Raw genomic sequence first — 72,089 nt, forward strand, 5'->3', positions numbered from 1 at the left:
TTTCTTTCCAATTAAAAAGGAACTAAATAGGAGTGCAATACAATATTTGTGTTTTTCTATCTCTTTTACATTTTAAAATTAGTATAAAATTATGTGTGGCTATTAATAGAGTAAGAGATTTTGTTATGCACATTATCAAAACTCATTTCAGTGATTTGATTGTCCCTTTTACTCTGATTCTTCCTGTAGGATGATAGTCCTTAGCTATTTGTATTAGTTCAGACAGATGTGTGAAGTGAGAAGTGCCATGTGGAGAAAAGGACGACTGACTGACTCTAGCTGTCCATGGGCAGGTGCTGTCCTCCAAAATGCACACAGAAGCCAGTACTGTGGCATCATAGGTTTGTAAACTTAAAGGGCTCTTTAATTTAAAACAAATGTACTCATTTGTTTTATATTTTGAAAATATCATATAATTTCATACTTATTTCTTTCCTGTCTTTGCTCCCCTCCTGTATACCCATTCTTACTCTTTTTTTATACATGGCTCTGTTTCTTAATAATTCGTGTTACATATATGTGCATACACACACACATACCTACATGTATGTATATGTTCCTGTGTGTATAGCATGTGCACATGCGCTAATGCACATGTTCCTAAAGAAGATAGTATTCCCTAGAGAAGAACACACATCAATTCATTATCTAATACCAAATTAACATGCCTGAAAATATACACATAAATGAAATATTACAAAGACGAGCAGATTGTATTCATGTGCTTAGGAAAGTGCTTTTACTGCAAGCTCCCCTACAGTGAGACGGAGGGCACATGAATACCAGTCTTCCCAATTGGTGAAAGAGTTTAAAAAGCTCTTGTAGCTAATGGGATGTTTGTAACCAGACACCTTCGTAGGATAGCTGCAGTTTCTATTTCCAAATATATAAAATGGAGAAAATGCTATCAAAATGATAATTTTGACATATATACAACTGAATGATATAGGAAATAAGAGATAATTTATGTACAAAATTTTGGTATTTTGTGAAATGCTACATAAACATCAAATTTGAAAGGATAGAGAATTATGCTAGTGGTTGCTAACATGTCTTAGATCATTTTTCCCCCAAAACATGATATTATGTGGCTAAACAATGTATTTAGCAGGTATTAATATTATCAATTTTACTGGACAAACAGTGAAAACAAAGTTTCTTAAAAGTTAGATGATAGCAATAAAATTTGCTTATGGTATATCTGCAACAGCAAATATACATATACACATACAAGCACACAAGCATTAACAAGCTGATAACGTAGGACTGATTCTTGTGAAAGGAGATTTGTTTTTATATTCACTTAACTTTTTCTTTTAGACACTCTCATTAGCAGAGGTCACCGTTTTATGAATGCTCCAGTGAACAATGTTGTTTTTGGCTAGAATACAAAGACAGACCCCTAAGTTGATATACTCAATTTCAATTCCAATGAACCTGTCCTTGGTATGATTTTCACTGTCAGAGGAACAACATTAGCTGAAGCAGATTCAATTAAGTGAGAATTTAAATATTAAGTCAGTAATTTCTGTCTTTATATACACTATTTATTGTAACTTGTCTATAGTATGCCACAGAGTTAACATAGTAGTTACACTGAACAATCTAGAACTATCTGGCTTTGAATACACATTGCCCAGATGTCCACCCTTGCTTTGCCAGTCATCACCCATGCTAAAATATAACAAGGCAATGTTTCAAAGTGCCATATTGAAATATATAATTCTTTCTTTTTAAAAAAAATGCTTTCTGCACAGATGCAACAAATTTGCAGTTTAGTCTGTATTTTGAACTCTTAACAGCAGGACCTGGGGCTATCTCTGACTCCATTGTTTGCCTTTTGATCCCTTTGCCCTAAATGGGCTTCCTTGTTTAATGTCAATAGGAGAAGATGCAATTTGTCTATTGTTAGTACAACTTGATATGCAGAGGCAGGTTTAAATCCTTGGGAGGGCTCCCCTTTTCTAAGGAGAATGGGAGGAGGAGATGTTGAGGGAGAGGGGAGATGAGAGGGAGAGACTGGGAGGAAAGGAGGGTGGGGAAATTACAATTGGGATTAAAAGTGAATTGGGTAATTAAAAATTAAAAGAAGTTTTCAATTAAAATTGAATTGCATCATTAGGAAAATTTTGTAGGGTCTCCCCTGGACAGAGAACTATAGACAACTACTGATGTTTGGGAGAATAAGTATTAATATCTCCCAGGGATAAACATTCTCATTGGTTGTCCAGTACAAAGTGGTCAGCCCTAAAACCATATAGACAAAAGCAACCAAAATGGAGCCACCAAATTGTGTGTGTGTGTGGTGTGTGTGTGTGTGTGCACATATAAATCATTATGTTTTGAAGTTTTAGTAGTGTTACATAATTCTTTACTCACTGCTATAAATTAACAGGATAAAAGACTTATGTATGGAGCAGTGATGTATATTCTTCCAGTGAACTTGCAAGGACCATGATACATTATAAAATAATAGTGATTGAAAATGACATATCAACAAATACCAAAGTAACCACTTGACAGTATTGAACCAGGCTAAGCAAACAAAGATGCAATAAAAGTATGTCTTCTACACAGTGTGGTAAGCATAGTGAAGAGCAGTGTTTTGCAAGCTGAAACTCAGGGTTTAGTCCTCAACACTGCAGTAAACAGGTAAATAATGAAATAATGAAATAATAAATAATTATGAAAAACAAAAATGAAATTATCCAATAACAATTTGGCCAATTGCTTGTTTTATATACACTGTGTGTTAACTCTTTTCTGTTATTAAATGTTTGTAAAAAATAAGGGATGTTTTATGATTATAAATATCTAGAAAATAAATTTTGGTGTTGGTATATAAAGTTCCTGGGAATTTGGAAACATATAATATTTATTAAAAACTTGATCCTTACTTACTATAACAATATTAAACATAATATAATACAATATTTAAGTGGTACATTATTTTCTAAGGGTTGAATACTTGGCTTCTCTTTATATGACTTTAGATACCAAAGCAAATTTTCAATGGAGAAATCCTGAAGCTGGATGTAAGAGGTAGAAGGTGGTGACTCTCTGTGAGTTCTAGGTGAGCCAGCAACACACTGTGAAACTGATCTCAAACAAACAAAGTTAAGAAATACTGCTTACAGGAGCCTGGTATGACTGTTCACTGAGAGGTTGTACCAGCACCTGACCAAAACAGATGCAGATACTCACAGTCAATCAACCATCGGACTGAGTCCGGGGACCCCAATGGAAATGCTAAAGGAAGGATTGAAGGAGCTGAAGGGAATTGCAACTCTATAAGAAGAACAATGTCAACTAATCAGAACTGCCCCTGAGCTCTGAGGGACTAAACCACCAACCAAAGAACTCCTATCTCCTTGTACTACGGTCAAATCTAAGTGGATTAAGGAACGCCACATAAAACCAGAGACACTGAAACTTATAGAGGAGAAAGTAGGGAAAAGCCTCGAAGATATGGGTACAGGGGGAAAGTTCCTGAATAGTACAGCAATGGCTTGTGCTGTAAGATAGAGAATCGATAAATGGGACCTCATAAAGTTGCAAAGCTTCTGCAAGGCAAAAGACACCGTCAACAAGACAAAAAGACCACCAACAGATTGGGAAAGGATCTTTACCTATCCTAAATCAGATAGGGGACTAATATCCAATATATATAAAGAACTCAAGAAGGTAGACTCAAGAAAATCAAATAAGCCCATTAAAAATGGGGCTCAGAGCTGAACAAAGAATTCTCACCTGAGGAATACCGAATGGCATAGAAGCACCTGAAAATATGTTCGACATCCTTAATCATCAGGGAAATGCAAATCAAAACAACCCTGAGATTCCATCTCACACCAGTCAGAATGGCTAAAATCAAAAATTCAGGTGACAGCAGATGCTGGCAAGGATGTGGAGAAAAAGGAACACTCCTCCATTGTTGGTGGGATTGCAAGCTTGTACAACCACTCTGGAAATCAGTCTGGCAGTTCCTTAGAAAATTGGACATAGTACTACCGGAGGATCCCACAATACCTCTCTTGGGCATATATCCAGAAGATGTCCCAACCGGTAAGAAGGACACATGCTCCACTATGTTCATAGCAGCCATATTTATAATAGCCAGAAGCTGGAAAGAACCCAGATGCCCCTCAACAGAGGAATGGATACAGAAAATGTGGTACATTTACACAATGAAGTACTACTCAGCTCTTAAAAAGAATGAATTTATGAAATTCCTAGGCAAATGGATGGACCTGGAGGGCATCATCCTGAGTGAGGTAACCCAATCACAAAGGAACTCACAAAACATGTACTCACTGATAAGTGGATATTAGCCCAGAAACTTAGGATACCCAAGATATAATATACAATTTGCTAAAAGCATGAAACTCAAGAGAACGAAGACCAAAGTGTGGACACTTTGCCCCTTCTTAGAATTGGGAACAAAACACCCATGGAAGGAGTTACAGAGACAAAGTTTGGAGCTGTGACGAAAGGATGGACCATCTAGAGACTGCCATATCCGGGGATCCATCCCATAATCAGCTTCCAAACGCTGACACCATTGCATACACTAGCAAGATTTTGCTGAAAGGACCCAGATAAAGCTGTCTCTTGTGAGACTATGCCGGGGCCTAGCAAACACAGAAGTGGATGCTCACAGTCAGCTATTGGATGGATCACAGGGCCCCCAATGGAGGAGCTAGAAAAAGTACCCAAGGAGCTAAAGGGATCTGCAACCCTATAGGTGGAACAACATTATGAACTAACCCGTACCCCGGAGCTCTTGACTCTAGCTGCATATGTATCAAAAGATGGCCTAGTCGGCCATCACTGGAAAGAGAGGCCCATTGGTCTTGCAAACTTTATATGCCCCAGTACAGGGGAATGACAGGGCCAAAAAGTGGGAGTGGGTGGGTAGGGGAGTGGGGGCAGAGGGAATGTGGGACTTTTGGGATAGCATTGGAAATGTAAATGAGGAAAATACCTAATAAAAATATATATATAAAAAGAATATACATGGAGAATCCATGGCTCCAGCTACATATGTAGCAGAGGATTGCCTTATCTGACATCAGTGGGAGTGGAATCCCTTGGTCCAGTGGGTGAGTGGGTGGAGGTGCACCCTCATAGAGTCAAAGGGGAGGGAAGAGAATGGGCATGAGGGGGGGGTTGTGGAGGGATAACTGAGAAGGGAGATATCATTTGAAATGTAAATGAATAAAATTATGTATAAAAAGAAATCAAAAGAGGGTTAGGAATAAAGTTCAGCACAATAGTTCTTTTCCTAACACATGTGTATCCAAATTGTACTCTTTAATACTAGAAAATAAATAGTTTCTGAGTAGTAGATATTTTCTTCATAATAGTCTGTCTTGATTATTTCAATATAAACATTAAGTAGTGTTAAGTTAATTGATTTGTTTAGCTTTCACCTTTAACCATTGCAACTAGTGTGTCTTTTAACAGTATTTTCAAGCTATTAAATTAGCCTGTCATTGCTGAAGGGTGTAGACAGAAGACATGTGGTTCCAGGTTAGAGGTGAGCTTTTCACTCAAAGAAGTAATTCTTCACACATGCTCCTGTAAGGTGATTAGACTAGGTGTAGACAATACTCAATCACCAGTTAGTAGACTGAAGAGAGGCCCAGAGGGCAAAGAGAATGAATAGAACTTTGCAGTTGGTAGGGGTAGGGGTGCGGAAGTCCCATAGGGAAGGCTACTAGAAGTCAATGCCAGTGGACTTAGCCAAGATGCTTAACAATGGGGTCAAAGAATCTGAAGAGGTTACCTCCTGTAGACAGGCAAGACCCTGAGTGGACTCCTACCCAACCACAAAACTTTTGACCCCAAATTTATCTGGTTTACAAGAAATGCAGGGATGAGACATGGTGCAGAGCCTGAGGGAATGTTCAACCAATAACCAGCCCCAACGTAACACCCATCTCATGGGCAAGGACCAAATTCTGACACTATTAATGATACTCTGCCATGCTTGCAGACAGGAGCTTAGCATAATTTCCTCTGAGAGACTTTACCCAGTAGTGGACTGAAATAAATACAGAAACCCACAGACAAATATTGGACAGAGGTTGGGGATCCTTATGAGAGTTTGGGAAAGGATTGAAGTCCCAACAGGAAGGTCAAAAGAGTCAAGTAACCTTGACCCCTGGGAGGTCTCAGAGACTGAGCCACTAACTTGTCTTCATGACTGCCTTGTCTGACCTCAGTGGGAGAGGATTCAGGGAATCTGGCATAGATTAGATGTACTAATATTGGGGGATAACAAGGGGGATCCACTGTCTCAGAGAAGAAAGGTGGGGGATAAGGGAAGGCACCTGGAGGGAGAGAGCAGCATTTTGGGATACAAATTAATAAACAAATAAAGGAAGGCAGGCAGGCAAGGAGGGAGGAAGGGAAGGAGGGAGGGAGGGAGGGAGGGAGGGAGGGAGGGAGGAAGGAAGGAAGGAAGGAAGGAAGGAACGAAGGAAGGAAGGAAGGAAGGAAGGAAGGAAGGAAGGAAGGAAGGGGGAATCTTAGAGTGGGGCAAAAATGGTACAATTATCTTAACATCAGTATACTCCTTTATCCTCAGTCCTCTCATCCTTAAATTCTGCCTAATGGAACTGATCTGCTACCAGCTTAAAATGAATTAGATTATATTATGGTGAGAGTATGGAAGGGAAGTTATGGTGAAAGAGAGGAAGAAAATGAGAAAAAGATCCTTTAAACTTTTGCTCACCTTTATGTGTTTGATGACTAATCCAGAAAGCCCGTTTAAAGAATAATATATTTTAAAAACATTTCATTAATATTACTTATGCATGGGGATCAGGATCAAGCAAATGAAGTTTATTCATATGATCTTATAATGCTTCTTTTTGGTGAAAGGAGCAATATGTTTGTAAAGGAGTAGCAAGGTCAATAGACAGTGAGTCTGCAGAAGTAAATTTTGTGAATATTATTAAGATGTAAGCTTTTCTCCCTTAAATTTCTGCTTTTCAGTATTGATTATCAGAACAATAGGAAACTAAATTATGACATAGTGTGTAGTAAGTGTGTGTATGTGTAACTTACTGCAAATGTTCATTATTCCAGAATTTATTTTTACTGATTTATAATAGCCTTTAATTACAAATGTTTTAATTACAAATGTCTATTTTTCAATGTTGTTATATAAAGAACGTTACTCTCCGAGTTAGGAAAGACATGCCAAGTGATTGTCTTTAAAAACAACCTCTTATTGATTCTTATCCTAAAATATTAGCTACAGTGTCTTCTGATATCACTCACAAAAAGGAAGCCTGACAAAAATTTCCAAGTAAATATGACAATGGGCAGAGTGTAGACCAGATAACTACTAAAGCCTGGGTAGGGATGTGGACTATTTCAGTCTAAGTCAAAGTCATATTAAATACCATGATTCCTGATTGACAACTTTTATTGTCAGTATGGCTGCCCACAGATTGCACATAAGTCTCCTCTCCTAGGAAGCTCCAGGCTCCTTTTATTGAGAAAGCAAAGGTTTCTCAGATACTTAGTGTTATGTTATCTAACCCTGGCATTGCTCAGATATTTAAAGATTTCTTATGAATGTTCTTAAGGGACAATTACTATATTTTCAGAACATACACAAATTAATATTTGTTTCTACATAAAAGGAGAGTCCTGAGTGCACATGTTATTCTTAGAAAGGAAGTATTCATATTTAATGAATTACATATGTGGGCAATGTAACAAAGTTGTCATTGCACAAGTTGACAATCCTCCCATCAAACTTCTTGGTATCTAATAGGACTCCACTAGATTCCAGTTCAATTAGAATGCTTACTTGTATTTCTTTCTTAGGAATTATTACTAGAGAATACTCATATCTGTTATTTTTTTATATCTCAATAGCCGTGTTATGTTTGTTTATGCCACCAAAATTTGTTATAGGTATTGAAAGAATTTAAAGTAAAAGTATAAAAACTAGGACCAACTCTTCTACTTGCTAAATAACCTCTAGTACCAACAAAGTCTGGGGATCATAGTGAAAACTGACTAATATAGAATGGCAAATACAACTATAAATAAGTTTACAAAAGGGTTGGAATAGTCTCACTAGCAGATTTGACTTCAGGATCCATTCTAGTGTTCCTGTAGCTGCTGTTTCCCCCTATTGAAAGTTGTCCATTTTAGTTGCTACAGCCTTGCCTGTTTATTAGTCGTCCTTCCTTGCACTCAACCCCTTTATCCAGATGGCTCAGATGAGCATGAAACAAGGCAAGTTTTATAAGATGAATATAGCAGAAGATGGCCTAGTCGGTCATCATTGGGAAGGGAAACCCTTGGTTTTGTCCCAGTAGAGGGGAATGCCAGGGCCAGGAAGCAGGAGTGGGTGGGTTGGGGAGCAGGACAGGGATGGGGGTATAGGGAACTCTTGGGATATCATTTGAAATGTAAATGAAGAAAATATCTAATAAATATTTGTTTTAAAAACAAGATGAATACAGACTAATTAAATACATACTGTGGTTCACTAGCACTGTAGGGTGACTCTTAGAGGTGCACACTCATCCAAATAGTCCCTATCTTTACATTCTAGGACCATGTCATCCAAACAAGGGAGTTGATGGCTCAAATTTACCTGTGAATCCCTGGGCTCTCTTTTGGTGGTACTATTACCTAGAAATTGTTCCAACGGTAACAGTTGGGATTGAGAAGATGTGTCACGGGGCCACCGCAAGGTCTCAGTGAAATCAGGATTTAAAAGAAAGTTTCAAACATTTTGTTTAAAAAAAAATAATATCCTTTTAACTCAATTGCTACATAGGAAGTGGCTCAGAGGAGAAGGCCCTCAGGGGCAACCCTGTGTGCTAGATAATCTGCCTTGTTAAACTGAGAGAATCACAAGGAGGGAAGTGAGGCAGAATCTGGAAATCTTTGAGAAAATTTCTAGGTACTTATTCCATTGCAAAGCTAGTTGTCTGTGGACAGGAATATGGAAGACTCATTGAAGAACTTCATTGATGCTTCTCTGTTGTGATTTTTCACCACCATTGTCTGTGTGGAATGGTCTAGAAACTCAAACAGAAACATAAATATGATTAAAATACCACAGGTTTGAGTGTAACCCTTGATCAAGCTGAAGCGATCACATCTTAACTTGTTAAAAAAAAATACAGAAATGCTATCATAGGAAAAAATATGAAATGAACAGAGTCAAACATGTCAGTAGTACTCTATTAGCAGACACTAAATCAAAAGGGAAAAACAGAACACAGGGGATCAGCTTTTCAGTAGCAAGGGAGGCAGTATTTAAAAACTAGAGTGGAAGAATTTCTAGGCCATTTGTGTTTTTAAATTGACCTTTCCCAGAGAAAGTTGAACTTTGTATTATATCATGATAGGAAGTAGTTTTACAAATTCAGTAAATTGTTCACAGAAGTTAGATTCCTAACTTTCAAAACAGAATGAAGAGACAAAAATATAGTTTTATAAATTGTTACATATCCAGGGGTTGACTCATATGTCTTTGAAAAGAAGTTCTGGGTTATAAAACTGCTGTGAGATTTTTGTTTTAAAGAAAAACCTTGCATCTCAAGGGTCAGGTAAAAATGACAGTACTAAATTTCTAAAGTAAGGGATTTAAGAAGATGGAAGGGGAGAACATCTTTGATGGATATATATATATATATATATATATATATATATATATATATATATATATACACACACACACACACACACACACACACACACACACACACACGTCACGTGTGTGTGTTCAATTAGGATCAGTGTGAGAAGACAGTCTATGCAGGCAGGTACAACCCTGTTTCAGGATCAATAGAGCCACCTTGATCAGTGTTAAGAACCACCCCATGATGCTAAAATTAATAAAAACGTTGATTTAAGTCAGTTTTTCAGGAGGGACAAAGACCCATATCTGATCCTGTATGTCTTCCTGTAAAGTGATATTTAACTGAACAATTCTAGCAGACATACCAAGTCAAGCCATTCAATAATATCCTCTGTAGATGAAAAGGAGAATTCATTCTTTTGTGTCAAGTCCAAGATAGAGGAAATGTTCCTGTGTTATATATTTAGGTACACCTGTGTGAGCAGCCATATTGCTAATCAGAAGAATGCTTGATCTGTAGCTTGATTCTTACAGCTCTCATCAAGAAAAACAGCAATGCCATAAATATCTTTAGTCAGGTCAAGACCATTCTATCAAGACCCTCATTTATTTCCATTATTTCTGGTTGAATGAAGTCTTTGTTCTGCCAACCAGCAATTTTTATGTGGTTTATTAAAGTGCCAATCCATTGCAAATAGCCTAAGAATTAGAAAATATGTTAAAAAGGTACATTAATTTGATATTGGATTGTGGAGAAAAATCTTGGGTGAAAACCCCCAGCAGAATAAATATGTCTATAGTCAGTGCTGAATAGCTTACAGTAAGTTGAACTATGTATTTAATGTAACTGAAGATGAAGAAAGTTGTCCAGGGATTTAAAGTCCTCAGTGAGTGGCACAGGAATGATGTTATTTCAGAGTGGACACTCTGTCTCTCTGCCTCTCTGTGTCTCTCTCTTTCTATCTGTCTCTGTTTCCGTCTCCTCTCCTTATCTCCTTTCTTTTTTATTCTTTCTCTCCCCTATTATCATATACTCTCTACCCCTGTATATACCTCTCCTTTTCCCTTTCCTTCATCTTCTCCCCACTTCCCCTCTCTTCTTTACAACTTGAAAACACTATCAACAGTTTATATTCTCCTTCACAAATTAAGAGTTGAATCAGGTTAGTAATTTCATTGAACTTGATCCTAGATCATGTCAAGCTAATGAATCTACTCCTGGAACAGGATGACAGTTTTACACAGCATGCTAATAGTTTTATTGGAAGTTGAACTTAATTGGTGCTCTGTCTTAGGACCAAGAAATCTAAATCTCTAAGATGCTGCTCTGGGTGGAGAATGGTTCCCTTGAAGAGAAGCTTTAGTTACCAAATGGTCAATCTTTTAACAAGTCGTTCAGAAAATATTGAACTTTGAAGGTAAAGTGTACTGTGATATATTGTATAGTATATATTTTCATTCAACACTTAATACTTTTTCCAAATACTTTTAGTATGCTAATTATTAAAATATGACATAGCCATGGGAGGCAAATAATTTCTCTAATACTAAGCCAAGTGATATATTGAATCTTCCTTTCAATGATTATGGTTATTGAAAGAGTAATCCCTTGGCTATAGGGAATTTCAAGTTGTGATTCTGACTCCATGGTTCTAAGAAGCTCTTTTTGCCCACTTGCACTGATTTTGTGTTGAGAACTATCATCTGTTTTATTTTTCTGGCAGGCTTTGGTTCATTGTAAAATCATGAACATTGAATTCATTCCTCTGAAAAAGTTGTAGAGCAACATCACTAAATACTTGACTATTTTAGCTTGATATTTCATACATGTAACCTTGGCCAATAAGAAAGATCCTTATAGAGCACTCGTGACACTAGGAAGTAAACATACAAGACCTAAATGTCAAATTAATTACTTGTGTGCATTTAGAGAAAGATAGACTTAATTATATCTACAGGCATATTTTATCTTCTCTCATCCACTGAAAACTTTTATCAAAAACGCATTTTTAAGTTAGGTCTCTTTTTAAGTCAACATTTGGATGGTGACTAGGGTACCTATATATGATAAAGTCATAAAGACTTGGATTTCCTGCCCTCTTTGAAGTATCCAAATTGATATTTAAGACAACTAGTAATTTTTATGTATATCGAGATTATAGCTTCACCTTTAATCATCTTTAGAACTGAGATTGAGATAAAGCATGAAGGATATTTGTAGCAAAATGTAGATAGAAATAAATGGGAACATTAAGTAATCATAGGGCATTTTTGCGTAGTTCCAGCAACTACTCACCTGTATATCACATTTCTATCAGCTCTTGATCTATAGAAAACTTTCTATTGTTTGGCAAGTTTTTCATAGTTGACCTCATTTATTTCAGATCAGAGGACTTTTTGGTCTACTATCTATGATTATCTTGTATATGGCCCTAGTCACACTTACTGCTCTGTTGTCATAGGAACAGCATTTTCAAACCTGTTCTGTGTTGTGGATCAGCAAACATCTCACCATTTTACTACCTTTCTTTAATTCTATCTGTCCCTTCTCAGGCTCACAACGACTTGCCAGAGTGGGAGACAGATAATTCTAATTCTCTCACTCTTGCCCAATACCTGCTTAGGTGTCTAGACATCAGTTGCCATAGAATTTCATTTATCTACTAATATAACTATAGAAACTGATTGTTTTTTTCTCTGTAAATCTAAATTTTGATTAGCACTATATCCTACCTGATAAATATTATGAATTGTAAAGCACCTAAAATATTGCATCATTAACAAACCAGGGAATTAATTTGCTACTCGATTCTGGGATAACCCACCCCCACCCCCCTATCCCTCCACCCCCACACCCATAAAGTTGGTTAGAAGTTATAGTGTTTGCAGACAGATGCAAATATATCCATTAGATGCTTATGCATAGAATGAGGGTAAATGGAATTCTAATTTTAGGGGACATAAATATATTATACTAAATTGTATACATGCTACATTTTATTCTTAGAAACAGTTCTACCTTCCAAAGATGTCCTTCTTTGAATTTTTCTGATAAAGGAAAACTAGTACCTCTGCATGATTACCTAGACTTTTATTTGCCAATAAGACTGTAAATATACTAAATAATGTATTAGATTTTTTAAAGGAATCTTAAGATGGGAAGTAAATGTTTCAATAGTCTCCTATCTTTCAGTAAGTTTTTCCAGATAATAGAGAGGACATTAGAGATGATGACTACTCTCCCGTTTAAGTCAAGATTTTATTTATTTGTTCAATATCAGCATTATTTTTATAATCTCAAGTATCTGTTAATAACTTTTCATACTTAATTAAAATTTGACATTAAATAAAACAATTATTGTAAGTTGAATATATATAGTAAGTTATATATGTATGTGTATATATGTATATATATATATCATATGTATATACACATTTATTTCATTTTATCCATTAGTTGATAACATATAACTCACTACATGATTCCATTATTATTCACTGATGGCTTTACTATCTTTTAATCTCCATTGTCTTCTTTTGAGGTAGCAGTTGCTTTTGTTTTAATATTTAACTAGTCCTGACTTGATTTGTTTCTATCTTCATTAATTTACATCTTGGGGTTGGAGTAATTATATCATAAAAGGGAATACTTACCTGTCTTTGAAGCCTGGTTGTTAGCAGGCCTTCTACATTGTACAACTGCATTAGAAAAGCCTGGGGAATAGCAAGAGAGGACGATGATGTCAATTATCTTAGCCTCTCATTATTTTTCAAAGTGGCAATATCAGCATCGCCTTCAGAGAGAAGACACTTTGATCATTTTCTCAGGCTTGGAAGTAGATACTTAGTGACATGCTAGCTTGATACCATGCCATCCCTTGGCAGGCAAGATGACTAGAGCAAGAGTCAATCAATACTATGAAATAAAGCACAGAAAAAGGGAGAGTTAGGGGCTTCCCCAGGGTGCCATGCAGAAAGCACTTTGGAATAGGACAAAAACGATTTGGTTGTCACCTGCCTATACTTTCCCCCCAAATGCTTATCACATTAAACGATATCTACAAGTTACCTGAAAGCTGTATATTTCATATCCAAATGAAGGGTGTGACATTTCTTTCCCATGTACAACTGAACCAAATACATTTGTGAGAGAACTTAATCTCTGTTGTCTATTTTCATTTTATTACATTCAGTGGTTCTTGTCAATCAGCACAAATAACAGGAGTCAGAAAAGTTCTTTAGAAGCATATATAATTTAAGAATTTAGTAAAATGTGGTTCCCAGCACAAAGAATACATGTAAGAAACTTGTTACTCCTCACATTTAACTACATAATAATAGCCATATGTTAAACTCAAGAGCAATTTTTATGGTGTTTAAAGACACAATTTTAACAACTAGATAGGACATCAGGTGAAGTGGGGATGAAGCTAGAATTATGTGAGACCGAAGGACCGATATGTCTAGGGGAAAATCCAGAAAAGTGTGGGACAGGCATTATGAACCATATCTACAAACATAGCTTTGGTTAATTATTCTTAGAAAAGTGAGAGGCTTATTACATCCAAGAACACTGAAATGCAGAAACCCAAATTTGTCAGTATAACAACATGCTCTACAAGAGCCAACGTCACTTCCTAGGTCTTTATCCTCTAAGTCAAAATCAAGTAATCTTTTAGTATTTCAATATAAGCACTTCCCCTCACTCTCGGATACTGTTAATAAATCATTTTCCCATGTTAATAGTATTTGTTTTATACTGAAATCTTTTTATCAAGTTGCAGACATTTAACTCATACCTCTTAATCTAGTAAAACATTAAATATCATCAAATGGATTATGAGCAATGATGGACTATAGATAGAATTTACAAAAGTACAAAAGTTAAGTATTATGTGATGAGAGCAAAAGAAATTCCTGTACTTATTTTATTCAGTATTTGTTTTTATTACATATCTTGGCACAAAGTCATTTACCATGCTTCTGTCACAAGGAACTTTGCTTTTGTTCATGAAATTACAAAACATAAAATATCCCTTTCTGTGTATTGATTTTGTTTTAAAAGACCTTTTAAATGTTAATCGTCTCTCTGAATTATGAATCTAATTTCTTTTTAGATTGTATAGTGTTACCTTAGGACTCATATGTTAATGCCGCTACTAAGAGTGATGTTGTATCAATCTGTGTTAGAAAGTGAGTCTTTCATTGCTTCTCCCCACTCAGTGTTAGAACTAAGACCTTCCCTATAGCCTCTCTACAAGACTGGAGGCAACTCATTGCCAATATGTGACTGTTTTAAAAACACTTCATTTTGCTTTCATTCCACAAGTATTTGCTTTCCGCCTCCTGTGTGCTGGACACATTGCTGAGACCTGGGATGAGAGTGACCCTCTTTGGAAAGTCTCACAGAGAGTCTTCCAACCCTTAGACGAATGTGATAACTTAGCTCAATCTACAATGTACATTGCTTTTGATGTCTGCTGTGCAGAAGAATGTGGCTTCTTATTATCTGTCTAAGTGGCCTGTCATTGGAGCCTGACTTAATTCACCTCCTATGTAAGGAACTTGCATGGCCCTTTCAAATGTAATGTCATCATTCATAGGAATTCCCACTCTGAAACACATCATGGTGCTTTAAAGACATGTAGATTACTCATAGTATACTGTAAAATGTGCATTTGTTGGAGTAATAATAGGTCTAGGCCACTATATGTACTATATCATTTAATGTGGAAATAGTGTGTCACTGTTATTATTACTGACAATAATGACTATTAATTTTTATTTGTTAGGTAGAAGTTACTACATTAGAAATTTTCCTAGGGACAATCTTTACTAGAGTTCTCTACTATAAGTAGTCTTATTATCCTGTCTTCTTCTGTTTGGACTACTACAACAATGTAACCTGCTTATAAGCATGAGAGACTTATTTCTCATTTTGGAAATCTAAAAACAGCAATCAACTATTCAGCATTGGCTAAGAATTCATGACTTGGCTTAGAAACGGTCCCTACACCTGCTAGAAGGACCATGCCAGTGCCCTGTAGTTCCTTTAATAATAGTGATGTTCCCAAGTATCTATACTCCTCCATAAAGACATGATCACTTCCCAATGGCAGAGTCTCCTGTCTTAGTGACAATTATATTTCTGCAAATGTGAGAGTTAACAGAGATATTCAGACCCTAACATATAGGAATAGAGAACAGAAGTTACCCTTTAAAGTCACATGCCTCACCCGAGTTAGCAATTTTAGCCTAGGCATACTGGCTCCATGCACTGTCACCTTGACCACTGTGCTCCCTGAATCCCCAGATATGCACTAGTCATCACTTGCATTTCACAGACAAAGGAAAATCAAGGGGAAACATTTGAGTAACACATAGATGTTTACAAAGCTTGTAAATTCTGAAGCTCAAAATTTCAGTCCGGTTAGTTTGTACTCTGAACTGGAAAATACTTTGGTGTATCTATTACAAAAAGAGAAATAAATAAAACCCACCAGACAGTATGAAAGCCCTCATTTATTAGAGGCAGGAAGTTTCAGCTTTACTTCTCTTACTTGCTAATCACCTCAGTTTGCACCCACTACCTGTGCTAGAAGTAAGAAGATAAACTGCCCTTACCTCATTCTTTTGAAAGGATGGCTCTTTCACAATTGGTCTCAGAAACTCCTTTCCGAACAAGTCAGATCATTGAATACTATTCCTAGCTTGATTCCCACGTTTGACAGTTATTAATTTAATGTACGTGCCATGACATCACAGATGAAACAGCTGAACTATTATTACACTTTGGTAAAACGTCACAAACTTCTATCATAGGTAAATTCATTTAAGTTCCCTAAGGAAAGGAGGTTTCCTTGGCAGCAGGTTTAAGATGTATAAAGTAAATAAATTGAATGCACATAAAACCCAGCCCCTGCTGTTCTTGTTGATATCTGCTGGGGCAGAGGCATACCCAACACAGGGATCTGTTCAAGGTCATTCCTCCCCTGCAGTGGGAAATGGGGCTTGCATCTCTGGCCCCCTGTTCTCCAGCCTGCTGTTCTGCTAGCCCAGTTGCACTGTCTTCCAGATGTTCATCTGTTAGTACGCTCCCCGAGAACTGCTCAAAGTTCCCCAAGGTTCTGTTCAGCACATACAGAACAATTAAAAAAAATCCATTTATGAAGGGAAGTGAGTTCTGACTCCGTGAGGAGTATTGTATTGACGGCTGTTCCTCGGGGCAGACATTTAAGTAGAAAAAAATATTCCAATAGCAAACTAGGCTGATAGAAAGCGTGTGTACCATAATCAGCTCTGTCTGATTCAGAACACATACCCTGGATTTCAATCAGCCACTTAATTCGGTGTGTCTTTAAATAAATCTCTTATTCTTTAGTTCCAATTGCCCAGTTTACATTTTCTGAAAAATATCATAAGAATAATATCAAATCATATATATGTAATATGCAATATGAAGTACAGTTGACCCAATAAATGAAGTGTACCAAACTTTGAGCTTACATGCTAACATTGGCATCATGGATAGAAGACTCATAATGATCACTTGATACAAGGAATGGTTTTCTGAGACAATTATTTTGCTTTGAGTGGCAAGATGCATATTTCAAAACAACTTTAAAATTCGTTAAGTACCAATCAAAAAATAAGAATTCCAGAAAGAAGGGTGCTCTGTGGATGGCCAATTTTACAGCTGAATGCAGTTCCCAAAATCCTGGGTTATTTATACTTCTCCTAGTGCCATCAATTTGTATATCAATCTACTGTGAAAGCAAGCTTAGTTCAGTAACTATGGAGTCAAGTCCAGACTTGACAGTTCCTTGGTTATGTTGTAGGACTGACAAAATTTTTCTGAGTATCTCACACTGATTTTCTCTCATAGCATTGTCATCAGATCTACCCATGACTTTTCCTTAAAATAATTTACAAAGCAAACCTTCACTATGACTATTTAATCAAGCTTTACCCATGTCTGGATTTTTATACTCAGGTGTGGAAATGTACATCTTTGGTGTAGTACATACCCAAAGACAGAAAATCCTGGCCAAACCAGAATTTGACTTGGATACTGATGAACAAGGCTAATATAGTATGACAAGTAACAAATATTGTAGTTATAGATACAATGATATGTTTCAGATTCAGTTGATTAAAATGTCCGAGGTATGGTTTCAATGAATATTCTTAGATTTCAATTTTCAATTTAAAACAAAAACAAAACAGAGAAGATGAACTTTACTCCAACATAATTTACTGCAAAAAAAAAAAAAAAAAAAAAAAAAGGAAAGGAAAAGGAAAAACTGAGTTTGGAGCTTAAATTGAGACCATTATGGTAACTCCTGAAAAAAAAATAGTTAAGGACATTTTAATGAAATCTCATTATAGTGAAAATACAGCTAAAATTATAGTCCAAAAATTGACAAAATAATTAAAGTAGAAACTGTTTTGAACACATTATGAAAAGATCAGGTCATCTTTAGTGCTAAATTATAAGGAATAAAGCTTGGGAGATGGTTTAGTCATTCAAGTGCTATCAACATAAGATGGAGGAGCTGTGCTCACCTCCCCAGAAAGGATGTTAAGCTGGGCACCAAGCTGTGCATCTGCATTCTCAGCACAGGGAAGAGAGGGGCAAAAATCCCTTGGATTTCTAGCCTGCAACTCAAGTAAATCTGTGAAGTCCAACTTCAATGAGAGAATCTACCTCAAAAAAAAAATATATGATGGGGATTGAATTCAACCTTTGTGCTCTAGAGACATGCACAGGCATGTGCACAGGAAAATGCCCCACCCCAGTTAAAGGTTGTAGTGGATTGACAAGGTTTAAGGAATGTTGTATTATTTAAAAAAACACACAATAAAATGTCATAAAACTAAACTTTAAAATTATAGTAAAGGAATAAATCTCTGTATAAAGTAATGTCTTAGTTAGGTTTTATACTGTTGTGAAGAGACACCATGACCAAGGCAACTCTTAAAAGGACAACATATAATTGGAGGTTCAGAGGGTCAGTCCATTATCATAAAGACAGGATCATGACAGCATCCAGGAAGGCACAGTACAGGAGAAACTGAGGGTTCTACATCTTCATCTGAAGGTTTCTAGGAGAAGAGTGACTTCACATGGTTAGGAGGTCTCATTGCCCACCCCCACAGTGACACACTTCCTCCAATAAGGCCACACCTACTCCAAAAAGGCCACACCTCCTTACAGTGCAACTCCTTGGTCCATGAATATTCAAACCATAACAAATATAATCAGTAGAAAACTTTAAATCATTGATGCATATAACACAGATCGAGAAGGGGACCCATCAAAGAAAAGGGTAGAGTGAAGTATGATCCTTGTCACTGATTGCTGATACATAAAAGATATTTAATTTAATGGATATAATAAATGTGCATCTTCAGTGATATCAAATTCAAATTTTCTAGAAAATTCAAATTAATGTTTCTTTTCTGGCTAAATAATTAAAATATTTGTTAGAATCGAGAAGAATACAAGGAAGGAGCAGTAAAAAATATTCATCTATATGAATTTTTAAAATCTTAAAATAAAAATGTGTCAATTATATTCAACTAAAAGTCTAAGAAGAATGGAAAGAAGAAAGAATAGTATGAAGGAAACATGAAAGAAAGGAAGCGTTAGAATTCTTTGTTAATTCGGGTTTTAGATCATAAAAACAGATAATAGTAGCTAGCCCCCAAGTGTCTTTCAAGAAAAGATAATGGGGTGTGACTAGGATGTAAAGTGAATAAGAAAGTAAAATAATGAAAAAGAAAATGTCCTGTTTTTGTACAGATCATTTTATAGTCCCATTCCATGCTGCACCATTATTATGTGTGATAAACTAGTGGTCATTCATGAGGTCAGGTGGAAAAACTTAAGTTTATATTGGAAAATCATCTACCTCTCTATATCTTTCAGTACTCTGTTTCTCCATCTCTGTGTCTCTGTCTCTGTGTCTGTCTCTATCTCTCTGTCTTTATCTGCCTCTCTGTGTCTGTCTCTGTCTCTGCGTCTATGTCTCTTTCTCTCCCTTTCTCTGACTTCCTTTGTTTCTTTTCTCTTTCACTTACATCATTCCAAGGTAAGCAATCTATCATCTTCTAAGCGTTTCTATGGAGAGGGTCATGACTAGTTAAGGAACACCTTGATCCACAGCCAAAAAGTCACAGAAGACAGGCAAGTGGCCATAGCTTATACTTTGAAAATTGCTATTCCAGACTGAAGTATCTTGAGAAGAACCAACTCCAACTTAGAACCTGACAATAAACCTGAAAATTATCCTAGTACAGAACTGACCACTAAGCCCATTCTAGAATTTAGACCCTCAGAATTATATACGATATGAGATGTCTATTTAAGAAGGCAAGATCACGGTAATTTGCTTTGAAGTACTAGCTTGATTATGCATGAACTTATTGGCACTAAAATGAAAATCTATAGAAGATAAACTTTTTAAATGTTACTGAACTCAATTAATTACACAAGTATGAAAAATGCAATTTATAGCACAAGCATGCTAACAATGTAATACAACATGATCATATAAAATGTCAAAACGTTTATAACAGTTGATTTGTAGTAGCAAATGATTAGCTGTTTTAAGACAAAAATTTGCTTAGTGAAATAGCAAAAAGATATTTGTGAGAAGTTGGTGAACATTTAACAGGCTGATTTAGCAGGTTTATGACTTGAGGCTGTAGCTTGTTAATAAAATATTTTCTGCAGGTGAGGATTTGAATCTAATTTCTAGCACCCACATAACAATCTTGGAATGAGTGTATACTGTGATCACAGACATGAGGAGGCATAGACAAGTAGATGGTTGGCACTCACAGCTCAGCCTAACCTAATTGGCAAGCCCAGACCCCATTGAGAGAACCAGTCTTGAGAAATGAGGTGGAGAACACATAAGGAATGACACTGGAGGGAACCTCAGTACATACATACACATGTACATGCACTCATACACACTTATATAAACACTAAATCATACTCCATGCCTTTTATACACAGAGGATTGTCAAGATTCAGGGGACTTTGTGTTAAAATATAATGTTGTACTTCTGTGTAGCATGGTGCTTGTGTGTCTTTGTGTGTTTGCACATGTGTGTGAACATGTGTGTACCTGTATTTACATGTAGAGGGTAATGGAGGTGTCCTAGTTACTTGTTGCAAATCATTAGCTGTGTAGGTGATTCCAGGATACAACCACAGATATATAACATGAAATGAGGCTAATGGGGTCTTTTTTCCTAAATCTTCTCTTCACTTCCTTGAGTCACAGAGTCTGTGAATCTGGAGCTTGCTATTTTGTCTAGGCTGGGTGACCAGCAAGCTTCAGGCCTTTGAATTTCTGACTCTCCACACTAGGGTTATAGCATTTTCAGCTATGCCCAACTTTTGTGTGGTGCTGGAGATTCAAATGCAGTTTCCCATGTTCCCAAAACAAGTAGTCTTCCCCACTGAGGCATGTCCTCACTCTGCATATGTTTCTCATGAAGTCACATTAACATCACTTGGCTTTATGATTTTGTTGGAGTTGATAGCACAGTGATAATGTAATCATTATCACTTTAGAACATATTCCAGACATTGGTGGTGATGAAATAAAAATAAAATTTTAGTTTTTTAAATTTGAAAATTAAGTGAAGCATATTAAGTTCAAAAATTTGAATGAATTATAAATATTAATGTGTTTACTTCCTGTTACAGTCTTATGAAAAAAAGATATTTCTAGAAATAAGAACTCTCATATTTCAGAAACCAGAGAGGAAGAAAGTAGAAAGAAAGAAGGGAGGGAAGGAGGGAGGGAGGGAGAGAGGGAGGGAGGGAGGAAGGAAGGAAGGAAGGAAGGAAGGAAGGAAGGAAGGAAGGAAGGGAGGAAGGATGGGAGGAAGGAAGGGACGGAGGGAGGGAGGGAAGGAGGGAGGGAGGGAGGGAGAAAGGAAAGAAGGAAGGAAGGAAGGAAGAAAGGAAGGAAGGAAGAGAGGAAGGAAGGAAAGAAAGAAGGTGGACAGAAGGAAGGAAGGAAAAGAAAACTGTCCATCATTATCCAATTATAACATAGGGAATTTTATATGACCTAGGAAAGCATGACCATAATTTAAGAGAGAAGAGTGGCAAAGGAAATTTTCATAAAGCTATACTGAAACAGATCTAGAAAACAACCAGTTTCAATTGCAAGAAAATTGTAAGACAATTGTAGAGAGGTCATTAGGAATGAACAGATCTTCTCAGAGATGGGATGAATAAAAAGACAGATGTAGCATACAATATCTTATAAATCATATAATTATTTAAAACTCAGGGTAATTGTAAATACTGAGAAATGTAAAATTCTACATAAACAATGATGCAAAATTTGCCATACTAAAATATATCATGGCTTTTGACCATGTGCAATTATGACCTTTTTTCATACCACATTTTTTATTTTGTTATCAGTTTATTTACATTTCAAATGTGCCCCTTCCCAGTTTTCTCTCCTCAAGCCAGTTATTTACCATCCTCTTCACCCCTGCTTCTATGAGGGTGCTTTCCCACCCACCCATCTACTCCTGCCTCACAGCCCTGACATCCTTCTATGCAGGGGCATCGATCCTCCTCTGGATCAATGGTCTCCTCTCCCATTGATACCAGACAAGGCCATCCTCTGCTACATATGCAGCTGGAGCCATGGCTCCCTCCATGTGTACTCTTTGGTTGATTATTTAGTCGCTGGAAGCTCTGTGAGGTCTGGTTGATTGATGTTGTTCTTTCTATGGGGTTTCAAACCCCTTCAGCTCCTTCATTCCTTCCCTTAACTCCTCCATTGGGTTCTCTGCATTCAGTCTGATGATTTGCTGAGTGTATCCACATCTGTATTGGTTAGGCTCTGGCAGAGCATCAAAGGGCACAGCTAAACCAGACTCCTGTCAGCAAGTGCTTCTTAGCATCAGCAATAGTGTCTGGGTTTGGTGTATGCAGATGGGATGGATTCCTGATGGGGCTGTCTCTGGATGGCCTTTCCATCAGTCTCTTCTCCATTCTTTGTCCCTGCATTTTCTTTAAGACAGGAGCAATTCTGAGTTAACATTTTTGAGATGGGTGCGTGGCCCCATCCCTCATCTGGGGGCCTTGTAATTATGAGGTTAAAAGCTTCCTGCTTCTCCATTACTAGGGAAAAGGAAACATAAGTTAATAAGATGCATAGATGTAGTGTCTGCCTGTACACAGGTAAAGGACAGACATTGCTCATTGGCTTTTATGCGAGTATAAATGCAAAGTGAAAGATAAAAGGACATGGGTGTATATAGCAGGCTTTGATAAACATTAAAGTAAGAAGAGGGATGACAAAAGGCAGAAGATAAAAATGGGAGTGGAGTTTTGATAAAAGCTTGAGACTGATAATATTTTTTTCTTACCTTGAAGGGAGTTGAGCTTCTGAACAATGTTGATGAAGAATAAATTGAAGTGGAAAGGTTATTTATTAAAGGATCAAAGGTCAGCAATGAAGGAAAGGAAAACAGTAATGTAACTTTCAACCTTTAAGAAAAAGAAAAGCAAAATATGTGACCAGACCTGTCATTCATCAGGGCAACGTGAACAACCAGCACCTGAATTCCATAAAGAAAGAAGTGAAAGTGACCATTTCAAATGTAGCCTGGAGCAGCAAAGAAGGGCCTTGGCTTGAGATTCTTCTGGAGGAGTTTTCATGGTGATTTTTATATTTGTTCACTTATTATCACATGTATGAATGCATTAGATAAACACAAAAGTGATATAAGGAAAAGCATATCATAATGGTAGAAAGAAGTAAACAACAAATTGGAAAATAATCTCTACCATGTAAAGCAAAGTCTTAGCATTTTTATCATACGAATAACCATTTCTATCAAGTATGGAAAGTAGCAAATATATACCTAGATCATTCTGAAAACAAGTACAAATTAAGATGGGTGTGGTGCCTCACTTCTGTAATCCCAGCACTTTCGAGGTAGAGAAGGAAGTTCAAGGGTACAAGACCAGCCTCAGCTACATATCACTCTTGAGGATACCCTAGGTTATAGGAGACTCAGACTAGAAAACAACCAACCAAACAAACACATAGAAATACACTACTAATGCCCTTCTCTCTCCAAAACACAATAAAAATAGTAAATGTGAATTAAATATGAGCATGTAAATATCATTAAAGGGCCAAACACTAGAACTTCAATAAGTATCATCTTACCATAATGTATCATCAAAGATGAAAACAAAATTTTAGCCAGTTTTTCACATAATGACAGTAAATGTTCTTTTAAATTTGAAGATTAAATAGATAAAACCACTTAAAAATCAGGAATGATGTGAGACAAAACTTTAGCTTGATTATGCTCATAGAATTACTAACAGATTATCTTTTGGTTGGTCCTCTTGATACACATCAAAAGTCTTTATTTAAAACAATATTTATGAATATCTAGATTATTTAATATATCCAGAAATTCTTTGAGTATTTGGTGGAAAGTAATTTAATAACTAAATTATAATGTATTTCAGACAATGAAAATTTTCCATAAAATTACATTATGGTAGCATATTATGAAAATGCCTACAATTGTTTTATTTTAAATATACAGAATAAAGTATAAGCTAAATATATCAAGTGACTATATATACAAGCTAAATATATTACAAACTAGATAAGTGACTAAATTAACTAAAGGCTAAATATATTGAGAATTTGAAATCTATTGAGTTTTTCCTTCTAATTGTTTAAAATGATCAAAGCAACTACTATGGAACCACATTGAGGATTGGTGTTTCAGAAATCCATCATATAAGAATCTCTTTCCATACTAAGGACAGACAAAATAAAATAGTTTGAGATAGAACAACAGTACCAACAAAAAACATAAAACTTTGAAGATGCAAATCATTTCCCTGAAGAAGAACATGAAATGTTTATGTTGTTCAGAAAACAGAGAAATTGATAAGCTAATATTTAGAAAGGCAGCATAGCAATCTTAAACTATATCTTAGTATTTTCACTGGCCTGGTGATATAGGTTCATTGATAATTGCTTGTCTAGAATGTAGTAGGTCTTATGTTGCTCCATGACAGCACTAAAAAACATGCATGGTAACTCATACCACTAATCCCAGTATCTGGGAGATGGATGGAGCAGGGCCCTAAGTTCAATACAGTCTCTAGTCCTGCAGTGAATGAAAGTTATACATGAAAATCTGCCTCAGATTATAACAGTGATAATAGTAATAATAATCATAAACATAGTCATTGTGGTATATTCACATATGTAGAGATTGATTCACACAGTTCCAAACATGGGAGATAGAATATAATTCAAAAGATCCTCTTTATTTTAGAGAATAAAACAAATCTTTATTTTTTTAAAAAAATATTAATTCTAGCCTATGGAAAGAGCTAAGACACAAGATTCTGAAGTAAGTTGACAGCTGTTTAACATCAGAACTTTTCTTGAGATAAGCTATGCATTGTAGCATCAGACAGTCTCAGTTTTCTTTCCATCATTTGAAAAAGCAACTACCATCACTTCATCACATGTATCAATTTAGTATCTACTAAGAGTCTTTAAGTGCCTAAAGAACTGTAGAATTTCAATAGAACCATCTATCTCACTCCCCTTCACACTGTGTTGTTTATTTGCTGAACAGAAAGAAACAATTTGTGCCTGGATGCGATGAAAATGCAGACTGTTAAATGGGGAACCCTTAGCAGAGGATAAGGTGCTTCCTGCTTCGTGTTTTCAGGAAAAACTTCCTCTTTCTTTAAAATACGTGAAAATCATTTCAATGAGACTATAGTTTAAGATTCTTTAGTGTAAGGGATAGGAAACAATACAAGCAGTGGTCAAATGGAGAAACTGAAAAGCCATAACTTGTTACTGATTTTAGTAGAATTGCTTCAACATTTGCTAATTTTATCAAGAAGTTGGATGTACTATCTCTCATAAAGACTTTTTTTTTAAATGTTGGGGTATATTTACTATGGCTTTGGCATGAAATTCTTTATCTATATCTCCAATATTTGTTTTGTCATGGTGTCCAAAGATCTTGTATGTTCCATTCATACACTGTAAACGAGGTGGGAGATGGGATGGGAGGGGAATGAGAGGGATTTCAGAATCAGGTTTGGGGAGAGACAGAAGAGAAATCCAGAGGGCCAGGAGAATGAATTGGAAACTGAAGTTGGCAGGGGTGAGAGATTAGGGGGCATCTTGAGAATCAGCCAGAAGCCCAAGATCAAGGAGGCTCCCAGGAATTAATAGGGATGGCCTTAGCTGGGATTCACAGTAGTAGGGATAAGGAACCTGAAGAGGCCACCTCCTGCAGACAGACAGGAAACCCAGAGGAACAAGAGGGACACAAACCCATCCAAAAAAAAAAAAAAAATTAAACTCCAAATGTATCCTGTCTACAAGAAACAGTGATGGGAGATGGACCAGAAACTGTGGTCCAAAGTTGAGACCCATCACATGGGCAAGCACCAATCCCTGACACTATTAATGATACTCTGTTATGTTTGAAGACAGTAGCCTAGCAAAACTGTCCTCTCAGAGGAACCACCCAGAATTTGACTGAAACAGATGTAGAGACCATGGCCAGACATTGTAAAGGACTCACAGACTCTTATGGAAGAGTTGGGAGAATGATTGAGGGCCACAAAGGGGAGAGAAACTCCACAGAAAGAACAACAGAGTCAACTAAACTGGACCCTTGGGGGCTATCAGAGACTAACCCACCAACCCAAGAGTGTACACGGGCTGAACCTAGCCATCTCCATGTATGTAGCAGATGTGCAGCTTGGTCTTCATGTGGGTTCTTCAAAAACTTGAGTGGGGGCTATCCCTAAAGCTGCTGCCTATCTGTTCCCCTAACCAGGCTACCTTCTCTCTCATCAGTGGGAGAGGATGCACTTAGCCCTGCAGTGACTTTATGTGGCAGTGTGGGGACTCTACCCTCTCAGAGGAGAAGGAGAGTGGGTATTGTGGGAGATACTGTGTTAGGTGGTTTAAGGGGCCATGACTGATATGTAAAGTGAATAAAAAACAACTTAAAAATTTACTAAATGATCCGAATTCCTACTGAGTTTTTGAGCCCTGAGAGTTTGACTTTAGCATGACCCCATTCACTTTGTGAGACTTTTCATTTAATTTTTACATTTGAATTGAAACATAATTTTTGTTTCCAGCTTTCTTCAGCATGGGTATTTTGTCTGGAAGTCCATCTATATTGTTCTCATTAGATTCCATTTTTATGTATTGGGTGACCTTTGGCAGGAATACACAATTAGTGGATTTTTGACATTGTGTTTCCACAGTGTGACCTGTATATCTTTCTTACTTTTAAAATTTATTTTTAAATTGTTTTTATATTTTTTCTTCAATATATTTTGATCATATTTTCTCCTAAGTTTTCCAAGATCCCCCTGCTATCCCAATTTCATGTTTTTTTTTTCTGTTTAAAAAAGCAAAAACAAAACAGAGCAAAAAAATGTGTACACTTGAACAAGCATACAAAAGCATAGAGTCCTTTTTGTATTGGCCAACTACTCCTGAGCATGAGGCCTGACCTGCAAGGTAGTAGGATATGTAATATCACTTCACTAAATAATCCTGTCTCCTCAAACAAACTATCCTTTGAAACTTGATTTTATATTATTTTTATTATATTTTACTATTTAAAGGAATTTTAATTGAAATACAGTTTGATCATAACCTTGACCCCAAATCCCTCTACCTATTCTCACCTTCTCTATCCACCCAACTTTAAGTGCTTTCTCAAAAAATACACAAATACCTAATACAACAACAGAGTCCTCAGAAATCAAGAAAACAAAATATTCACCCATTCCACAAAGTAAATCACCAAACTATAGCCAAATAAAAGCACACATACAAAATGTGTGGAGTCGTGTTCTGCTATGATCAAGAGATACATGGAAAATGAGCTTCATAACAGAAACTAGGGAGAGGGTGGTCCAGTGAGAGGAAGGTGTCTTTAAACCTTTAAACCTGGCAAATGGTTCTGCCCAGGTATTGAGCTGCAAGAGAATATTTATTTATTTATTTATTTATTTATTTATTTATTTGTTTGTTTAATGTGTTAGAGAGAGAACATCAGAGATAGAAACAGAAAAAATGTAAAAGAAAACACAATTGCATAAACTAAACATTTAACAAATTTCTTTTGATGAAAACTTAAACTTTATTTCAAATTTCAAATTATGCTAAGAGATTGATAAAATTTCTCACCTATTAAAATCCATCCTCATTAGTGGTTTAGAAGAAAAGTTTCATGGTTTTTTTTTTTTTTTTGTATGTACCAAGAAATTTATATATTTTTTAATTTTTAATTTTTTAATTTTATTTTTTGATTCATTTTTACACTCCATATTCCATTTCCCACCCCTCAATCCATCCATGACTGCTCCATGTCCCACATCTCCTCCCCATCCCACCCCACCTCGTCTCCACATGGATGCCCCCACTCCTCTACCCCCAACCTACCTGACCTCTAAAGTCCCTGGGGCCTCCAGTCTCTTAAGAGTTAGGTGCATCATCTCTGAATGGACACATACCCAGATGTCCTCTACTGTATGTGTGTTGGGGGGGGCCTCATTTGAGCTGGTGTATGCTGTCTGTTTGGTGGTTCAGGATTGCCTGCCAGTAGGAAGAGGGAACTTATAGAGTCCACCTCCAGCAGGAAGACAGGACATCAAGTGAAGGATGGAAATGCCATGCCACAGTCACACTTCTGACCCATAATTGTTCCTGTCTGAAAGAATTACATGGATGGAAATGGAGAGGAGCCTGAGGAAAAGAAGGTCCAGCGACAGGCCCAAAGTGGGATCAGCTCAAAGGGAGATCCCAAGGCCTGACACTATTACTGAGGCTATGGAGATCTCACAAAAAAGGATCTATAACTGCCCTCCAAAAGACCCAACAAGCAACTGAAACAATCATATGCAGATATTTGCACCCAACCAATGGACAGAAGCAACTGACTCCTGTTGTTCAATTAGGGAAGCCTGAAAGAAGCTGAGAAGGGTGACCCTGTAGAAGAAAAGTTTCAATCCATTGAGTTTTAATTTAAACCTGTGTGTTTTTGATTTAACAAGCTATCTCCTTCCTTCCATCCCTCTATCTTCCCACTTCCCTTCCCCATGTTTCATTCATTTCTTTCATCCTTTCTCCCTTGCATTCACACTCTTTCACTTTTGGAAGAGTAATTTTTCAGTCTTTTGCTTCCTCTCTCTTTAAAAATTTTAATTAAAATATAACTATATCTTTCCCCCTTCTTTTTCCTTCCTTTAACTCTCCCATTTCTGTCTCTCCAACTCTACTCACAACCCCTCATTCCTCAATTTCATGACCTCATTTTCCCTGAATATTATTGTTGCATGTATACCTCACTGTCATCTATCTATCTATCTATCTATCTATCTATCTATCTATCTATCTATCCATCCATCCATCCATCCATCCATCTATCTATCTATCCATCCATCTATCTATCTAGACATCTGGACATCTAGACATCTAGACATCTATCATCTCTTTCCCTTAGTGAATCTGATTAGTGTTGCTTTGTGTATTGTTGAGCTGACCAACTTCTATTGGAAAGCCAATTAGAAGGCTTCTAACTGGGAAAGAACATTTCCTTCCTTTTAGGCAGCTATTAGTTGACTGCAGCTTTTTGTCTAGGGTATATCATTTCAGAGTTTCTTCTTCTGTGTTATCATTTCAGTTGGTATTGTCATTTTTCAGGTATTATTTAGACAATCATATTGTTAAGAGTTCAAGGTGTATATTCTCTGTCATTTCTAGGAGTTACAAACTCACAGCTGATTCCTGGTCCTCTGGTTTTTACAATCATTTTGCTTCCTCTTCTTCAATGTTTCCTATACCTTAGCAGCAGAAATTGGGTTGTAGATGTAATTAATAAGGGAGTGTTCTTCATGATCAGCCAACCTCTGCTTTATGACTAGTGGTTTTGGTAATGGTCACTGTTTTTTATAAAGAGAAACTTTGTTGAAAAGAGGTGAGAGCTAGTAATAAAATTTCCTACATGGTCTATAACCTCTGTTTTGTAGGATAATTTTTTATGTTTCTAGTACTGAATATTATTTCTCTCCTGTTTAGAGGGCCTTAAGTCCAATCTGACAGCTACTACTTACTTCTAAATATGAGTCCTCTATTGTACATTATGACCAGTACATGCTGGTCACTGTGGTTCATAGGTATCACAGCTGGATGGGATAATTGGTCACTTCAACCTCTTGGGAGATTGCATAGCCTTTCTGGTACTATGGTAGCTAGACTGAATGAAGAAGAGTTTCAAATTAGATTCAGCTTTCATCTTCTGGGTCCTGAGTCCAAAGTGTGTAGTATACTGAGCATTAGGTACGAATATAATATCTCTGAGTCAACTAAGAGCCATGGAAATAGTCTACATTGTTTTCAGAGTCACTTGGGCTGTTTTATTTTGTGTGGCAGAATCTTACTATTGATTCCAGGCTGGTTTTGAACTAATGATCCCGTTTCCTTCAACTTCCAGGTGCTGACATTATAAACATAACTCAATTCTGTTTCCCAGCCTCATGAAAGCAATCACAGATATCCGTGGTCTCCAGTCCTCATCAATATACAATAAATTATTTTGCTGCATTAAAGGAAGCAGCATCTTCTTGTAGCTCAGTGATCAAGAGAAGAAGTATATAATGCACGCAGGTAACCAAAAAAGAGGAAATAGTTACTTTATTATTAATTAGTTATCTCTTTTACAGTTACTTTTGAGAATGATGAGCCTGCTACATGGGCATAAAATATCTATGAACTCTCTGTTAAACTGTTCAAGTCATTAAGTTTAAATTCTAACTTAACCTAAATCCAGGCTTGAAATTATAATTTAGTTATATTACAGTTTTACTTAAACTTAAGCACTGCGAATAAATTACCCAATTATAGTAAATTATATCACCTTGGATACAGATTAGAGGATATATGCTTTCACTTAGAGATCAACCTGTTTTCTTTTTTGGGCCATTCCATTAAAGATAGTGATACTTTAGTTCATTCAGTACCTATAAGAAAACATTTCTAAAGAAAAAATCTTTCTATATATTCCAACTTTCTAGACTTTTTTTTGGAATGACTAGTTTTCCATTTATGGTGGCAGGTTTCATTTCGATGGCCTTAAAATATATATCTTCAATGCATTTCAGAAAACATGTTTTTACTAAATAAACATACACTTAACAGCTAGGATTCATCTCCTCCACTATTGAGTTGCAATACAAAGGGATCCTACCTGAGGGGTGTCTTACATCTAGGTTCTCCAAAGAAATAATTCTATAAATTATGTGAGACACATGTAAGAAAAAGACTCACATTGTTATAGAACTTGAGAGGATTCAAAACCTTTAGGCACTGAGTGTAAGATTAATAAGGAAGAGTGGTATATATATTTTTACTTAGTGCAAATGCCTGAGTACCAGGACATACTGTGCTCCAGTGTGAAGGACAGGACAGACTCTCAACTAAAAGATAGGTGTTCACTGACACTTTTGTTTTGTTTTTTTCTGTTGTTGTTGTTTGTTTTTCGTCTTTGTTTTGTGTTGTTTGATTTTGCTTTACTTTTGTGTTTTCAGGGAAATCCATCATCATTCCAGAGGATATTCTGAATTGCTGAGTTTAACAACTGAAATATTTACTAAACAGTCTTATGGATAATCCTAGAGTAATGGTAAGCAACATATCAGGCTATTTTATATCATATGTCAAACTGACATGCAAAGGTAAGTCAGATTTTCCTTTTTTTCAAAGTTGGTTGTTTTTAGCCAATAATTTTGACATCCTTACTCAACTAATGTGTTGTTTTGAGATCTTGAATGTTTCACCACAATTTTAAACTTGTGTGAGAGAAAAGTACAAGAATTAAGAACAGATTGTACAACTAAATCTTGAGATGTGTGGCTTAATTGAAGTGAGTTAATAAGTGTTAAATGAGTGAAACAGTGGTTTTTTGTTGTTGTTGTTTTTTTTTTTTTTTTTTTTTTAGGGCTAGCAATAAAAACTACAGCTTTAGTTATATCTTACCCTCTCAACTATTCTAATAACTTTATCCATAGTTCTTTTTTTGTGTATCTGTATGTAGGCTTCTTTAAAATTATCAAAAAATGTTCTAGAGATAAGTTAAAGGTAGTTACCCTTAAAACATTAAGATATAAAGCCAATATCTCTCTAAAGGATTTTTCCTCTTATCTAAACAGTTTAATCACTCCAAGTCCAGTTCGATTAAAATTGAGTTATGAATTGTGGAAGAGTCTTGGTTGATTTAATGTGAATGTTTTCTGGTGTGAATTGATTTATAAAACTCTCAGGACTGGCTATCAGAGGAAGTCAGAAAATGCTCAGGGCTAGGTTGTCCCAACCACTTTTTAATGAATGATGTTTTCCTTGTTCCACTGTGAAGATTTTGAGAGCACAGAGGATAGTGAGCAAATTCTCATTCCCTTGATCTTTTTAACTCTTGAGAAATGCAATGATAAATTAATGAAAATTTACATAAATTATAAAATACTCGCATAAATGCTAGTTCTTTCTCAAGGAAATGAAGGCCCAACATTGAAATGCCCAAGCAAAATATGTAAAACAACTATTGCCTGGAGATTAGAAGTCTCACTAGACAAAAATTACTGCAGCTCACTCTGTTCTCTCCCTACCAGGGATATAAAGAATCGCCTGCTTTTTCTCTAAAGTAAAGTTGCAGGGCTTCTGTTTCTGTTTTGATATCCCTGGAAACATACTTTGGTACTCTGTGAACTGTACACTGAGTTACTTTTTCTTTGGAGTCTTACACATTCCTGGGTGTTTGGATATTGATCTGATGGTGGATAAACAACTATCACTCATTTAGTGATATTTGTATTCATTTGGAGTAGCATGGGATAATTCTTTCCTATAACATAAATGGCCACATAAGGATTTCTGCCTAATGCTTGTATCATAAATTAATCCTTAGACATTACCCAGAAGAGAGACTTCAGAAAAGCATTAGAAACCACTGACAGATATCACATACTCATACTGATACATATTGTTGATAGTGTAATACTTAACAATAGTCAAAAAGTGTAATGATCTTCTGATATACTAAAGCCCAAGACTAGCTGACTAATGTGGGGAGAAGATCACACATTTAAATGGAACTTTGAACCTTTAGTGGTTCCAGGCTTGGGTGGAGTAGGCATTACAAGAAAGTAAATACTTGGTTGACAATAGGTAGATATGCCATGTTTTGCTTAGTCAAGAGACAGAGTTTGAGAAAGATATAAAGAGCTGATTGTGCTGTGCTTTCTGATATTCACTATGTATATGTATTCAAATATTCATTATGGAATGAGGTAGATGTAATAAAATTATGATAATTTTTGTGTGGTTCAGTTTTGTTTTTGTTTTGTTTTGTTTTGTTTATATTTCTCTTGTTGCTTGGAAAAAGAAGTTTGACTGATGATCAGAGAATATTTGACCCCTAGGAATTCTGACAGCCCCCAGGCTCAGAGTTGAGTCCCCCACATACTTGGCCTAACTGGGATCCCCCAGGATCCAGGTGATGTGGGAAATCCTGCCTATATAGAGACACACATTCCCTCTAGTTTTCATCTGTGCCTTGTAGTGGATCCTGTTTTCCATGCCTTTCTACTCCACCCATACCCAGACACAGCTTGACCCCCAGTACTACTGATACAGTCAGGCAAGGGAAGACCCAACCCTTGCCCCAACACCTGTCCTAATGGGGATACCTAGTGCCCAGAGTACACAACTATGCCTGTCTCAGCACTGTGCTCCAGCTTCCATCCACACCCTATTCACACTCAGAGACAGCGGACACCAAGGATTTCTGACACAGCCAGGCTCACAGATCATGTTCTCCATACCCCCTCATATACCCAGGGGCAACTTGTCAAAAGGAAACCCAACATAACCATGCTCACAGGAGGGACAGACTCTAGTCAGAGATAGCAAGACCAGTTAATACCAGAGATAACCAAATGGCCAGAGGCAAGAACAAGAACATAAGCAACAGAAACAAGTTTACTTGACATCACCAGAACCCAGTTCTCCCACCATAGCAAGTCCTGGATACCCCAACATACCTGAAAAGTAAGGGATAAGGAACTGGTAGTAGCCACTAGAAAGTCCCAGATGATAGGAAGTGAGAGGTTCCCAGGACCCAGTATGGATGACATTAGCTGAAATACTCAACAATCAGAGATAACCTGTAGATACTACCTCCAGATAGGCCCAGTGCCTAGTTGAGTGATGGGGATACCCACCCATCTCAAAATTTTTAACCCAGAATTGTTCCTGTCTAAAGGAAATGCAGGGAGAAAAAATGGGGCAGAGACTGAAGGAGAAGCTATCCAGAGACCACCCCATCTGCTACATTCACTCCAGTAGTGACACACATGACAGACCCCAAAAACCTGGATGCAGTCCTGAGGCAAAAAGTTCACGGAAACTTAGTCTCCTGGAAATTTGGCATTCCTATAGTTAGAATGCCCCAGGTTTGTCCCTGTGATAATGTGGAGGGTCTTGCATGCTTTTTTACAGTATTTTACTGGATAAGAGTTAGAAATCTCAGGACAAGCTACTCTCATATCCAAGAATTTACCATTATGTAGGGAGAAGGAAGGTTGTGGTCTAAGAAGAAACTAGAGTAAATACTTAGAACTATAGATAGCTGAGTTACACCTATACACAGAAATTTACAATGACCTAGGGGGAAGGTGGACTATACAATAGACTAGAATTAGAACTATGACAAGGGCTCGATGCCCTTGCCCCTGGCTTCTAAGATTAAGCTGACCTTAGGTGGGACTGCTTTTGATCCCTGTTGTTAATATTGATTTCTTTTTATCCCAGTTCGTTCCTGTTAGCTTTTTGTATGCATTCCTCTGTTTTGTGTAAAAGTCACTTATAAGACTGGTGCTCTTGGGGGCTGGAGAGATGGCTCAGTGGTTAAGAGCACTGAGTGCTCTTCCAAAGGTCCTGATGCCCTCTTCTGGTGCATCTGAAGACAGCTACAGTGTACTTAGATATAATAATAAATAAATCTTAAAAAAGAAAGAGAGAGAGAGAGAGAGGGCGGGAGGGAGGGAGCGAGGGAAGGAAGGAAGGAAGGAAAGAAAGAAAGAAGAAAGAAAGAAAGAAAGAAAGAAAGAAAGAAAGAAAGAAAGAAAGAAAGAAAGAAAGATTAAAAAAAAAAAGGACTGGTGCTCACTTTGAGACAAATTACATCCAGATACAGCACTCCCTTGTGTTCGTATTTGTTTGTAATTTCTCTACAACTCCTTGCCCACATGTCTGGAACCTGATTTCTTCCGCGAATTGAGGAAGACCTACTGGGGCAGGTCCGCGTCACCCATCTAGGGATCCATCCTATTTGCAGACTAAACCCTGGTACTATTGCTAATACCAAGAAGCATTTGCTGACAGGAGCCTGGTATAGCTGTTCCCTGAGAGGCTCTGCCAGCACCTGACAAATAGAGTTACAGATTCTCACAGTTAACCATGGGACTGAGTCCAGAATCCCCAATAGAAGAATTAAGGGAGAGACTGAAGGAGTTAAAGGGGATTGCAACCCCACAGAAAGAAAAACAATATCAACTAACCTGACTGACCAGAGCTCTCAGGGAATAAAACACTAACCAAGGAGTATACATGGAGGCATCTAAGGCTCCAGCTACATATGTAGCAGAGGATGGCGCTATCTGACATCATTGGGAGGGGAGGCTCTTGGTCTCGTGGATGCTTGATGCCCCCGCATAGGGGGATTCTAGAGCAGTAAGGTGAGTAGGTGGGTGAAAGATTACCCTCATAGAGGCATAGGGGAGTAGGGATGTGATGGGAGATTTGCAGAGTGGAAATCAGGAGGCAGAAGGGGGACAACATTTGAAATGTAAATAAATAAAATAACCAATAAAAACATTTGGGAAACAATAAAAAAGAAAAAAGTAGAAATAAAACGTGGGTCAGAAAAAAATTCACCCGAAGAAGTTTCACAGCTAATATGACTCTTCCATAGACATTTCAATGTTACTGAAATATCTACCAGGTTTAGTCCACTCTCAAATTTAAATATCATGTAAAAAAAATAATGGTGATCCTCAAGAATCATTGGCCAAGGAAGAACTCCTTTCTTTGATATGACATCCTTTAAATGTAGCTAATAGATCACACATGTGTTTGTTAGTAGACCAGCCAGTGAGGAAACACAAGCCTTCAGATGAGGGCACCAAACTTCCAGAGGCTGAAAGATAGGTATCTTATCAGTTGATTCAGCTACTCATGCTGTTCTGATCCTCTGGAACTGAGTGATTTACAGCCCCAAATTTCATATAATAAATAAATCCTAATCATCTTCTTAAAGATTTACATAAGCAGAGGAATGGCAATGTTGACCAGTTCTCAATTAGCCTTCAGTGCTTTAATTATCCTATAAATTTTTTCCTCTTTGCTAAGATCTATGGGGTAAAGAATAAAAATTTGAATATATTTACCATAACTAGAGAGCTACAAAAACAGTGTTTCAGAGTTGGAAAGAATGAGCTGGGACCTGTAGTGACACTGGCACAATTTGGCAAGAGTGCTTTCAAGCATTTACTCTCAGAGGATGGTTGAGGTGCCTACCTGCACTGTTTTCAGGGCTGTGAATGCTCTTCTGAGATGTGATCTATAATACCAAAATGTTTACTTCTTATATAAAGAAACGTATTTCGTGGTAATCTTTGAATTGAATTTCTCTGATAGATAGCAGATGCATCTTTCAAAATTGTTAATGGGTTATACACTCAAAGAAGTAGGAAAGTGAAGGCTGCACATCTTTCTGCCAGTAGGTAGATTAAGTTGCTTGGTGATCCATCCATATGGGTAAATCTTCTCACTCATTGTTACTCTCATTATCTTTCAAGCCAACAGAAGTTTTTCATCATTAAGGACAAGTATGGGATTTATAAGGCTCAGTGAAAACCAATGCCCGGCAAGTTATCAAAAAAAAAAAAAAAAAAGAGTTCAAAAGCTTTTAATAGGTTGAGGTCCATTTTAAAATGTTGGCTTCTTTTATAAATCCACATTAAGGATAGAGTTCTGATTAAGACATTGCCATCTCGATGTGCGTAGTCTTGCAGAGACTTGATAAGCCAGGGCATATATATATATATATATATATATATATATATATATATATATATATATATTCTTATTTTATTATTATTTTATTTATTTTTTATATTCAGGTTTAGGCTGGTGAGTTACACATAAGAGCAGTAAGATCACTAGCTCCATCCCCTTGAGTTTCAGTATCATACAAATGCTAGGAAAGATTTTATGTAACAAGTTTCATTTTAACTAGAAATCATGATCATGTTCATGGGTCATGGTTGTTTTACATGACACACTTGGGGCTTGTCATCCCTTTGTTCCCTTTTATCAAAGACTTAACCAGAAATAGATTTGAAAAATAAATCACATTTGGGGGAATCTCCCAATGAGCATTTTCTGCCATTTGACACCTGGTTTATTTTCTTAGAACATCTGCCTTCAAAACCTTCTAATTAAGCCGTAAATTGTGAGTGAGAAAGAATATGGTGTAAGCACATTATTTACATGAAGGAGAATGCCATTATAAAATTCATCACTTTGCAGAATTGAACTGTTGTAATGGAACTTAGTACAGTCCATGTAACCCAAGAATATCTTTCTAAATGGACTGGAGAGTGTTAGTTTCCCTCTTTTTACCGAAGAGGTAAAGCCAAAATTTTAACACAAACAAGTGCTCTGCTATACAATGTAAAATTATTTCTTGTCAAGGAAGTTTGCTTTTGCTTTGTATAAGGCTGGTTGGTTAGCAAACAGATAGCCTATGGTCCCTTATCCTGCTGCTACAAAGGATTCCCCAATGTGTTTTCCTGGTGGAGTTGAGTTCAGAATGAGGTCTGCATTCTCTGCACCACTGTGATCTTATTAAAGTAGTTTTTGCCTGCAGAACTCTTCACTGCAACTTTTATTTTTATAGGTGGCTCCATCAATGAAACCTTATGACTTCCTTTGGCAAATGAGAGCTGTAGAATTTATGTGAATGACTTAAGGATCAAGATTATTATAGATTTTTCATTCTTTCCTTCTAGAAATCAACACCCCTCAGCCTGGGTTTTACAATGTGCCCAAAAAACAAATGAATGGTGATGACACAGAGGATATGTGATTTAAATGGAGCATGGATTATATATTAAAGTGCTGAGACTTGGGGACAACGATGTCCCATTGTAGATCTCAGCAAAGCTTAATTCATGTATGTCTGTGTGCCTTTAAAATAGAAAAAAATGAGAATACAGAGTTGAAATAATCATATGTTTCTTGTATGGTTATATCTCAGTAACTGGACAAAGACTACTTTAAGTGTGCCATGCCTATATTTTGTCTTTTGTTTTACATACTTATTCAAGGCTGAACATTGTTTATATTAAACAGCCTTTTAAGTAAATGATGATCTTGCTACAGTCCACAGACCCAGAGAAGCTAAGTAGCAAGGAAAACTTAAAGGTGTGTGATTCTCCCAGGGCAGGGAGACTGGAATAGATTTTGCAGGTGGACTGAGCAGGGACAGGAATAGAATAGAACAGAAGATGTGGGTGGGATGGAGGGAGTTAGTATGTGGAGAGATGATTGATATTGGAAGGCATTTGGGGGAGGGACATTGGACTTAGTGCAATGGAGACTCCCTGGAGAATAAGGCCTGAACTGTTCGTCTTCTATAACAGGGCGAGATTTCTAGTGGTAGGACTGGAACACCAACCCAACCATAAACCTTTGACCTCCAATATGTACTTTCTGCAAGATGTGTTGGGACAATAGTGGTACAGAACTTGTGGGAGTGGCCAATGAGTGACTGATCTAATTTGAGGCCCACACATCTAGATAGATCCCATACCTGTCATTGCCTCAATGAACAATAACCAGAGGCTAGATAGCCCAGATTGGTGGTGATATTCTACTGTACTCACAGATAACTGTCTAGTCTAGTTATTATCACAGAGACTTCTCCCTGCAATAGCAGAAGGTATCTCCCTTCTGAACTAATAAATACATCTATCTTAGTCAATGTCATCTAGATTATTATTGGTACAACTATTCTATAGGTTTACTGTTTTCGTGTCTATGTTGATAAAACTATCAACATCTAAGTGTACTTCAGATTTATAACCTGGAAAATGTTTGAAGATCAAAAATCTCTCTCTATTTTCTTGTATGTTTTAGTGAAAGAAGCAATGTAAAATATTCTCTTCAACTTAAAACTCTGATAGGATCCTCTGTCATTCCTTTTTCCCATTTGATTTTTGTAAGCCAACTTACATGATCCTTCGTTATGTTTTAGTTTGCATTTTGTTGCTATGATAAAACGCTGACCAAAAGAAACCGGGAGAATGTGCATTTCATTTTATAGTTTATGGTCCATCATTGAGAGAGTCTATGGCAAGAGCTAGAGGCAATAACATAACTGAGGTTTCCTCTTTCCAGGTGACTGAAGGTTGCTTCAAGTGGACAATAACTAGTAATAACTGATCAATATACTTTATTTTTCTTCTCTTCCCTTTTCTTTGACTTATTAACTAAGAAAAATTATTCTGTATTTTGTAATAACCTAAATATATCAAATCTCCCCAATTGTCTGTAGCATATAGGTTAGGTTTCTTGCTATTGAAAGAATTTTTTAAGCCTTTCAAAAACATGCATTTTAAGAGAATAGGGAAATAAATAAATAAATAAATAAATAAATAAAGTAAAACATACAAATAATCTTTTAAAATATTTTATATATCCAAAATAATATTGATTCTCAAGTCTATTTAAAATTATTTCTGGTGGAATTAAAAGTCTAGTAGAGATTATGGGTATTATAATTCCACATAGAACTTAATACTAAAGAGGCAGGTTAAATATTATACATTTTCATTTATATTCAGTTCCATGGAAAATATTAATAAATCATTTAAAATTCAGTTAAGAGAAGGACATATTCTCAGTAACCAAAGTCATACACATCGATAGAGGTAGATATCTTCATGATGATATATAATCAACATAGACACAGAGAGATATTAAAATGTCATATACTTAAGTATAGATAGTAATGAGTTTAAAGATAGATACTCATGACAATACATGTTTATAAGAACAAGGAGCAAATTACCTAAATTGCATTTGTATCAGTTTCTATACCATTATACTACAAAACAGTATAGTCTACTATAAGTTTGTGTTTTATGTGGCTAATGTACTTCATTTTTATAACTATTGTGCCATAGCTATTATATTTCAAATATATGTGTATTATATCTTAATTGGTGAAGTTGTTTTAATGAAATGGTATAGTTGAAAGATACATTTTTAATGCAGTAGATAACTGTGAAGCTATTTATAGAGTCAAACTATACATATAATGTTAATCATTACTGACTCTCCACAATGTGAAAGATTTTACCTTAAAGACTTATTAAGTACTCATCAAAATTGTAATTATTTCATGTTTACTACAAAAAGAAATATTTATACTTTTAGTAAAAGCTAGCTTTCAGTGTTGGTGTTCTGACTTGGGACTGTTTGTGAATAATGAGCCAGCCTTATTCCTGCTAGTTCATCAAGATGCTCCTATTAGGAACCATAGAGATAATCACAATGACTATGTTGTTGAAAATGGCCAGGTTTTCTATTATTTTTTGTTAATATTGATTAAAGAATCTCTCCTTTTATTATTACCTGATCTATGATTTATATATAAATATTATAAAAATGTTATGCTGGGCGGTGGTGGCACACACCTTTAATCCCAGCACTTGGGAGGCAGAGAAAGGCAGATTTCTGAGTTTGAGGCCAGCCTGGTCTACCAAGTGAGTTCCAGGATAGCCAGGACTATACAGAAAAACCCTGTCTCAAAAAAAAAAAAAAAAAAAAAAAAAAAACAACAAAAAATGTTTTTAGTATGTGAAATATTACATCTTATGTTCCCCTTCAAGGGTTCATGGCTCTAGTTGGTCTCAAGGAGATTAAGTTGTTTAATTAAGTTGAACTAGTCTCAAGGAGATAGTCTGAACAATATGTGGTGCATAAATAAAAATATTTTAACTAGGCCTCACAATCCTAGCAATTATCCTGGGGCATATGGTATAGTGTAAAACATTGATTTGGGTAGAGCTCCCCATTAATAACTGCAGTGGAGAACAGAAACTAATCAACTCAATTTTCTTCATTTATCCTTTAATTCATTTCTCTAGAGTAAACAATATTTTGGTACAAGCGTTATGTCATTTCAATGCACTTTTAGTAATTTTAATTTTCTTACTAAACATAGACAATATATAATATAAAATATTCACTGTGCACAAAAGTTTTATTTTAGGGGATATTTAGTGGTTGATCTAGTTAATTCTTTAGCCATGATAATTTTATCAGTTTGGATAATTAATTTGCAGATTTCTTTTTGTTGTTGTTCATTTGCTAGCTTCTAGTTTGGAGGATAAACAAATCTCAGGGTCTCTTATGTGAAGAGCAAATTTTCTTTCATTGATCCATATCCATAAATCTATCTAAATAATTTTAAAGTAAGACTTGACTACATCAAAATTTTAAAATACTTCAATAACTATATGAAATGCCTTCTAGAACCTCAAGTCTATTTAACATAATTGTGGAAAGGCCATGGTCTTTTAGGTTGGTTATGTTCAGGATCATCCTTTCAGATTTAATCAACCAACAGTTAGTACCATATATAATGTATACATGAAATCAATGCAGTGTGGATCCTGGGGTTTCTAAAGCAGTAATGTATGCATGGAGCAATGCATATTATTAGGTTATTATTTCCTCTGACCAAATATTTCTTCCTACCTCCTGAAATGCAATCTAATAACCTTTCACATTTAAGATAAAATTGTCAGCACTTAAGAAGCATGCAGAAGAAATTCTATTATTTATCTGTGGTTGCATGAATTAGTCTTGCTGAGGATCTTGTCTGAGGACAAAGTAGGTTAAGGTTCATCAGCATTTGTCATTCTTTGACTACATTATGACCTATTCAAGACATCATATATATGTTATTTACTGTCTTCCTATAGATCACTCATGGGATTATGAGCTGCATCAGGGGTTGTAAAACATATCTGTGTCAGTGCCATCTGCTAATGGCATCATTTAACCAAAAGCTTAATATTATCACACCCAATCAAGTGAAGCAAATGATTAAACAAATTCATTCAGATAGAAAGGGATGACAAGTTCCTAGACCACCACGCTTCATTAACAAACAAGCCCCCATCATTCCTCATGAATTATATGGAGGGAATGGGAACACTAGGGACAAAAGTCACTTCAAAAGACACCTCTAAGACATGGAAAAACATATGTTAATATTCTACACCTATGGAGGATTGATTTAGAATCTATTAATGCAGATGTGTGTGTAAGGGGAAAGGAGAGGTTACAACGATGTACCACGATGAAAGAGAAGCCTCCATGTTGCTTTTTAAAAGGATGTAGAACACACAGGCTATTCTTTTACAGAGAACTTTCTCAGCACCCCATTCTCGTTTATTTACTGCTTTTAAAGAATGCTTTTCAAATTAAAAAAAAAAAATGGAGAATCCAGGGATTTTACCTTTCCTTGTCCAAATTACCCAGAATGTCTTTTCTGTATGGAATGTTGAGTTAGGGTGCCCTCTAATGTCCTTTTGTTACTAAAGTGACAGACAAATGTTTAACTCCAGAGGAATAGCAAGTCAGACTTCTGCACTGGAATGAGTTCTACCAGAGGATTCATCGCTGAAGGACAACTCCCATTTCCTTGCTTTTTTTCTTTCTGAAAAGGTAACTTTCACAATATCTGAACAAGGTCTGGTGTGGGGGTAGCATTGCTAGATAGAGCATAGAGAAATAAAGGTAGACCAATCATACTGTCTTCTTTGAGTCATTGTGCAGAGATATTTGCATGCAGCATTGCAACTTGGTGCAAAACTAAGTGAGTTTTTCCTGGCAATTAGTGAGAAACAGCCAAGCCTGCAAGGCTGAATTGCATATTATTCTTTGTCATGTGAATTTTTATTAAAAGTGGAAAAGAACTCTAGTTCTGTGATCTAAGATGAAGACCTATGGAAATTTCAGAAAAGAAAATTCACACCCTGACTTCTTTACTCTTCTTCCTGTTTCCTGAACTTGTATTAATTGAATTTCCCTAATTTATTTTTCTTATCTAACTGCTACTCTCTACCCAACACATTTAAAGCCCCAAATATGTCATGTATCATAGAGAAAGCTTCAAAATTTATGAAGCACCAACTAAAAGCAAGGATCACATATAATTTGAGGTCATCAGATGGCTGAACAGGTGCTCCGTTTTCTATTTTGCTAGATAATCAACCTTAGGAAGAATGAAATTATCAATAGCTTCAATCTTCATGATGCTTTAGAAAGAATCACTTCACTACATACCAACATACTCTTAGTCTAACTGCCAGTATAACTTCTTTGGGTGTGGATATTTTCTGGTACCACCTGCATTTATGAATTGTCAACAAATGCATTGCACTTGCACACATGTACACACACACACACACACACACACACACACACACACACACACACAAAACACTATAGTTGTTGAGGTTGACTGCATGATTATGGCAAAATAATGTAAACAGAGATGACCAACAATCTTTAAATCCCTAAAATAAAAGTATACTTAAATTTTCCCTGGAAATCTGCTGTTTTGCAGAGATACTCTAGAGTAGAAATTTTATCAATATGTGTATACGTAACTTTACTGGTTTTTCTTCCAGAGACTAAGTTACACTCATCAACATATAAAATATTTTTTCATCTTTATTAATATTATTATTCAAAGACTAGATGGAAAATAAAACAATTAAACTGCAGCCACAAGCTGAGATCAATTTCTGTTTTCTGGTCTCTTATGAAAAAAAATCATTATATATTGCTCACAGCTATAATGAATAAATAGCATTTTAAGAATAAAAGAATGGACTGGAAGGTAATTGTTTTTCTTATAATTTGTCTAAGATCATTTGTTTCTCCCTGTTACATTGACATGAAGGATAACTAAACATTTTGAGACATGGTTTCTCTGTATAGCCCCAGCTGTCCTGGAACTCACTGTCCTGGAACTCACAGAGAGCTGTCTGGCTCTGCCTCTTGAGTATTGAGAGTAAAGGTGCCCCCCGCACCCCCCCCCCCACACACACACACATACACCTGGCACAAAACATATTTTAAAAGTTGTGGTTTATTTGAGTTAATTTTATATCCAGCCACTTTGCTGAAGTTGCTTATCAGTTGTAGAAGTTCTCTGGTAGAATTTTGGGGGTCACTTATGTATACCATCAAATCATCTGCAAATAGTGATAACTTGACTTTGCCAATTTGTATCCCCTTGGTCTCTTCTTCTTGCCTTATTTTTCTAGATAAAATTTTGAGTGCTGTATTGGATAGATATGGGGAGAGTGGGCATCCTTGTCTTCTACAAAATTTTAGTGCAGTTGTTTCAAGTATCTATCCATTTAATTTGATATTGGCTGTTGTTTTATAATAAATTGCTTTTATTATGTTTAGGTATGGGCCTTGAATTCCCTTACTCTCTAATAGATTTAACATGAAGGAATGTTGTCTTTTATCAAAGACTTTTTCTGCATCTAAAGAGATGATCTTGTGAATTTTCTTTTTTTAGTTTGTTTATATAGTGGATTATGTTCATGGATTTTCATATATTGAACCAAACTTGCATCCTTGGGATGAAGCCTACTTGCCTGTGGTGAATGATGTTTTTGTTTTCTTTTCTTTTTTTTTTTTTTTTTACTATGGCCAAGAGTATTTTATTTCTTACACGTTCAGGGGAGTGTTACAGGTCTCCTTGTTACATAATTTTCAATAATCTGCTTTAATAGTTTAACTGACTGGATTTTTTTCTATACCATGTATGTACCACTTCACAGGTTAGTAAATGACCTTGTTTTGCTATATTTTAAAAGCAGTTATATTATTGGAAATGTAATTGAAGAAAATACGTAATAAAAAAAGAAATTATGACAGGACACATAAAAGATACTTGTATTTCTTTTTTCTTTTTTTTCAAGAAAGGGTTTCTCTGTATAGCCCTGGCGGTCCTGGAACTCACTCTGTAGACCAGGCTGATCTTGAACTCAGAAATCCACCTGCCTCTGCCTCCTGAGCACTGGGATTAAAGGCATGCACCACCACACCCGGTAAATGATAGTTTTAATGTGTTCTTGGATTTGGTTTGAGAGAATTTTTGCGAGTACTTTTGCATCAATGTTCAGAAGCGAGATTGGTCTGAAGTTCTCTCTTTTTGTTGCATTCTTGTGTGGTTTAGGTATCAGGGTAATTGTAGAATGAATTAGGTAATATTCCTTCTGTTTCTGTTTTATGGAATAGTTGAAGAATTTTGGTGTTAGGTCTTCTTTGAAGGTCTGGTAGAATTCTACACCAAAGCCCTCTAGCCCTGGGAATTTTTTTGTTTGGGAAGTTTTTAATGACTTCTTTTTCTTTAGGGGATATGGGCTGCTTTAGATAGCTTACCTGTTTTTGATTTACTTTGGTATGTGGCATCTATCTAGAAAACCACCCATATCATCTAGATTTTCCAGTTTTGTTGAATTTGTTGTAAGATCTAATGATTTTTTGAATTTCCTCCATTTCTGTTGTTATGACTCACTTTCATTTCTGATTTTGTTAATTTGGATACTGCCTCTGGGCCCTTTAGTTGGTTTGCCTAGGGGTTTATCTCTCTTGTGGATTCTCTCAAACAAACAAGTTTTGGTTTTGTTTACTCTTTGTATCTTTCCCTTTGTTTATATTATCTTGAGTTCAGTGGCCCTGCCCTCTATTCCTCTTGGGTGTGTTTACTTCTTTGTTTTAAAACTCTCAGGTGTGTTGTTACCTTGGTAGTGTAAGATCTCTCTAGTTACTTTCTTCCTTTTCTTTCTTTCTTTTTTAATTAGATGTTTACTTCATTTACATTTCAAATGTTATCCCCTTTCCTAGTTTCCTCTCTGAAAATCCCCTATACCCTCCCACCTCCTCCTGCTCCCCCACTCACCCACTCCTACTTCCTGGCCTTGACATTCCCCTTTACTAGGGCCTAGAATCTTCACAAGACCATTGATGGCCAACTAGGCCATCCTCTGCTGCATATGCTCTCGGGTACTGGTTAGTTCATATAGTTCTTTCTCCCATAGGACTGCAGACCCCTTTAGCTAACTAAGCAAGTGAAAGGTCTGTATGATAAAAACTTCAAGTATCTGAGGTTAAGAAACTAGAGAGATTTCTTTCTTCTCTGACCTCTGGAGGTAGGAGGTGGTGGAGGCTCCAGAATTCATCAGAGACCTGGGAAGTGAGAGACTGTCAGGACTCAAAGAGAGAGACCTTAGATAAAGTCCCCTACTGTAGGAAGAGAGAACTTATAAAGCCCACCTCCAGCAGGAAGGCAGGGCATCAAGTGAGAGAGGGAGTTGGCATCCCACAGTCAAAACCTCTGACCCAGAAATGTTGCTGTCTAAAAGAACTACAAGGACAAAAATGGAGAAAACCCTGAGGAAAAGGAGGTCCAGTGACAGGCCCAAATTGGGATACAGCTCAAGGGGAGGCCACAAGGCCTGACACTATTACTGAGGCCATGGAGTGTTCATAAAGAGGGAACTATCATGACTGCCCTCTGAAATACCCAACAAGTTCTGAAAGAGTAAGATGCAGATATTTTCACCTAACCAATTCACGGAAGCTGCTGACCCCTGTGGTTGAATTAGGGTAAAGCTGGAAGAAGCTGAGGAGGAGGCCAACTCTGTAAATTTGGCCAGCTGTCTCAATTAACCTGGATCCCCGAGATCTTTCAGACACTAGGCCATCAACCAGGCAGCATATACCAGCTGATATGAGGCCCCCAACACATATACAGCAGAGGACTGATGGGTATGGGTTCAATCAGGGAAGATGCACCTAACCCTCAAGAGACTGGAGGCCCCAGGGAGTTTAGTGATCTGGTGGAGTGTGGGGTGGAGGGTGGAGATGAGGCAGGAGGCAGTATGGGATGTGGAAAAGTCAGAAGGTAGATCAGGAGGAAGATAATATCTGGAGTGTAAAAATAAATTAAATAAAATTAAAAAAGAAAAAGATAAATACATCTCTTCACTGTTCTCCAGGAAAAAAAAGAGATATGCTTTTGTACCCCAGTCATCTACCTTGTCTGTTAATATGAGCCTTCCCTGATAATTCATACTTAATTTCTTCATCATCACTTTAGTTTTTACAGATTTAAAGTCTTTATACTGATAGTAACTGTTTGGTATTCACAGACCCTTTTTCTAAAGGCAGAATTCATCCTCCTGTAACCTTGAGCATGGCTTTCATCTTTTATTCATCCAATATTTATTGTATATATTGTAACTTGAGTTGTGTTTAACTTCTTTCAGCAAATTCAATGTGTTTGGTAAATTAGATCCTTAGGGGACTGTACAACAGTTTAGAAAATAAAACTGACTAATATGACCTCCTTTGAATCTCATAGGCCACTGATACTTAGCTCTATCAGACACAAAACTGGCTCTTTGATAATTTTACTTCTTGAAATGAAACCCACAGGCAATACAGCTTCATTGCCTCAAAAACAAGTCAATACAATGCCTTACCTGTAATTCAGGACAAAAGGAGGAGGAAAAAAACCTACTAGTAAAATTTATTCTTCATATGAAACAAGCACATTCAGAATTATTATTCTAGAAAACACAATGAGGCAATTAGATACCTGTGTACGTGCATGATCACTCTTACTATCATCATTACAAATGAAAGTTGATCTTGCCATCTTACATGAAACTGATGTCTCTATTGCACAAATTATTGCTGAGTACAACAACCTACCAGTCTCATTTCCACGTTGTGTACACTTACAATTTCTCCAGGTGTGAACATCTCTCAAAATATCCCTGCACCTTACATCAACTAAAGAAATACAATACGCCTGCTATTTAGTCCTTGCTTTGTTTGGAAAGCTCAGTATTTAATTTAACTAATGGTACTGTTGTTGAAATGGCTGTAAGAATCGACTAGTAACAAGTCAGAAATTTCACTGATCAGAGAGTCTCCATGTCTCTAAACACAGTTGAGATAACCCTTGCTGAAATTTTAACAGTTTTGATAATCACTCTAAAATAAAATATCTTCTATTTTTTATTTTAGTTTTTTTAATTGAATATTTGCTTTATTTACATTTCAAATGTTATCCCTTTCCCATCCCTCTGCAACCCCCATGCTATCCCCTCTTCCCTGCTTCTATGAGGATGTTCCCCCACTTACCCACCAACTTCCACTTTTCTGCCCTCAAATTCCTCTACACTGGAGCATCAAGACTTCACAGGAACAAGGGTCTCTCCTCTTATTGATGCTTGACAAGGCCATCCTCAGCTACATATGCAGCTGGGGCCATGAGTCCCTCCATGTGTACTCCTTGGTTGGTGGTTAAATCCCTGGGAGCTCTGGGGGGTCTGGTTGGTTGATATTATTATTCTTCCTATGGGATTGCAAACCCTTCAGCTCCTTCAGTCCTTTCTCTAACTCCCACATTGGGGTCCCCATTTGGGACCTCATGCTCAGTCCAGTGGTTGGATGCAAGCATCCACCTCTGTATTTTTCAGGCTCTGGCAGAGCCTTTCAAGAGACAGCTATAGTAGGCTTCTGTCAAACTGTGTAATATTTACCCAAATGTTAAAGTTCTCTTTTAAAGAGGAAGACATAACATAATGGATTAGAGTAAATATTTTCCATATAAAATATATCAACTGTATAGGATGGATAATTAATACTTTGGATCAATCAAGTAGTGGCATTATTCTAAACACTCATCTGTTGAAATTTAAATAACATGCATTTGATGACAGAAATCTTCACTTATAAGGGGATTCCATAGATTTGCAAACTTAAAAAGACACAGTACCCATAACAATGTTATTTATAGAATGAATGCATCCTGTAAAGCGATTGAATTCTGTTACCAAGATTCAGGGCTTTTTATGAACAGATTTTTTTACTAATAGATTCATTGCTTTTATCTGCAGAGGTTTTCTTAATGAAATCTAAACAAAACATAAAATTCTAAAAATTTACATTTTAAAGTACATTCAATGTCCTTTGTTCTTTTTTATAATCTAACATATCTTTCACACGATAAGCATTTTTAATATCATTCCTAATGAAGTGCATAATAGTTTATGAACTCAAGGTCAGCAGCTTTACTGAAGTTTGTAGGCAGCTTTTCCACAAACATTATCATGTCACCGAGGAGTACATGTTTAATTATAGATACATAAGTAACAAAATTACTAATGAAGATTAAAATAACATTTCCTCTGTTACACATGTTAGTGCCATCTTGATTCTATAAAATACATCTTGTTAGACTATGCCATTTATTTAATAATTAAATAAGATATTCACTTTTTATTAGATCCATTATCAAGTACCTCTTCAGCCCTTCTTAGCTTCTTTCTAAACTTCTGGCCTCTCACAAAACCTCTGTGCCATCAATCCATAGAGATTTTGCTTCCTAATGTGGCTTATATACATTTTAAATCCATGTCTTTACAACTTTTAGCTTTTAGCTAAGAAGAGTCAAGTGGTTAAAATGTCCCCACATGGCTCTATGGCCCCATAGCATTCACTTAAGGATCAGATATACACAAAGCCATTCCTCCTGTGACCTTCTCATTAAAGATTTTATTCAAAGAGCTTCCAGGATGGGGACACTGCAGATACAGGTATTGCCATTAAAACATCCAATATCTAATCATACCAGCTTGTCAGAGGATCCTGAGAAATTTTGGCTTTTGGCTTTTTTTTTTTTAATACAATAAGACTAATTTATTAGGAAAAGAAAACAAAGATAGTTTTAGTTAGCTTAGCATATATCCAAAACTTCTATTTAAAAGCAAATCTGTGTAATAAATTCACTTCATTACAGTTGTTTCTGTTATAGGCACTAAGAGACTTGACAAGTATGCTGGTTAAATAGGGTAAAGCCACCTCAACTTGAAAGGGGGAAGAAAGTAATCATGGGGCAGGGGTAGCACAGAGAGGGAACTGGGTGGGAAAGGGGGCAGGGAGGGGAAGTGGGGAACATAATCATCTAGTGGGGGCAGAAACAGGGCTGAAACCCTGAAGGTCAGCAGAAAGAATGGCAACCTCAGGAGGTAGGAGATAGGGAGACCCTGTAGAATGTACCAGAGACCTGGAAGGTGAGAGATTTGCAGGACTCTAATGGAGGGACCTTAGATGAAAGGACCTATAGAGGGGAGAAGGAACTTGTAGAGTCCACCTCTAGTAGAAAGACAGGGCATCAAGTGGAGGGATGGGGTTGCCATCCCACAGCCACAAAATATGACTCAGAATTGTTTTTGTCTGAAAGTACTATAGGGACAAAAAATGGACAAGACCCTGATTTCAAGGAGGTCCAATGACTAGCTCAAATTGGGATCCAGCTCAAAAGGGATGCCCCAAGGCCTAACATTATTACTGATGTTGTGGCTCACTTATAAACAGGAGCCTAGCATGACTGCCCTCCGAAAGACCCCAACAAGTAGCAGACAGAGTCAGATTTAGATATTTACACCTAACCAATGGACAGGAGCTGGTGACCCCTGTGGTTGAATTAGGAAAAATCTGGAAGAAGCAGAGGAGGAGGGCAACCCTATAGGAAGATCAGCAGTCTCAATTAACCTGAGACCGAAGATCGCTTAGACTCCGAACCACCAATCAGGCAGCATACATCAGCTGATATTAGGCCCCCAACACATATAAAGCATTGGACTGCCTGGTTGGGCTACCTTATTGGACCCAGTGAGAGATGTACCTAACCCATAAGAGACTTGAGACCCCAGGGAGTGGGGAGGTCTGATAGGGTAGGGGTGAAGGTAGTAGGTATATACTCTTGGTGACAGGGAAGGGATGCTGTTCTCAGCATTGTCACAAAGAATTGTCATCTAAGAATGATCTGAGATCAGAAGGCAAAGTAAGTCAAAACAGGCAAAAAAAAAAAAAAAGTGAGCAAAAAGGGAAGTATTTTAAAACAACCTGTTAAAAATATTACCTGGCAAATTGACCTATAAGATAGATATGGAATTTTAAAAGATAAAGGGATTTGGTGACATTTCTGTTGAATTTCTACTGAACAATTAGAACTTATTTCATGGATATCTTCAAAAGAAATCACTTAAGGTTTAAGGACAGGGATAGAATGCACTCAATAAATGTGAAAGTGGCTAGCTCCAATTTTTTTATAGAATGGGGATACTTGTGGAATCTGTCTTTATAATTACTTCTTGGCAATGTAGACTGTTGCAAGTTATGTCTACCCTTCCAACTCCAATATACCACATAAAACAGAAATATTGTCAGAAAAAGTATAGAAAATCTGGAGCCATTAATTATGACCCCCATGTTTTTCCAATGTAGAATGCTCGTTTTCTGCTTATTTTTATATTCTCTCATTTCCAAATAATTGATTTTATCTGGCAGACGCTTGGTCTCAGATAGCTTACCAGTATGGCATTATATCTGCGAACACTCCTGTATAGTACTTCATATTTATAGTCACCATAATCAGCAAATTCAGAATTCTATTTTACCCAAAGTCATATACTTATTACCCAAATAAATTTTGCCTTTGGTATTGTGGATCTTATGGGTTTTAGCTAATGTGAAATGGCATGAATTACCTTCACAAATACAGGCAGAATAAGTACCTTAAAATTCTAGCTTGCTCTGCCTGTCCCTCTCCTCAACTGTCAGACAACTATTGACTTTTTTCTTTCTCCATGGTTTATATATTCCTAGAATTCCTTGCATTTCAAATAGATTAATTTCAGATTGCTTCCTTCATTTAAAAATGTATATTATGTTTCTTTCATGTCTAATTACAGATTGATGCCTTCCTTGTTTTTAACAATGAGCAAAACTGCAATGACTGGATACATCATAATTTATTTTCCAATCTGCCACCAAAGGAAATCTTGTCTGTTCACAAATTGTACCAATTATGAGTATGGCTACTGCCAACATATACATCTGTGTTTGTAGGCGTATGTTTGTAGTACCACTGGAAAAATACTGTGTAGGTTACTGGGTTATAAAGCAAAAGCATTTTAGTTTATAAGACACTACCTGCAAAATTCATGATGCCCTTGTTTTAAAAGATGAATAGTATTCTGTTGGGTAGAGCAGGGGCTATCCCAGAAGCAGTTGCTTGTCTGTGGGATATGTTCTTCTAGATGGGTTGCCTTGTCTGGCCTCAATGGGAGAGGATGCACCAGGGTGGGGAATGCCCAGGGGGTAGCTCCACCCTTTCAGAAGAGAAGGGGAAGGAGGAGAGGAGGAAGGGTTGTAGAAAAGGGTGACTGGGAAGAGGGGCTGTGAGCAGGATGTAAATTGAATAAATGTAGTACATTTCTTTACAATTTAAAAATAAAGGTTTGTCTTTATGATTCTCTGGGGGAAAAAAGAAACTACCAAACTGACTTCTAACGTGAATGTGCCATTTCAGGGACCTATTGGCAGTGTATGAACACTCATGTTTGTCTGCATCCTTCCAGAGTTTGGTCCTGTCAGTGTGCTAGGTTTGTGTGTGTTCTAATACCTATGTACTATCTTGTTGTCTTAATTGGCACAACATAGAAATAAGTTTATAGTTTAGATGTTAAACATCATTTCTACTATGCACAGGAAGAAAACAATCTTGTTAGCTTGAGAATGACCATGTCTGCCATTTAAGGGCTTCAAGAGGCACAAAGAATCAATAGCAAAATATGCTTTTAAAAAGTCCCTTGTTGCCTTTTTTGTGAACTGCTTCCCTACTTTGTCCTTCTTAATGATTTTGTAGTGACTCTCTTATGGAGGCTTTGCTGATTTAAATATTTGACATAATTATGGTTATTTTATATTGTCAATTCTTTGACTTCATCACACTCTAAATAAATCCTTAATAATGAGGAATATAGCTATATAGCAGTCTAAAGACAGAGTAAATTTAATAAACATGAAGAAATTTGCATAGGTTTCGATGTAAGTATAGTGTCTAACTCTCATAGGAGAAGTTTCAGTGAATAAATTGCACAGTGGGATTTACCCTCTGGTCTTCATTCTTTCAGTGATTCAATAACCATTCATGGGACACATGCTGTGAAAAGTACCCTGCTAAATGGTGGGAGAAGATAATTAAAAAGCTACGGCTCTTGCCCTCAAAGATCTCACAGTCTAGTAGAGCACACAAGCTAAGTGCAGAGCAGTACAGCAAATGTTATTCTAGTGTTCTTCTTCACATACAAATTGCATATAAAGCACACTTTCAGACAGTGACTAACAAAGTAGAAGCTCTGAGTCCAGATTCCACCTTAATTATTTCTTGTAATAATACCAAGAAAGAGCTTATTTATGCGAAAATTATGTAACTCCTAGTATGCATTTCCACTAAAAGGAAAATAGGACCAAATTACATATAAGAAAGATTAGAGATTTCAAATCACATACTTAAGGCTTTATTTTGCTGTGAGTTCTGTGCGCTGCTTTAGAAACATGCTTACTGTGAGATTTTCCTTGTTTCTATTGAATTCAAAAATATCTCCTCTAACTTGTGTCTCTTGGGATTAACATTGGAAAATAGCATTGTTCTATAAGGTGTGGTAAACCAAATATGCTTATTTCCACAAGAAGATAAACTGTTTTTGCATTATAAGCTTGGCAGGACACAAGCCCATCTGCTGACAAAAGATATTTTCTACAAAATAAAGCTGAAGGAAGCACCTGCTGCAGATATGTGAATAAAAGAATTATTCTCAGGAAATTATCTGGATGGATTTTGTAGTAAGAAGTGTTTTAGTAGGTTTTTTCTTTTTTTTCCTTTCAGTTGTTTAAAAACAATAAATGTTTCTCATTATAAGACAATGTGCAGTCTGAATATATCTATAATCACTTTACTGAATACTGAATTAATGATTAGATATTCTTAGAAGGCTTATAGAATTTTGTGAATTTTCATCATAAATACAGGGCATGTTTATTGTGTATACATATACATAGTGAAAACAAGAATCCCATAGCTCAACAAATTTATTTCAAAATATTTCTATTATAAATTTTAATAAAACTTCAAACAGAAAAGATCATGTAATTAAAATAGCAAATATTACCAAACTGAGAAGCAAATATATGATGTTTCCCTGTGTCTGTGCATGTCTCTGTGTGTGTAGTGTGTGTTCTTGTGTTTGTACATTTGTGTATGTTCTTGTGAGCACAAGTAATCACATATGTGCTGTGTGTGTATAGTTCAGATCCCAACTTTCAGACTATTACTAATGATCCATCCTTCTTGCGCGCGCTCGACTCGACCAGCAAGAACGACGCTGCAACAGGATCCTTCTGCACACGTTTATTGGGAGAGCTTGATTGCAGAGGCGAAAAGACTTTTTGCCCAGAGCTGGTGCTGCTTTTATAGGCCTAGGAGAGGCATGTCTCATACCCTGATTGGTTATGCACTAAGCCTCATTTGCATGTTCCTCATCTGATTGGCTACTCTCTCTCAGTACCTCACTGAGCCTCATTATCATACCTCATTTGCATGTCTCACATCCGATTGGTTATACTCTCAGTACCTTACAGAACCTCATTATCATGCCTGGGCCAGGCAGTGTTTTTGCAAAAAACTTTACTGCATATGTACACATTGGTTGTTTGTCCAATCTTATGCATGGTGGCCAGCAGTAGTCAGTGCCACTCAGCAACGGCACATGTGGCTTCCCACATCTCCCCCTGTTTGTTTTAATAAAATGAGGCTGGACTAGGCCTGTGCAATTATGCCCATCCGCCGTGGCTCCTGTTTTAGGTCGTTCCTCTAATGTCACAGCCTTACCCGTCATAGGGTAACCCTATCGCCACCGGGCCCCATGTCTTAGGTTGGACTGTGCACGAGGAAAGTTGCCCGTCTCTGGATACCGCAGTGCTGTGTGACAATAACTGCTAAATGACCTAGGGCGAACTCTGCAAAAGAGGCCAGCCAAAAACTGAATTAGTGGGGAAATCATGATCACCCTATTGATGAGCAAGGGCTGATCAATGATCGTTGAGTCTCTCTCATCTAATCTCATGCTGACTAATTCTTGAGCATAGATAACCAAATTTCAGGGGAGGAGCCGTTTTCAATAGCTAAAAGTGCCTGAGTTACAATCACCTTGTCACGTTTTTGTTGGGTTCTGAATTTGCATACCAACCAGAGCATGAACGCCAGTCCACAGCATATGGCAGCACCAAACAAAATCACTCCCACCCATTCCTTAAAGTAAGAAAAAGCAGAGGTAAACCAAGAGGTAAAGTCTCCGAGGGTCACTGCTTCCACTCTGGTCCCATTAAGGTTCAGGATCTGCATCTGCAGTCTCGCCTGCAACCTCTCCAGCTCCTGCAACCAGTTCCCCTTCAGGTAATTCGATAGGTCTGTACTTTTAATAAAAGAATTATTAATATACTTATTGGGAGTAATGCACACATGCGATGTGGATGCCACACAACTCATTTGTATGACATCCATCATCCGTTCCATATTATGTTGTAAAATATCCACTCTCTGATTCACTAGCATTAACCCTGAGGCGATATGAGAATCCACCTTTTGCAGGGTAAGCAATGCTTCAGAGGATTTTTCTGCTATCTGACTTATGGTGTCAGCAGTATTAACTTGATGGGCCATAGCAGTTCCTGCGGTAACTGCTGATGCCGCGGACATCACAATGGCTGTAATAATGGCAGCTGTGATTCCAAAACCTCTCTTTTGCCGAATAAGACTCGTTATTGGGAACTTCTCTGGATCTGCCTCAACAGGCACAGGGACAAAGATTGGTAGATGAACCACTAAGGCTAAGAATTGGGTTCCATTCCAGCATTGCGTCAAAAAACAAGTGACATTTGTACAATCTAACCATTCTGTATTATTTTGAAATTCAGCCAATATAAAGAAAAATGGAGGATTGACACAAACTTCTACTGGAGAAGTAGTCATATTTTTGATAATTCTATTAGTTGTCACATTATCTAAATGAGTAGAGGTATTGGAAAGAGTGGCAGAAACATTCAATATCTCATGAAAGGTTCCAGTCAGCAATGCAAAGGCTGACAGACTGATACTAGCACCTGCCTCATTACTTAAAATCCATTGGTAATATGGCCAAATATTTTCTTTCCCTGTAGCATCTCCTTTATCGTTCATTATAGCAAAATCTAGTGGGGGTGACAAAACAAAACCCTTTGCTATTTCTTTTCGAGGAAAAATTTTTGATTGACAAGGTGAAAAAACTATAGGAAATGCGAGGTCTGGATGACACCAAGGCATGCTGCGTATAGCAGTAGCATTGCCAACAGGCCATCGTGATCTTTTGGGAATGGTCACCTTTCCCTTTATCATAATAGTGGTGATGTTTATAGGTGAAGTTATATTATTTTCAACATCACCTGAGCCTGATTGCGCTCCTTGAGCAACTTGCGTTAAAGCATTAAACAACACTCCAGAGCTCACCTTATTTTGGCTAATGGGATCTGCCCAATTAGAGATAATCTTTTTCTTTAAAAATATACAGGGTGTAAAAGGTTTATCCACATTATGCACAAAGCATAGTGTATAATTCAAATGAAAACTAGTACTATTATACACCCGTGGCTCTTGAGGAGTTTGTCGTGCACAAGGCGCATCCAAATAACATTCTGTTGCAAAAAGTAAAGGCAAGGTAGAAGAATTGGAATGTACTGGTAAAGGTACTGGCCATGATCTTACTATGGCCCACAAAGGTATACTTATCCCTGTCTCAATCATCAGGAGCAGGAGAATCATCTTGGGGTTCATCTTGCTCTTTCACGGTCCTTGTCAGTCGCGTCGGGACCCAAAGTGGATTTTCTTCACCCTGTGGGAAAATACAAATAGCTCCCCGGGATCTGATTAAAATAGGATCCGGGCCATACCATTTATTATCAAGGACATTTTTCCATTTGACCATTTCATTGGGCGATTGAGGCCATTGTCCGTGCCTTTCAGCTGGTGATCTTCCAGCATCATCCAATTTTAAAAAATTAAGAGTAAATATTGTAAGGGATAGAGCCATCTTTGGCGTCATAGCCTCTATTCCCCCTTTCTGTTTTTGCAAATATTGTTTCAGAGTGCGATGGGCTCTCTCAATTATGCCTTGGCCCTGTGGATTATAGGGCAATCCAGTAATATGTTTTACTTACATTTGTTTGCAAAATTGGCTAAATTTAGAAGAAGTATATGCAGGACCATTATCTGTCTTTAACACTAGGGGCTTGCCCCATGCAGCCCAAGCCTCTAAGCAGTGAGATATGACATGAACTGCTTTTTCCCCTGTCAAGGGAGAGGCATGTAGGACACCAGAACTGGTATCGATGGATACATGTACATATTGTAATTTCCCAAAAGATGGGATATGCGTTACGTCCATTTGCCAAACATCTAGGGGTCGCAATCCGCGAGGATTAACACCCACGGAAGGTGCATTAACAAATTCTACACATTTACCACACTGTAGGACAATATTTCGGGCTTCTTTTCGTGTGAGCTTAAACTTTTGTCGTAATGTAGAAGCAGGGACATGATAAAGTTGATGAAAATTTTTTGCACTTTCTATAGAACTTTGTGATAGGAAAACCATGTCTCTGGTGGCTGAGTCAGCAATTGCATTTCCCTTAACCATAGGTCCAGGTAATGATGTATGTGCTCTAATATGTTGAATATAAAAGGGATGCTCATGCATCAAAATACAATTTTGTATTTTCATCAAAATTTCAGATACAGGACTGGACTGTTTAAAATTTCCGGCAGTCTCTAATGCTAGAACCGCATTAACTACATAAACAGAATCAGAGATAATATTTATGGGCATAGGAAATCTTTTAAAGACTTCTAAAACCACCAAACATTCTACCAATTGAGGGGCTCCTGGTGTAAATTGCAACCTTACAGCCTTTTCATTGATTACATAACTTCCAACTCCTGTTTTGGATCCATCTGTATAAATATCAATGGCTCCCTTTATAGGGGTATTAGCCGTTACCTTTGGAAATATTACTGGATGCAATAACATAAAATGTAATAACGGATGTTTAGGATAATGATTATCAATTAAACCAGAATAACTGCATCTAAGAATGGCCCATTCATCTATAGCAGCACACAATATTTGCATTTGTGCGACAGCATAAGGGACAATTATGCTATCAGGCATTTTTCCAAAGTGAGTGATTGAAGTTTTTATCCCTTTGTGGGCCATATTTGCTACCATGGTGGGATAATGCTCTATAGTTTTATTAGGGGATATATGTGGATGTATCCATACTAAAGGACCATTTTGCCATAACACAGCAGTTGGCAGATTGATGGTGCGTAATATGCATAGGCACAAAGGTTCTTGCTCATTTATACGAGTTAACTGTGCTGTTTGGATCGCCTTTTCCACTTTCCTAAGAACATCAGAAGCCTCAGGTGTTAATTGTCTCAATGAGGTAATATGTGAGTCTCCTTCTAGAATTTGAAATAAAGGTTTTAACTCCGAAGTAGGGGTCCTTAAATAAGGTCTAATCCAATTTATATCTCCTAATAATTTTTGAAAATCATTTAGTGTCTTTAGATGATCTTTTCTAATACTAATCTTTTGTGGGGTGACACATCGTAAAGTAATAGTGGCTCCTAGAAAATGACTAACATTAGACTGCTGTACCTTTTCTGGTGCAATACTCAAACCATTATTTTTTAAAGTTTCATTAAGCAAGCCATAAGCTTGCTGTATACTTTCTTCTTCAGGTCCACAGATTACAATGTCATCCATATAGTGACAAATTTTTAAGGAGGGGAAACCATCCCTAACCGGTTGTAAAGCTTTTCCTACATATAACTGACATATGGTAGGGCTATTTGCCATTCCTTGGGGTAGTACCCGCCATTGGTACCTTTTATCAGGTTCCATATGATTAATAGAAGGCAAGGTGAATGCAAATCTAGGTTTATCTTTCTTATTTAATGGAATTGAAAAGAAACAATCCTTAATATCTACTACTATAATTCTCCAACCCTTAGGTAGAGCTGAGAGTAGGGGGAGCCCTCTTTGTACAGGACCCATAACTTGCATTTGTGCATTAATGGCTCTTAGGTCATGTAACAATCTCCATTTACCTGACTTTTTCTTTACAACAAAAATGGGGGTATTCCAGGGTTATTGAGTGGGTTCCACATGTCCCAGGTCTAATTGTTCTTGTACTAATTCTTTAGCTGCTTTTAACTTCTCAGAGGGTAAAGGCCATTGAGGCACCTACACCATGTCCTCCGTATGCTACGGGATGGGCACAGGCTCTTCAGTGGCCCCTAGAAAAAACCCAGCCCTTTCTTGTCTGCCTTTACAGTGGCTTTAACTGGTGAAATTCTACCTTGCAAAATTTTTCCAAGACCTAGTCCAGGTATATATCCCATTCCTTTCATCATTTCCTTGCTTTTCTGAGAGTAATCATTAGTCAATATAAAGTTCATAGCTGATAACACATCTCTCCCCCACAAGTTTACAGGCAAAGGGAGTACATATGGTTGAAAAAGCCCTGTCCTTCCTTCTTTATCTTTCCATTGTAAGGATTTTGCACTTATAGTTGGGGTAGCCTCATATCCTAATCCTTGTAAGCTATGTGATGATTGATTAACAGGCCAAGAAGCAGGCCACCACTTACTAGATATAATGCTTTTATCTGCTCCTGTATCCATTATACCTTGAAAGGTTTTTCCTTCTATTTGTAAAGATATGTACTTTATTTTCAAACATACTCTTTCTACCCTTTGTACACTGCTTTTGCATATTACCTGTTTTCTTATGTTGTTTAGAATAACTCCAACCTTGGGTTTCCAATTTTAAGTTAACTTTCTGTTACAAGCAAAAGGCTGCCTGCCCCTTTAAAAGCTCCATTTGCAATCAGCCTTCAGCAGGGCTTTTTCAGCTGTACTTGACTCCCAGCCACTGTGCAGCTAACTTGTCATTTTTTGCTGTGCAGACTGAGACTGCTTTTTTATTTTTCAACATGAAACACAGAACAACAATCATTCAATCATCCAAGCAAAAACAAACACGAGTTGACAGACATATAGACAATTTGGTGCACCAAAAAACAGAAAATAGAACACAGATATCCTATTCGAAGCTAAAAATATTTCCATAGGAGCCAGAGAGGAAGCAGGACGTCTCCCGTTTTCCGTCTGTCCCTAGGAGGGCTCTGAAATAGCTTATTTTCATTTTTTTTTTCTTCTAGGAATTCTGCACAGTGGCTGCTTCTAATAGTTACTCCTCTTTCCCTGAGAGCTATCTTTAAGCCTTTGATGAAGGCTGCCTCTTTAGTCAAAGTCCTCGAGAGGAGGGTAAATTGACTTAATTTTTTGTTCTTCATTTTTTATATTATCCTTTATATCTTTATATTATCCTTTGTATCTTTACATTTTATATTATCCTTTGTATCTTTATATTTTAGCTTCCTTTCTTTTTTTCTTTTTATATTTCTTAAGTTACTTATTTTTCTGCGCGTGTCTTCTTTTTCCTTTCTCTCTGTTTCTGATATGCCTTCCTGGTACTCCTACAAAGTCGCTGCCCTTCCTTAACAGCTGGTCCCACACAAACCCAGCAACAATTACCAGACCCACTGCGTAAGAAAGCATACCTCTCAGAGACTTACCTTAATTTCTTTATACTTACTGGTACCACCGTTCCTCAGCTGAAGAGTTCTGAATCCACGCAGTTGAATCCTTCTCAGCAGTCTGTTTTGCAGGAACCTTTATTAACACCGCTCCCCAGCTGAAGAGTTCTGAATCCACGCCGGATCCTTCTCAGCAGTCTGTTTTACGGGAACCTTTATTAACCGCTCCTTCCCCGCGATGCAGTTCTGAATCCTCCCTGTAGTAGGGGGTCTTCGCTCGTGCCTGAAGATGTTTCTTGTCCCGGGTTTTCGGCACCACTTCTTGCGCGCGCTCGACTCGACCAGCAAGAACGACGCTGCAACAGGATCCTTCTGCACACGTTTATTGGGAGAGCTTGATTGCAGAGGCGAAAAGACTTTTTGCCCAGAGCTGGTGCTGCTTTTATAGGCCTAGGAGAGGCATGTCTCATACCCTGATTGGTTATGCACTAAGCCTCATTTGCATGTTCCTCATCTGATTGGCTACTCTCTCTCAGTACCTCACTGAGCCTCATTATCATACCTCATTTGCATGTCTCACATCCGATTGGTTATACTCTCAGTACCTTACAGAACCTCATTATCATGCCTGGGCCAGGCAGTGTTTTTGCAAAAAACTTTACTGCATATGTACACATTGGTTGTTTGTCCAATCTTATGCATGGTGGCCAGCAGTAGTCAGTGCCACTCAGCAACGGCACATGTGGCTTCCCACACATCCTACTTAGTTTGAGATAGTCTCAATGGCCTTGGCTTGCTTCTTCAGATATATTTTGGGGGCATTAAATTCCAGGGATCCAGTTTTCATACTTGTTTTCTTTTTTTTTATGATTTTCATAATTATAATGCAAGCACTTCACTGACTGAATTGTCTTTCCAGCCCAGTGTTTATGAGAATATATTTGACTATAAAGAATTATGAACTGTGTTTCCATTCTAAGAGGAAAAAAAAAAACGGTTTCTTTGGAAAGGTTAATGAAAATTTTAGAAAATATGTGCATATTGTCACCTGATGGTTAGGGCTGCTCAGCTTTGTCACAAATGTCTCAGCAAGTACAAGCATGGGTATGTCACTGAGACTACCCGCTCAGATACTCATGTGTTTAGTATATATCTGAAAACTATTGGAGAGAGTAGATTTCAAATATCCTCAATCCTTCAAAACAGCATGTGCAACAATGCACATGCTAAATAGCTTGACTTACTCATTTCACTGTGAATTAGTATACCAAAGATATCTCTCTAAATAATAAATACCTCTTGTCAAGTAGTATTAATATATTAAAACATGAAATATATGATTCAAACTAGGGGATAAAGTTACATCATGGGCATTAATTTTTTAATTGGCTTTAAATTTTCAATTTGAAATATTATAGAGATTTTTGTACAGTCAAGCCCAGCTGCTGGGAACTCAAGCGCACAGCATTTCTGTCATGTCTAAAAGATACTGCTTTGTTCTGACTCTTCTGCATTCTAAGTTTCTTTGGGTAATGGGGGATTTTAACAGAGCAATCATATCTGGCATGGATTCCAAAGTGATGGCACATAGGCTTTTGAAGTTACTTTTTGTAAATAGTCTGTGATTGTTATCTGAGGTTTAAGGAGTTGCTCTTCCCGAAGGATTCACAGAGCCTTTGCATAACTTAGTCTGAGACATATCTGTCAAACCAGGAAGTCTTGTAAGGCTGAGAATTGCTTAGGCAATTGTTAAACTCCAGACAACTTCTACATCAGATAGGGAAATTGACTTGCTGAAAATGCCTTTTTTTTTTTTTAAACAATAGACAATAGAGAAGTTTCTGCAGAGTTTGGAGTTCCGTTCATCAGAGGCTGTTCCACTCTGCTGCTTGAAACCATACTCCATGCTGCATTGTTTCCTTCTGACCAATCTGCATAGCTCCAAACACTGGTATTTTTGTGCAGTGGGAGGTGGTTAACTCCAACAGTGACAACTGGACAAAGTGCATCGAATCTGCATCTGTTGGATATTCAGTCACAGCAGCACACCTGTACACAGCTCCCTCTCCAGGTTCAGGAACCAAGGCAGAAAGTCTGCAGGAACTATCTTGGTTTCTTGAGACAGGGTCTCTCATTGAACCTGAAACTTGCTGTTTCTGCCAAGATAATTAGCCAACTTGCCCCAGATGTCTCTATTTATTTATATTTTGGTGCCACACATTATGAGGATACTGAAAAACACAAGATGCTAGTTTTATTTTAAATTGGTGCTAGGGATCCAAACTCACATCCTCAAGCTTGCTCAGCAACTGTATTACCCAGTGTTCAACAGGTTCCTCGGAATGAGACTTCCTCTTTAATTTCTATTTTAAATTTTGTTTTATCAACTACTCAAATAAATACATTTGTATTTGCAATGAATTGGAAAGTCTGGAAGGATAAGCTATAAAATCATTTACTTTTTAAATATATATCGTAGGATAGCAAGTGTTCCTCCTTTGTACTTTTCTGAATAATCTGAAATTTTCTCCATTGAAAGAAAAAAAAAGACTAAGTATATGTCAGATCAAAATTAATAAGCTGTGGACCTTGAGAAACGATGTCATTAAAGTTGTATTGAATACTTATAAATCTGTAAATATTTAACATAAACCAGACAAAAACTTGAACTATTTCTAAACAGGTCTACCTCCCCATTGTCCTATTTACCATCTTTTCTCCCCTACCTTTGGACCACGGGCTAGAAGGGAACGGTGTCAAAATGTATGAATACCCTTACTAAAGTAGGTTTTGAAAAATCTAATCCTATAGGTTGCACCTAAAACGAGGCTTAAGCCAAAATAGGAAACTCTGCTTTGATCTGGCAGACTATGAGGGGGTACCAATATTCTCTAAGGAGGTTGCTACATAGCAGCTGCTACTGCTGGTTTGTATCCTACCTTGGTTCCATTGGGGATTTTCTGGTTTTGCTTTGTCTTCATGTATACTATTTTGAAAATAATTGCAGAAAAGCTGACAATTCTTTCTGATGTTAGAGAAGATTGAAGAATTGGCTGAGAACTTAGAGAGTTTGTGAACATGAGAAGTGCTTCCGAAGCAAAAAGTCAGTGGGAGAAAAGCAACAGGGTTTCTGAGACTGAGAGTATACCGCACAATCCCATAGAGACTGGGAGTATGCCACACAATCCCATAGAGACTGGGAGTATGCCACACAATCCCATAGAGACTGGGAGTATGCCACACAATCCCATAGAGACTGGGAGTATGCCACACAATCCCATAGAGACTGGGAGTATGCCACACAATCCCATAGAGACTGGGAGTATGCCACACAATCCCATAGAGACTGGGAGTATACCACACAATCCCATAGGACAAGCAGTCATAGAAAGAGCCAATTGTACCTAAAAGAGATCCTTTCTAAACAAAAAGAAAGAATAACACCCCCACCCTCAGGTACAGACTAAACAATGCTTTGTTAACTCTAAATTTTCTTAATGTTGGTTAAAACAAACAAACAAACAGAAAAAAAAAAAACCCAGCAGCTGAGTCACATTGGAGTATAGAAAAAAAAAGTGAGGAACTTGGCCAACCAGTATACTATAAGGATGAGTTGATATTTGAATGGAAATTTGTGATATTTTAAGATGTGGTCATGGTTATACGTGTTTAACTATAGGAAAGGAAAAAAAAGGTTAACAAAAAAATTATCAAGACCACAGAAAACCCCTTATCAGCTAAGACATGATGTCTTCACAAAGCAAGTATCCTGGGTCATTCATTCTTACAGACTGTCTCAGATACTTATTTCTCCCCCCCAAAAAAAAAAAAAAAAAAAGCCTGCGAATCAACTTCAAAAGAGCAAGCCCAAATGATAGACTACACAAAGACTGGACAACACAGAGCAGACAGAAAACGCATAGACTGAACCAGCAACACATAGTCTGGGCAGACAACACAGAGATTAGATAAATACAGAAACTTTTCAATAAATAATATAAATAGCTTTTTTTCAGGTTAACTATTTTTCAGGTTTAACTTTTTTTTTTCAATTTATTACGTATTTTCCTTAATGACATTTCCAATGCTATCCCAAAAGTCCCCCATAACCCCCCACACACACACTTCCCTACCCACCCATTCTCATTTTCTTGGCCCTGGCGTTCCCCTGTACTTGGGCATATACAGTTTGTGTGTCCGATGGGCCTCTCTTTCCAGTGATGGCCTACTAGGCCATCTTTTGATACATATGTAGTTAGAGTCAAGAGCTCCAGGGTACTGGTTAGTTCATAATGTTGTTGCACCTACAGGGTTGCAGATCTCTTTAGCTCCTTGGATACTTTTTCTAGCTCCTCCATTGGGGGCCCTGTGATCCATCCAATAGCTGACTGTGAGCATCCACTTCTGTGTTTGCTAGGCCCCTGCCTAGTCTCACAAGAGACAGCTATATCTGGGTCCTTTCAGCAAAATCTTGCTAGTGTATGCAGTGGTGTCAGAGTTTGGAAGCTGATTATGTTAACTTTTTTAAACAAAAAGGAAAATGAAGTGAAAATGTCTGTTTGTGTCACATAATATCTTACTGAAGTGGACCCATGTGATGTTTTACTGAAACAAACCAGTGAGTGAACCTGAGATGAATTGAGGACGTACAAGTGACAGACAATGACAGTGCACTTGCATTGCGAGATGTACAAAGCTTCTCCAGTCTTCACTGATCTTCATGTCATTGAGAGAAGTCTGGCCAGAGAACTTCTCCTGGCTAGTACTGGTCATTCCCACTCACTCTAAGAAAGTGTTAAAATATGAATTCATGTTCATGAGACATTTTCTGGAGTTTTATAAGAACAAATATTTATCATGGTAGTTTTGAACGTTAGGGCATTGTTCTCTTCCTCTCATATGCCTTGTTCTTAAGCACTATAATTTTATATTTGGTCAGTATTTCTTAACTTTGTTATTAGGGCATAATGGTTAATTTCAATCATAATGTGTACAGTGTGCATCAATCACCCAGGTTTCTCTAATAAATACCCCTTCCAGATATCATCTACTTTGTACTGTATTTACATGTCAACTATTTTATCCTCCACATATGTGATGAGAATGTGTCATACATGTCATTCTGGGTTTGGCTTTTTTTTTTTTTTTTTTTTTTTTTACTCAGCATCAAATTCTCTAATTATATCTATTACGTTGGAAATGATGGAACTACATCCTTTCACGTGGATAAAATTATTCTGTTGAATATATTTCCACATCTTCTTTATCTACTCACAATTTTGATACCAAATCTTATTACATATCACCATTATTATTAATAGTACTTGCACTAGGCAGAAGATTGCAGTAATATACTAAAATGCCATAATTTTATTTCCTTTGAGTATACACAGAAGTGGAAGATCTATATCATATGTTAGCTCTATTTTAGGTTGTTTTTAGAATACCCCTTTATTCTTAATAATAGTTGCAGTAATTTATGTTTCCACTAACAATGTGTGAGTTTCTGTTTCTTCTCATAATCACCATCATTTATCACTTATTTTCATTATAATCATTCCAACTTGGGTGAGATGATATTTTTATTACAGTTTTAATTTGACTTCTGTTATAGTTAATGAGATTTCTATATTTATTGGTCATTTTTGTTTCTTATTTTGATAGTATGTATGTTTGGCTCATTTGTCCATTTTAAAATTGAACAATTTATATATATTAGCAGGATGACTCTGAAAGAAATTTCAAAGGATATCTCATCGCAATAGTTACAAAAATAAGTAAGAGGATAGTATTTCTACACAGTACTATGGATTAAGAATTATACTAAAGGACAGAACAAAAATTCCATGAATTGTCAAATATCATCCATATAAATTATGCAGAATGTCCAAATTTATAGAAATAGAAAGTCCCTTTTTGTTTTCTTTAATGTTGAAAATTAGAGAAAGTGTAGAGTACAGAACAGACTGGAATGACTATTGAAGAGGGTAGGTTTCTCTTTTTTTGTAGTAAAATTACCTGTAAATTGACAAAACTATCAGATATAGAAGTCTAACATGGATTAAATATTGGGTGGCATATTTTGAAGTTTAAGCACTTAGTACATTGAGATATCTTAACTTTTAAACTGTTCTTTTTACTTGCTTATGTAATATGTAAATTAAGGTGGGCATGATGTTCCTGCCTGTAATTCTACTTGTAAGGTTATCTTGAAAAGCCTATATCGAGCCCCGGCCTACCTGCCAGCAGAGTCTTGCCCAACACCCGCAAGGGCCCACACGGGACTCCCCACGGGATCCTAAGACCTCTGGTGAGTGGAACACAGCTCCTGCCCCAATCCAATCGCGCGGAACCTGAGACTGCTGTACATAGGGAAGCAGGCTACCCGGGCCTGATCTGGGGCACAAGTCCCTTCCGCTCGACTCTAGCCCCGGGCTACCTGCCAGCAGAGTCTTGCCCAACACCCGCAAGGGCCCACACGGGACTCCCCACGGGATCCTAAGACCTCTGGTGGGTGGAACACAGCGCCTGCCCCAATCCAATCGCACGGAACCTGAGACTGCGGTACATAGGGAAGCAGGCTAACCGGGCCTGATCTGGGGCACAAGTCCCTTCCGCTAGATCCGAGCCCCAGGCTACCTGCCAGCAGAGTCTTGCCCAACACCCGCAAGGGCCCACACGGGACTCCACAGGAGATCCTAAGACCTCTAATGAGTGGAACACAACTTCTGCCAGGAGTCTGGTTCGAACACTAGATATCTGGGTACCTGCCCTGCAAGAAGAGAGCTTGCCTGCAGAGAATACTCTGCCCACTGAAACCAAGGAGAGTGCTACCCTCCAGGTCTGCTTATAGAGGCTAACAGAGTCACCCGAAGAACAAGCTCTTAACAGTGACAACTAAAACAGCTAGCTTCAGAGATTACCAGATGGCGAAAGGCAAACATAAGAATCCTACTAACAGAAATCAAGACCACTTACCATCATCAAAACGCAGCACTCCCACCCCACCTAGTCCTGGGCACCCCAACACAACCGAAAATCTAGACACAGATTTAAAAACATTTCTCATGATGATGATAGAGGACATCAAGAAGGACTTTCACAAGTCACTTAAAGAATTACAGGAGAGCACTGCTAAAGAGTTACAGGCCCTTAAAGAAAAGCAGGAAAACACAGCCAAACAGGTAGAAATCATTAAAGAAAAACAGGAAAACACATCCAAACAGGTGATGGAAATGAACAAAACCATACTAGAACTAAAAGGGGAAGTAGACACAATAAAGAAAACCCAAAGCGAGGCAACGCTGGAGATAGAAACCCTAGGAAAGAGATCTGGAACCATAGATGCGAGCATCAGCAACAGAATACAAGAAATGGAAGAGAGAATCTCAGGTGCAGAAGATTCCATAGAGAACATCGACACAACAGTCAAAGAAAATACAAAATGCAAAAGGATCCTAACTCAAAACATTCAGGTAATGCAGGACACAATGAGAAGACCAAACCTACGGATAATAGGAATTGATGAGAATGAAGATTTTCAACTTAAAGGGCCAGCTAATATCTTCAACAAAATAATAGAAGAAAACTTCCCAAACATAAAAAAAGAGATGCCCATGATCATACAAAAAGCCTACAGAACTCCAAATAGACTGGACCAGAAAAGAAATTCCTCCCGACACATAATAATCAGAACAACAAATGCACTAAATAAAGATAGAATATTAAAAGCAGTAAGGGAGAAAGGTCAAGTAACATATAAAGGAAGGCCTATCAGAATTACACCAGACTTTTCACCAGAGACTATGAAAGCCAGAAGAGCCTGGACAGATGTTATACAGACACTAAGAGAACACAAATGCCAGCCCAGGCTACTATACCTGGCCAAACTCTCAATTACCATAGATGGAGAAACCAAAGTATTCCACGACAAAAACAAATTCACACAATATCTTTCCACGGATCCAGCCCTTCAAAGGATAATAACAGAAAAGAAGCAATACAAGGACGGAAATCATGCCCTAGAACAACCGAGAAAGTAATCCTTCAACAAACCAAAAAGAAGACAGCCACAAGAACAGAATGCCAACTCTAACAACAAAAATAAAAGGAAGCAACAATTACTTTTCCTTAATATCTCTTAATATCAATGGACTCAATTCCCCAATAAAAAGACATAGACTAACAGACTGGCTACACAAACAGGACCCAACATTCTGCTGCTTACAGGAAACCCATCTCAGGGAAAAAGACAGACACTACCTCAGAGTGAAAGGCTGGAAAACAATTTTCCAAGCAAATGGACTGAAGAAACAAGCTGGAGTAGCCATTTTAATATTGGATAAAATCGACTTCCAACCCAAAGTTATCAAAAAAGACAAGGAAGGACACTTCATACTCATCAAAGGTAAAATCCTCCAAGAGGAACTCTCAATTCTGAATATCTATGCACCAAATGCAAGGGCAGCCACATTCATTAGAGACACTTTAGTAAAGCTCAAAGCATACATTGCACCTCACACAATAATAGTGGGAGACTTCAACACACCACTTTCTTCAAAGGACAGATCGTGGAAACAGAAACTAAACAGGGACACAGTGAAACTAACAGAAGTTATGAAACAAATGGACCTGACAGATATCTACAGAACATTTTATCCTAAAACAAAAGGATATACCTTCTTCTCAGCACCTCACGGGACCTTCTCCAAAATTGACCATATAATTGGTCACAAAACAGGCCTCAATAGATACAAAAATATTGAAATTGTCCCATGTATCCTATCAGACCACCATGGCCTAAGACTGATCTTCAATAACAACATAAATAATGGAAAGCCAACATTCATGTGGAAACTGAATAACACTCTTCTCAATGATACCTTGGTCAAGGAAGGAATAAAGAAAGAAATTAAAGACTTTTTAGAGTTTAATGAAAATGAAGCCACAATGTACCCAAACCTATGGGACACAATGAAAGCATTTCTAAGAGGGAAACTCATAGCGCTGAGTGCCTCCAAGAAGAAACGGGAGACAGCACATACTAGCAGCTTGACAACACATCTAAAAGCCCTAGAAAAAAAGGAAGCAAATTCACCCAAGAGGAGTAGACGGCAGGAAATAATCAAACTCAGGGGTGAAATCAACCAAGTGGAAACAAGAAGAACTATTCAAAGAATTAACCAAATGAGGAGTTGGTTCTTTGAGAAAATCAACAAGATAGATAAACCCTTAGCTAGACTCACTAAAGGGCACAGGGACAAAATCCTAATTAAGAAAATCAGAAATGAAAAGGGAGACATAACAACAGATCCTGAAGAAATCCAAAACACCATCAGATCCTTCTACAAAAGGCTATACTCAACAAAACTGGAAAACCTGGACGAAATGGACAAATTTCTGGACAGATTCCAGGTACCAAAGTTGAATCAGGATCAAGTTGATCATCTAAACAGTCCCATATCACCTAAAGAAATAGAAGCAGTTATTAATAGTCTCCCAACCAAAAAAAGCCCAGGACCAGATGGGTTTAGTGCAGAGTTCTATCAGACCTTCAAAGAAGATCTAATTCCAGTTCTGCACAAACTATTTCACAAAAGAGAAGTAGAAGGTACTCTACCCAACTCATTTTATGAAGCCACTATTACTCTGATACCTAAACCACAGAAAGACCCAACAAAGATAGAGAACTTCGGACCAATTTCTCTTATGAATATCGATGCAAAAATCCTCAATAAAATTCTCGCTAACTGAATCCAAGAACACATTAAAGCAATCATCCATCCTGACCAAGTAGGTTTTATTCCAGGGATGCAGGGATGGTTTAATATACGAAAATCCATCAATGTAACCCTTATATAAACAAACTCAAAGACAAAAACCACATGATCATCTCGTTAGATGCAGAAAAAGCATTTGACAATATCCAACACCCATTCATGATAAAAGTGTTGGAAAGATCAGGAATTCAAGGCCCATACCTAAACTTGATAAAAGCAATCTACAGCAAACCAGTAGCCAACATCAAAGTAAATGGAGAGAAGCTGGAAGCAATCCCACTAAAATCAGAGACTAGACAAGGCTGCCCACTTTCTCCCTACCTTTTCAACATAGTACTTGAAGTATTAGCCAGAGCAATTAGACAACAAAAGGAGATCAAGGGGATACAAATTGGAAAAGAGGAAGTCAAAATATCACTTTTTGCAGATGCTATGATAGTATATATAAGTGACCCTAAAAATTCTACCAGAGAACGCCTAAACCTGATAAACAGCTCCGGTGAAGTAGCTGGATATAAAATTAACTCAAACAAGTCAATGGCCTTTCTCTACACAAAGAATAAACAGGCTGAGAAAGAAATTAGGAAAACAACACCCTTCTCAATAGTCACAAATAATATAAAATATCTTGGCGTGACTCTAACTAAGGAAGTGAAAGATCTGTATGATAAAAACTTCAAATCTCTGAAGAAAGAAATTAAGGAAGATCTCAGAAGATGGAAAGATCTCCCATGCTCATGGATTGGCAGGATCAACATTGTAAAAATGGCTATCTTGCCAAAAGCAATCTACAGATTCAATGCAATCCCCATCAAAATTCCAACTCAATTCTTCAACGAATTGGAAGGAGCAATTTGCAAATTTGTCTGGAATAACAAAAAACCTAAGATAGCAAAAAGTCTTCTCAAGGATAAAAGAACTTCTGGTGGAATCACCATGCCAGACCTAAAGCTTTACTACAGAGCAATTGTGATAAAAACTGCATGGTACTGGTATAGAGACAGACAAGAAGACCAATGGAATAGAATTGAAGATCCAGAAATGAACCCACACACCTATGGTCACTTGATCTTCGACAAGGGAGCTAAAACCATCCAGTGGAAGAAAGACAGCATTTTCAACAATTGGTGCTGGCACAACTGGTTGTTATCATGTAGAAGAATGTGAATCGATCCATACTTATCTCCTTGTACTAAGGTCAAATCTAAGTGGATCAAGGAACTTCACATAAAACCAGAGACACTGAAACTTATAGAGGAGAAAGTGGGGAAAACCCTTGAAGATATGGGCACAGGGGAAAAAATCCTGAACAGAACAGCAATGGCTTGTGCTGTAAGATCGAGAATTAACAAATGGGACCTAATGAAACTCCAAAGCTTCTGCAAGGCAAAAGACACCGTCAATAAGACAAAAAGACCACCAACAGATTGGGAAAGGATCTTTACCTATCCTAAATCAGATAGGGGACTAATATCCAACATATATAAAGAACTCAAGAAGGTGGACTTCAGAAAATCAAATAACCCCATTAAAAAATGGGGCTCAGAACTGAACAAAGAATTCTCACCTGAGGAATACCGAATGGCAGAGAAGCACCTGAAAAAATGTTCAACATCCTTAATCATCAGGGAAATGCAAATCAAAACAACCCTGAGATTCCACCTCACACCAGTCAGAATGGCTAAGATCAAAAATTCAGGTGACAGCAGATGCTGGCGTGGATGTGGAGAAAGAGGAACACTCCTCCATTGTTGGTGGGAGTGCAGGCTTGTACAACCACTCTGGAAATCAGTCTGGCAGTTCCTCAGAAAACTGGACATAGTACTA

Source organism: Mus musculus, chromosome 4, assembly GCF_000001635.26.
Source record: "Mus musculus strain C57BL/6J chromosome 4, GRCm38.p6 C57BL/6J".
NCBI lineage: Eukaryota > Metazoa > Chordata > Mammalia > Rodentia > Muridae > Mus > Mus musculus.